The sequence below is a fragment of the Apodemus sylvaticus genome, chromosome 5 (assembly GCF_947179515.1).
Source record: "Apodemus sylvaticus chromosome 5, mApoSyl1.1, whole genome shotgun sequence".
Lineage (NCBI taxonomy): Eukaryota > Metazoa > Chordata > Mammalia > Rodentia > Muridae > Apodemus > Apodemus sylvaticus.
This window is the reverse complement of record NC_067476.1, coordinates 66,359,827-66,431,915: the sequence shown is the minus strand read 5'-3', so window position 1 is coordinate 66,431,915 and position 72,089 is coordinate 66,359,827. Positions and strand designations below refer to the sequence as shown.

Sequence of the window (72,089 nt, the reverse complement as noted above, 5' to 3'; positions counted from 1 at the left end):
TTAGGCTGTAGATGAGCGGGTTAAGCATGGGAATCACTGCTGTGTAGAACACAGACACCACCTTATTGAGGTCCAGTGAAGAAATGGCGCTTGGCCGCACGTAGATAAAGAAGAGAGTCCCATATAAAATGGAAACTGCTGTAACATGGGAAGAGCAGGTAGAGAAAGCTTTCCTCCTCCCTTCAGCAGAGCGGATCCTCAGAATGGCAATGAGGATGTGAAAGTAGGAGACAATGATGGTGGTGCTACTGACAATCAATACAGCTCCCGCCACGATGAAAACCAACAGTTTGTTGATCCGTATGTCAGCACATATGAGGGAAAGAATAGGAGACATGTCGCAGAAGAAATGATTGATAATATTGGAGCCACAAAAGGGAAGTCGGAAAGCAGCTGTGGTGTGAGTCATGGTGTTGAAGAAGCCAACTGCATAGGGTCCAACCACCAGCTGTATGCAGAGTCTCTGGGACATGGCTACTGAATACAACAGGGGGTTACAGATGGCTACATAGCGATCATAGGCCATGGATGCCAAGAGAAGACATTCAATGGCCACAAAAAACCCAAAGAACCATTGCTGTAGGACACAACCCAGAAAAGAGATAGCTTTTCTATCTTCAAAGAAGTCCATGAGCATCTTGGGGCCCACGACTGATGAGAAGCAAATGTCCACAAATGACAGGTGGCTGAGGAAAAAGTACATGGGTGTGTGAAGACGAGAATCTACCCGGATAAGAATGATCATACCTAAGTTTCCAGTCATAGTAACCAGGTAAAAAAGCAGAAAGAGCAAGAACAGGAAGACCTGCAGCTTAGGGTTGTATCTCAAGCCAATGAAAATGAATTCTGTGATCCTTGTATAGTTCTCACCCGCCATCAGTAAGGTTCGCCTCTAGGGCAAGAACAATGAAGAGCTATATGAGAGTTGTGTCTTAAAACTTCTTGGTAACGTACAAGAGAAGAAATTATAGTCTAAAGTCTGAAACTGGATTTTTTTAGATTTAAAAAACATGAGTAAATGTAATATATACTATCTGAAGAGTTTAAGTGTGATAAAAAGAAAACTCAGGTGTAAGTATGATTCGCTCCAATATCTTTACAGACTAAAGAGGGAAACATTATTGGTATTTTCATGAAATTTCTGTCAATTTTATAAGAGGTAGAACTCAAATGACCTTTCCGAAATAGAAATAAAAATAATCATTTGGTCTGTGGTGGAAGCTAAATAAAAAGTATACCTTGCTGAGTAATTGCCAGGCTCTAAGTTTGATCCTGTCTGTTAAAGTAATTAACTTAATAAAGAGAATCTCCCTGAAAATATGCAATGTACATTCTGACATAATCCTAAGTCTTATAAAGTTGCATAGAGCTTATGGATTGAACATGATAATAGAGAGCACAACATTCTGAAACCTATAAAGAAAACAAAATTTAAGAATAATAGAAAGTGCTGGGGCTGCAGAGATGGCTCTGTGACAGTTAAGAGCACTTACATACAGATACATAAACATATGTACAAACACAAAAATATTTTTAATTGAGATAAACTTTTTTAAAATAAATAATTACAGAAAGTAAGAACTAGGGAAGTGTCCCTGTTTGGCAAAATGACTCAGAAAACTTTGGAAAATCAACTAAGACACATGGACTTTTATATGGGTAAGTGCTAAGATAGTGTGGAGGAAAGTAATTAAAATATATTATACATCGTTTGATATTGATCAAATTGTCAAGCAACAAAATTAATAAAAATTAGAGTTGTTCAATGAATCATTGGAATATCAGTACAGTGTGAAAAATGAAAAAGGAGCAGCATACAAGTTTCAGCAGGAAAAAAATCACTTTAGATAGCAATTGTTAAAATAACCATCAATAAACCCAGAAAAGGATATTTGCATTTTTGGTGAAAATAGCTATGTGTGTGGTTCAGAGGTAAAGAATATATCAAGAATGTTCAAGGTCCTGGTTTCCATTCTCAACCTTGAAAAAAAGATTTTAAGATTTGTGTCTCTTAAAAACACAAATTATGGAACTTTCAATGAAGCAAAGAAATAACTAAATAAATGGAACAGAAATGTATGCATGAAATCTTAGTTGCAAAATACATTTTCTTCCAGAGGACAAAACCAAACAAATTGTCCATTGAAAAAGCAAACATTTGCTGGACTGCTCCTCAAGTTAGGTGGCAGACACAGATAAACTCGATGTGAAGTCAGAAGGAAGTAACATTTGTTTCATGGATAATTTTGCAATTGTTCAGTGTCCTAACATGATTTTCTTGTCAGTGACCATTGCTCTTTTTAATAGATCATTACCCTCTATTTTCTATTGTCAAAAATTACATCAGTAGATGGGAAGTCTTCATTCTTTGATGGAAGATCTATGTTGCTTTGATAAAATGGACAAACAAATAGGATGCTTATAGATGCATTGCTTTTAAATATGTGATTTAAAGACAGAACCAGTGTCTATCTGTTGTTACATATAAGTAGTGGTACCTTACCTATGATCCATGTTGCTTTCAAGCAATCAAACTTTTTCTTTATATCCACCTCATATAAACTCAATCTTTCTCACTGATGTGACTGTAACTTGATTTTCCTTCATGCCTCTGAACTTATTTTGTCAGAACTCCCAGAAAAATGCTGTCTGGGGCTGAAGTTTGGCTGCCCTATGTTGTTCACTGTTATCTTTGGCCTGATGTCATTCCCTAACATACATATAAATTCTACAGCCTAGAAACACTGTGCAGATGACACTGCACATGCAATGAGAGACCCAGAAACTTACCTTATCTATCCTGTGTAACCTAAAGGACTAAAGAGACCTAAAGAGACTAAAGGATTTTGTGTACTTGAAATGGATTTATTTTTATCTTAATTAATGTGGGAAAACTCTACTAATTAAGGTCACAGTCTACTGTTGACTGGACTGTCTTTTGAGCTCAGCACATAATGGAGACTTCCCTTAACTGGCAGGGCTTCCCTTTTCTGACCTTGTCTGAGGAGTTCAAAAACCCCCACGCAGAGCTACCTGCAGGATGTCACATATCCTTAGTTAAATTACAGGTCTTAGCACAGCTAAAAGAACACATCAAACACTTAAAAAATTTTAATCAAACCAGCACAAGTCTCTCTATCACCAAATACCCAATTAAATGTGACATTATGTGCACTACTGTAATAAATGTCTGTGCTACCCAAGATGAACTTCCCATTGTCTGTCACTGGAGTCAGCCAACACATATACTATTCATCCTGGTCAGGTGGAAGAACCCACCAGATAGGGGTTGGAGGGGGAATGACCCCCCCTTCTAACAATAGGAAGGGACTTTGCCTGTTTTTCTATTTTTTTCCCAGGAGACCAGCCTAGGCCACTTTTAGTCCCTGCCAGGAATGTCCGACCCCACTCTACCATCTTAAAAGATGACTCAACTCCCACTGACAGATCAAGAATGGAAAAAAATGGAAGATGCCACCCCTGACCAAACAACGAGATCTCCTGTAAGGATGTCCATGACCTAGCGGCAGCTTCCCAAGACATGTGCCCCCCACAAGATTCCCTTTTCTCTATTCCTATGGCTATCTTTGTTATCCTCCATCCTAACTCTGTTACAGCCCAGCTTCTTCCTAACCCTCCCAATACACACTACTGGAGAGTCCTTGATACAGCAAACATAATATAAATTATGAGAACCCAGGACTGCCTACTGGAAGGATGTTGGGGCAGGCTTAAGTAGTGGTGGCATCATGCTTGCCAACCTTAAATCTCATTTTCTGCTTTTCACCCACAATTCCTGGGTTGACTGATGGCAGATAGCAGTCACGGGTAAACTCTACCATAATGGATATGTTAAATACCCCATGGCTGACTTACATATCTCCAGCCACCTTGTCTCCATTGCCAAACCAGTCTTCACTCACATTAATATCCTTCAACAGGAAATCAAACTTGGACATGGATTCAAACACAGATTTCCTGGTTACCATACATCCAGTACACAGCCAACCACCTTCCTCTCACTACCTACCTTAACTCCCCCCAATGCTTCTTCTGTGCTCCCCTCTCCTGGCCATTGTTGGTAATTATTCCCATTAACATCTTGCTTCATGAACTCCGTGGGACCTGCCTTAGTCAGGGTTTCTGGGACAGGCCCTTACCTACAGAGAAGCTATAAAACATTCCTCTCTTCAACCTACCCCTCCCCTTTACCTTGAAGGGTCCTTATCAAGACCCTACCCCAACCCCTTACATGTTTCCATAATATCACTGTCACTAAGCTAATATATGCTAACAAACCTGCTCTTCTCCAGTGCCGGAACAGTACTGGTTCCTGCTTTAAACACCCATTTCAAGGTTACTCCACATCTGTGAGAATTGTTCCCCAGGTTTATCTCTATGATCCTGAGGAACTCACTTTACAAGTAGGAGGAGTTAAAAAAAAGGTTTTCATCCCATCCCTTTACTTCTCAGAGTAGTTGCTGCCATCTTGGAGGATGCAGCCAAAATTGCTGGAGCAGCCCTTATCTAAACTCATAATTTGGCCAGAGACTGCTAGGACAAACTTGACCTAGTGATGGCCTCCACTATAGACTGACTTGAGTCTCTTCAAAGAAAGATGACCTCACTAGCAGGGATTGGGCTCCAGAATCAGAGGGCCCAGGATTTAATTACTGCTGAATACAGAGGGACTTGTATTTTGTTGGGGAAGGAATATTGTTTTTAATTTAATGAACCTGGGCTGGTGAAATTAGTAGGCTGCTCAAAGATCTCCTACAGGATCTGAGGGCATGTTATTTGCCCAACCCCCTAACCCCTGGTACTCAAAGCCTTTTGTGGCTTGGCTTCTGCCCCTCCTTAACCATGTATTGGACATCAGAACCTTCTTCTACTTGGCACCCTGCCTGGTCTAATTTTTAAAATGGTAGATGTAAGTAGCATTGTAAAAGTCACTTCTAATCAGGTTCTGGTTCAATACCCTGCCATCCCCAGCATAGAGGCTGAGAGGTACAATGATTCCTTGATATTATAAAATAAATGAAGGGAAAATGTGGGGAAACTCTGCTAATTACGGTTAAAGTTAGCTATTGACTGGATAGACTTCTGAGCTCAGCACATAATGGAGGATTCCCTTTATTGACAGGAAGTCCTCCATTTGTTCCATTCTAGAGAAAATTGTTCTTCTCTGACCTTGTCTTGGGAGTTCAAAAGCCCATCCACACCTCTACCTGCAGAATATCATATAGCCTTAGTTAGATTACAGGTTCAACTTCCTTTCTTCAGCTAGCTCCTGAAATGCTTCCCTGTGCTAATGAGGCACTCAGTACCTCAAGCCTTCAGCCAATGACCTTTGCAAACCCTAGATATTCTGATGTCCATCCTCAAAATTTTATAAGCCCTGAATCAGCACAAGTTGAACAGCTGGTCCCAGTGCCATTATTCACTGTACATACTCATAAGACTTTTGAACCCCCTGTCTATCATCTCTGCTTCCTTTACCCTCATGGACCAATATTGACCAATTAGTTCCTAGGGCAGAGAGGGTCACATTACTCCAGATTAAGTTCTTGCTAAATTTTGATATTATTATGATCTGATAATTCATATCTCTCTATGTAACATTTTTAACTTGTTTCATTTTGGCATCCTATAAATCCATTTAATTCACCTCAAATTTCTATAAAGAGTAAAAAATAGAGTAATAGAGATACAAGAATGGATTTTGAAGGTGACCTTAACTTACATTTCAATAAATATCTTTCTTCTTTGGTGGTGATAAAAATAAATTTAAAATAGAGTATAAATTGGACACCCTCTCAAAATTCAGGCATCCCTGGTTCTGCCTGTGCCTCTGTACATGGAAGAGGCCAGGTTTTCCAGGAGTTAATTCTTACTCATTCTTATTCTTCCTTCTGAAGAACAAGCACAACTCCTCTCTGGAACAAATTATGCTTCACTCACATGAAATTCCCAGAAGCAATTATATCATTTTCCATATTGAGGGAGTTTATATCTCTAAAGTATACTGTATCTTGGGAATTTTATTGTTGAATGGGAAGTAAATTAAATGTACTTGCTATCATGAAATTCTGTAAGGAAAAGTACAGTGAGATCAACTTATTTGTGAATAAACTTGTTTTGTTGAGCTAATTCTTTAACAAAAATAAAAAGTTTCAAGATAAACCTATTTTAATAAATAAAATAAACAGTACATTTCTACATTAGTAGATAGCTTGATATCATGTCAGTTTTTGCAAACAACACTAGTAAGCTTCTACCTAGAACCTATGACTTCCATTAACTGTGAACTTGTAGACAGGTTTATATACCAGGTTTAAATTTGTTCTTGGGAAAAGGCCTCAAATAGTGTTATAGCTATGAAAATACACCATGACCAAGGAAACTCTTACAAAGGACAACATTTAATTGGGGCTGGCTTATAGGTTCAGAGAATCAGTCCCTTATCATCAAGACAGAAGCATGGTAGCATTCAGGCTGGTTCAACGTCTCTTCTGAGATTCATCCAATCACTTAACTATAATCCCCAAAGCAAGGCAGGAAACCAACTGAGCAAATTCCAAACTCTATATCTCCATGTCTGTTGTCAAAGCAGTCTTCAGATCTCCAATTATGTTTTAATCTTTGTGGACTGCAACAAGCTTCTTTCTCCTGGACTGGTTCTAGCACTTTTCCACAGCATATATCCCATGGCTCTTACATCTCAAACATCTTAGCATCCTCAAGGCAATGTTAATATTACAACTTCTTGTTCCAATGTCTGGGAGTCACACATCTTCTGGGTTCCCTCAAAGGGTTTGCCTCACTTCTCCAGTTCTGCTTTCTTTAAAACTCTAGGCTATAGTTGACTCTACTCCACTGTTGCTGCTGTTCTTGGGGATCATCCTATGGTACTAGTATCTCCAATATGCTGAAAATTTCAGCTACAACTAGACTTCATCGATAACCTCTCATAGGCTCTCTTCATTTTGCAAAGCCTCAACTCCTCTGCGTGCCCCTTCAGTCCTGAGTCATCACCTGAAATTGAGGCTCCACCTTCACCAATGGTCTTTCCTGGCCTCTCACCAGTGCCAAGTCTCAGTTACTCTCAATGACCCCTTCATACCTTCAAAAACAGCACCGCCTGGGTGAACCTTGGCTGGCTCTAGAACACAGTTTCTTTGTGATCTCAGTAAACACTTCCGAGGTTTTACTACAGAGATGCTAGTCTCTTCTTCATGGCTAATTTCTTAGCTGCAGCTGTCCAATATCAATAGTTCCAGTATGCCCTTCTGTTTTTCATTCTAAAGACAGAGCCACAATGCCAAAGCTGCCAAGTTCTGCTGCTTGCTAGAGCTAGAACATGCCCCCTTTGTTCTATTACATTATCACCAGCTTTCTTTTCCAACTCCTTCATTGCCTGAGTTAGCTGTCCTGAAACTTGCTCTGTAGATTGTCCTTGAACTCAGAGATCTGCATGTATCTTTCTCCCAAATGCTAGGATTAAAGGTCTGTACCACCAAACCTGGGTTTAAGCCTTTCTTTACCAGAAATTTGCTGTTCCAGGATGGCCTTAAACTCAAAAGATCTGCTTGCCTTTATCTCCTGGGGTTGGAGTTTTGTCTTATCCATCTGGTCCTGGACTGTTTGGTTGGGAGACTATTAATGACTTCTTTTTCTTTGAGGGTTATAGGATTGTTTAGATCATATCTGATTCTGATTTAACTTAGGTACCTGGTATCTCTCTAGAAAATTGTCCATTTCACCTAGATTTTCCTCTTTTGTTGAGTATAGGCTTTGTAGTAGGATCTGATGATTTTTTTAATTTCCTGTTGTTATATCTCCATTTTCATTTCTGCTTTTATTAATTTGGATACTGGAAAAAGATCTTTACCAATCCTACATCTGACAGACAGCTAATATACAATATATACAAAGAACTGACAAAGTTAGACTCCAAAGAACAAAATAACATTATTTAAAATGGGGAAAAAAGCTAAACAGAGAATTCTCAACTGAGGACACTCAAAAGGCTGAGAAGCACATAAAGAAATGTTCAACATCCTTAGTCATCAGGGAAATGCAAATCAAAACAACCCTGAGATTCCATGTCACACCAGTCAGACCAGCTTAGATCAAAACCTTAGGTGACAGCAGATGCTGCCAAGGATATGGAGAAAGAGAAACACTCCTCTATTGCTGGTGGGATTGTAACCTACTACACCCACTCTGGAAATCAGTTTGGTGGCTCCTCAGGATATCGGACATAGTAGTACATGAGAAGCCAGCTATACCACTCATGGGCATTTACCCAGAAAATGTTACAACATGTAATAAGGACACATTCTCCACTATGTTCATAGCCACTATATTTACAATAGCCAGAAGCTGGAAATAACCCAGATGTCCCTCAACAGAGGAAAGGGTAGGAAAAATGTGGTACAACTTCAGCAAAGAAGCTGCATATAAAATTAATTCAGGCAAATCAGTAGCCTTTCTATATTCAAAGGATAAACAGGCTGAGAAAGAAATTAGGAAAATGACACCCTTTACAATAGTCACAAACAGTAAGTTACCTTGGTGTGACTCTAACAAAACAAGAGAAAGATCTGTAAGACATGTCCCTGAAGACAGAAATTGAAGAAGACCTCACAAGGTGAAAAGATCTCCCAGGCTCATGGATCAGCAGTATTAACAAAGGAAAAATGGCCTTCCTTCCAAAAGCAATCTCCAGATTCAATGCAATCCCCATCAAAATTCCAACTCAGTTCTTTCCAGAGGTAGAAAGCAATTCTCAACTTTATCTGCAATAACAAAAAACCCAGGATAGCAAAAACTATTTTCAACAATAAGAGAACCAGGGAGGGGTGGTGATTGCCTTTTAATCCCAGCACTTGAGAGGCAGAGGCAGGGGGAATTCTGAGTTCAAGGCCAACCTGGTCTACAGAGTGAGTTCCATTGAAAGTTTAAAACCATAACTAAGTTATAAGTGAAGTTTTGTATAGATAAACCCAGTCAATATTTTATCTTCTGTCCTAGCAACTGTAATAAAGCCTAGTTCCCTTTTTATGAGCTTTGGTTAATTGTTTTACAACCTCTTGGAATGTGCTCTGAGTAGGAGAAAGTCTGGTTGCCATCTAAGAGCAATTAGACTTGAGAGACTGGCAGAGTTCTCATTGCAGTCTTGACTATCAGAAAAGTGCCTAGTAGCAGTCCCGTTATAAAAGAGCTTAATAATCACAGATATAATTTTAGGAATTCTTGTAGGATCATCTTTAAAACTTAAGTCATCTATTTGTCTACATAGCATCACTATAAGACAGAACATCTTCATGGATCTGCAGAGATCTGCTACAAAGGGGTGTGCTATTACTTATTGATATTATATATGTTTAATAATAGCAGTAAAGGCATATTAATAGCAGGGATCTTTCCTAAAATTACTCCCTCACAGCCTTGCTGAATGTGAGCTCACCTGTCACAGATTATGTAATAATCCAAAGCAGGACATTTCAGGATGATCACTTGCTAATATATCAGCTTGTCCCATTATGGCTCCCAACCAACCTGATAGAGGGCTAATATCTATAATATATAAAGTCTCATGAAAAACCAAGAAACCCTATTAAAAATGGGGAACAGAGTGAAACAGAGAATTCTCAACTGAGGAATCTAAAATGGCTGAGAAGCACCTAAAGAATGCTGAACATCTTTAGTCATCAGGGAAATGCAAATCAAAATGACCCTGAGATTCCTGAGCTCACACCAGTCAGAATGGCTAAGATCAAAATCTCAGGAGACAGCAGATGCTGGCAAGGATGTGGAGAAAAAGGAACACTTGTCCACTACTGGTGGGATTGTAAGCTGGTAAACCACTCTGGAAATCTGGAGGTTTCTCAGAAATATTGAAATATATATACATGAATACACAGCTATGCCATTCCTGAGCATATACTCAAAGTATGCTCCAACATTTAATGAGTATATATGCTCCACTATATTTGTAGCAACCTTATTTGTAATAGCCAGAAATGCTGGAATAAATCCATAAGTCCTTCAATCGAAGAATGAATACAGAAAAGTGGTACATTTACACAATGCAGTACTACTTATTAATTAAAAACAATGACTTCATGAATTTTGCAGGCAAATGAATGGAACTAGAAAATATCATCCTAAGTAATGTAACTCAGACCGAAAAGGAAACATATTATATGTACTCACTAATAAGTGGATATTAGCCCAAAAGCTCAGAGTATTCACAATACAACTCACAGACCATAGAAAGCTTAACAAGGAAGACCAAAGTGTGGATGTTTCAATCCTTCTTAGAAGGGGGAACAAAATAATCAAGGAAGGTAGAAGAAGGGAGGGATCTTGGAGAGAGGGAGAAAGGGGGAACAGGATCAGGTATGAGAAGGGATAAGCTAGATGTCCTATTGGCCAAGAGAATGAATAGAAATATGTAGCAGTGGGGAGTGAGGGACCGGGGGTGGGCGACCATAAGAATGTCACAAATGCCAGGAAAGCAAGAGGTTCCCAGGACCCAGTGGGGATTACATTAGCCAAAATGCCTAGCAAAGCAGAGATAGAACCTAAAGAGACTACCTCCAGTATATAGGCATGGCCACCAGTTAAGGGACGGGGCCACCCACCATTCTGAAAATTTTTAACCCAGAACTGTTCCTGTCTAAAGAAAAAAATAAATAAAAAATAAAATAGAATAAAAAGTGCAATGATAAAAAGTGGAGCAGACCTACCTGGGGATCTATCTCATCTGCAGACACCAAACCCACTATTGCTGATGCCAGAAACTACTCACAGACAGGAGCCTAGTATGACTGTCCTCTGAGAGGCTCTGCCAGCATCTCACTAAAACAGATGCACATACTCACAGCCAATGATTGGATTGAGCACAAGGGCCACAATGGAGGACTTAGAGAAAGGACTGAAGGAGCTGAAAGAGATTGCAACCCAATAGGAAAAACAGCAATATCGATTAACCAGAACCCCCAGAGCTCCGAGGGACTAAACCACCAACCAAAGAATACACATGGAGGGACCCCTGACTCCAGCTGCACATGTAGCAGAGAACTGCCTTATCTGGCATCAATATGAGGGGAGGTCCTTGGTCCTGTGAAGGCTTGTTGCCCCAGCACAGGGAGATACTAGAGGAGTGAAGCAGAAATGGGTTGGTGAGTGGGGGAGCACCCTCATAGAGGCAAAAGGGAGGAGGGTTGGGATGGGGGTTTGTGGAGGAGAGATTGGGAAGGAAGACAACATTTTAAATGTAAATAAGTAAAATAATGAATTAATAAATTTCTAAAAATTAAAAAATAATAATCAAATTACAAAAAAGGAAAGGAAAAGTGAAAAAGTATGCATTGCCAGGTGCAAAGTATTAAGTATAATGAGAATTCTAGACACCTAAGTTATAGCTTGAGTATTACAGACAATAGAATTGTATTAAATATTAAACTTTCAAAAAAGGAGATTTTATACACAATTATATAAGTAACTTTGCATGAAATGAATGGACTATATTAATGAGCATATGTGTATCTCTATATAATCTCTCTAACTCTATATCTATAGATAGATAAATCAATATCTATCTACACACACATATATATATACTTAGAGAGAAGAGAGAAAGAGAGAGAGATTTACATGCAATAATAATTATCTAAAAAGAGGAAGGACAGTGAGAATCAGTATATGGAGGATGTTGGATGAAAGAATCAGAATCTCAAGAAAAATTAAAAACTATCTAAATATAGATAGAAAAAGAAATACATGATAAAGTATGTTGGTGTGAAAGATAAAGAATGTGATATAAGAAAAGTCCAAGTTGCCTTAGTGACATTCAAAAACCAAAAGTTATAAAATAAAGTTTGTTTTGTTATAATGTATTATATGATATATAATACTGAATATTAAGTATTAATTTTAAATTGATTCTTTAGTACCCTGTAGAAGGCATATTTTACCTCTTTGTTTCTTAAACTGTATATCAAGGGGTTAATCATGGGGATCACTAAAGTATAAAATACAGAGACTATTTTTTCTTTCTGTAAGGAGTGAATGGATTTAGGTTGCAAATACATAAAGAGTAGAGTACCATAGAAAACCACAACCACTGTCAGATGAGACCCACATGTAGAGAAAGCTTTTCTCCTGCCTTCTGCAGAATGCATTCGACATATGGCTAACAGGATCAGAATATATGATCCAAGGACTACCAAAAGAGAGGAGATCAAATTCAGTGCTGAAAATAATATGATCAGCAATTGTATTTCTTCAGCATTTGAACACAAGGTAGGTAACAAGAAAACAGCATCACAGTAGAAATGGCTGATGATGTTAGAGCCACAGAAAGTTAGTGTGAAAATCTTACTGGTGAACAGCAGAGCCTGCAACGTGCTGTAGAGGTATGGAATGCCCACAAGCACATGGCAAAGTCTCTGAGACATGATCGCACTGTAGAGCAGAGGGTTGCAGATGGCCACATAGCGGTCATAGGCCATGGAGGACAAGATAAAGAGTTCACTGATAATGAACAAAGCAAAGAATGACATCTGTGTTGCACATGCATAGAAAGAAATGTTTTTTTCATCCATAACAAAATCCACCAGCATCTTGGGACAGATGACAGTAGAATTTCCAAGATCAATAAAAGCCAGGTGTCTGATGAAAAAGTACATAGGGGTTTGTAGGCGAGAGTCCAGCTTGGTCAAAATGATCATGCCCAGGTTGCCCATGACGGTAACTGCATAGATGATGAGGAAGACCCCAAACAAAGGAAGCTGAAGTTCAGGATTCTGTGTGATTCCCATCAAGATGAACGCAGGCAGTGAAGTTGTGTTCTTTTGCCCCATTTCATCCAATTATATCCTACAAAAGAAGCAAACATTGTTTTCAACTTTATTAAGTTATATTTGTAGAATAAACAGACATTTTTAAAAATAAATGGTTACAAACAAAATAATTTTCTAAATGAATGTACAGAGTATTCTACTTTGTAAATGATTCTTTCCAAAAGATATGTAATAAATGTGTATATCATTATATTACAATCATACATTTATGTTTAATATTAAAAAGTTACTTTACATAAAGAGCTTGGTTTTTTATAATGCATCTTCATTTCACCTAAACTATGGTGGCTCACAAACATCCATAGTGAGATCTGATGCTCTCTTCTGGGTACCTGAAGACAGCTACAGTGTACTTACATATAATAAATAAATAAATCTTAAAAGAAAAGAAAAGAATAGTCACCTATTTTAAGCTTCCAGAAACAATGATTGGATGCATTCCCACTAATGGATTAATATTTAGAAATTTTCTTTGTATACTTTTGCATAATTATTCTATAATACCATATGAGCCAGTGATAGAGCCAGTAAGACATTTACTTTGCATTTTTACATCAGATATTATGATTTATTAATCATTCAACTGAACAAAAACGTATTTATAAATCTCAACATTATGACTATATTTCAGTGGTATTTCCTCTTCCTGTAATAAATTTGTACATGCTGAGAAGCAAAGCAGTTTTTCATTGAAATAAGACAGTGAAGGTGCACTAGCTAATTCGACGTGATTACTTCCTTGTAGGCCCTCAGTAGGTCAGTGGAAATCTTCACCACTGTCACCATATTTTCCAGTTGTAGGACTAATCAGAGTTCAGTTCTTAATCAAGAAAAGTTCAGGATAAGCTTGTCAGCATATGCAGCACTAATGTTAACCTCCTAACTATTATACATACAGTATTGCTAAATACTCAACAAAAAATATTTAGTGTATGAGATATTTTATGGAAATTTTCATTCTAAAAGATTCTTTTGTGAATATATCATTTTCAGTAGAAAATTTTATCATGTAGATATTTTGGTACTATTTGTATTGTGAATTTATATTTTCTATTAAATAAAGTCAATGTACTTTAAATATAAATTATGATATTTTGTGGTCTAACATTGAATTCACAACAAAGCTTATTTTTTATTTTATGTAAAGCAAATAATGTGCCATCCTGTTTTGCTTCTGAAAAAAATTACCCTGTTATTTTTTAATGTGTGAGACCAGTAATGAATTGTTGGTGTAGCATCTACTTCTCACTAGAAACCCTCATAAATATGGTGGATTCAGGATATCTGTTCAAATACAAACTGTAATGTCTTGAGACAACTGTACAGCTCCAAGAAGCAGAAATAAATGCACTATTTTTGTCCCACATCTCAAGGAATCAAAGAGTGCCAGTAGGCAGAGGCCAGGCACAATATGAAAATACTTACATGCTGGTGTGTATCTGTATCAAATAAATGAAACCGCTTATCTTTAGGAAAAAAATCAAATTCTCATACTCTACATCACTTGTAGTTTCGCTTTAAAGTAGCAAGAATTTATGGCTTTCTTTGCTCTTTCTGATATTCCCCGGGGAAGCATCATACAATTTTTTTAAATGATCACATCTAGATCATCTTAGAGCTGAAGACTTTGTCGTGTCTTCTAATTATCTGGGACACTATCTATTCCCCAAGAGGAAATATAAAGTTAACTATCAAAAGAAAATTAACAACCTGTGATTTCCATTGAGACATAACTTATTCATTTATTTTATAATTATTCATTATAATAATTTATTATAATAAATTATAATTTATTCATTCATTTAAAGATCATTAGTGTTACCATAGAAACTAGCTTGACATGTGCTTTACCCTGTAAAAGTGCAAGACTTTCAAAATCCTGATAGAATTCTATATGTGTTATTGCCATTGCGTAAGGTATTTTTCTTCTATTACTCAGGAAAAAATATAGGAAACATTAAATTTACCCATCAAGCCATATTTGTGAGTTAGCTATTCCAATTCCTGAAAACACCCAGCCATGTCCTTCTCAAAACCATATTATAATAGCTAAAAACATTTGAAGTAGATATATCCACTTGAGTTTGAGAAGCATATGTCTGTTCTGTCATAGGAAAAACCTTTCAATCTATTGCCATCCAAATTGCTATTACACTGCGGACCCAACTATTGTATATTCTGAATAAAGACCCGTGTCCTTTTGGATAATAGGTCCTGACATAATATCAGTATTAAAATCTGACATACCTTCCATATGCATAAGAATTAAGTTATATTTACATATAATGGAACATAAATCATACAAATTGATAATTTTAAAACTGCATGCTATTTGAGATTTTAGTGCAAAACTTAAGTCAATATACAAAATATTTTCAACATTAAAGAAACATTTCTCCATATTCTAGGTCACATTGTTTATTACAAACTTATTTCATCTTTTAATTTCTAAATATTTTCCCAGGTTCAAGCACTGATTGGCTTTTAATACATAGCTATCATATTTCATATTAGAAAACTTAAAAGATCTACTTAGCACTTTAATAATTTGTTTACTTTGAAAATAATCCTTTTAAAATTTTGCTATATCACACTATTACATAACTTTGCTGTATTTTTATTTCCCCCATTCAATGATACTAGATTTCTCTCCCTTTACTCATCCTATAACTCCTCACTACACTTCTCATCCAAATCAACTCATTTCTATCTCACATTAAAAATAGGCTTCTAAGAGAAAACAACAAAAGATAACAATAAAAAATATAAGATAAAAATTGTCACGCCGAAATTGGACAAGGCAAATCAACAAAAGGAAAACAGCCAGACAGATGAGTGCCCAAGAATCATGGAACCACTTGTTCATACATTCAGGAGTACTATTAAAAAATACTAAACTGAAAGCCATAACATATCCCTAGAGGAATTGGTACAGTCCTGTGCTTGTTGCTACAGTCCCTGCATTCCTATGAGCTTGGCTCAGTTGATTTAGAGGTCCGTGTTCTTGTGTTCTCCATTCTCTCTGGCTATTGCATTCTTTGTTTCCTCTTCTTCGGGGTTCTATTTGTTTTGAAAAAGAAATTTAGAGTTGAGCATTCTAAGCACTGTCTCCTCCCCTTCCCTCCCCCTCCGTCTCTCTCTCTCTCTCTCTCTCTCTCTCTCTCTCTCTCTCTCTCTCTCTCTCTCTCTCTCATTCACAGTAGGAAGCTTTTCTGATGAGTGAGAGAAGTCCATCAGTGAGATCGAATAGATGATGAGAAACGATCTGAAGAAGATCCTGAAGCTCAGGCTGGTCAGTGATGCCCATCAGGATAAATTGAGTCACCACTGTGAGGTTTTATTTCACCATCTGGACTTATAGCAAACTCTGTCCTGGACTGATACATCAGCATACCAAATATTTTTTCTGCATTATCACCTGGGAGAATTTGTAATAAGCAAAACAATTGTATATTAGATACATCTGAGAAAGCTCCTTCCTGCCTTTAGATCTTGTGGTACTGCCTATGTTTCCTTCTGCAGTTACAGTACTTTAGGTTTCATATTGAGGTCTTTCACATATTTGGAGTTGTGCTGGGTATTTATATAAGAATCTAGTTTCATCTGTCTACATCCAGTTTTCCTGGTATCATTTTATTTAGAGAAACTGTCTTTATCCCATATATATCTTTGGCATCTTTGTTGAATAGCAATGGTTGTAGTTACAAAGCACTCCAATTTGAGTCTTTAATTTGGTTACATGGAATTACATGTATCATCTGCGCCAGTACCATACTCGGGCGTTATTGATGTAGCTCAGTAATACATGTTGAAATCTGGGATGATAATCTCTCTAACAATTTTCTTTTTGCTCAGGATTGCTTTGCCTCTCTAGGTACTTTGTGGTTCCACACAAATTTTAGTATTGTCCGTTCTATTTCTGCAATATATGGATTTCTAATGAGATTGCATTAAATCAATACAATCCTTTTGATAAATGCTTGCTTTTATAATATCGGTTCTACAAGTCCATGAGAAATACTGTCTATCCATCCTGGGTAATTTCATTCAAATACCTTTCTTAAAGTTGATGTTGAAATAGCGTATTAGCTAGTGTGTTTATATAGGGCCCTTTCAGAAATCCTTAGTTACTCTTCCCCTTTCCATTCTGATTTCTCTGATATTCATGCACCTTTGTGAGTATGCCTCTCTGCCACAAGTCTTCCATTACACTATTTCTCTTCTGTCTATAACCCTCTATCACTTCTCTTAACATACCCAATCAAAGCCCTTTCTAGTTTTCCAATTTCCATTTTTTGTTCTAGATTAAACATACAAAAGATTTAAGTCCAGATTCTACACATAGAAGAGATGGCTTTTGTTTTGGGGGAGACTTCAGTTACCTTATCCAACATAGCACTTGGCAGTGCAATTCATTCATCTTTAGATTTAATGAGTTTTTATTGTTTCTTTTATTCTTTTTCATATTATAATATAATTACACCACTTTACTATTTCTTTTCCTTTCTTTAAACTTTTCCATATACCACTCATTACTTTTTTCCAAATTCATGGCCACATTTTTCATTAATTCCTCATAGATAAATAAATGGGGAGATGATAGATAGATAGATAGATAGATAGATAGATAGATAGATAGAGTTGTGATTTTTTGTAATGATTTCTGTCTGCAGCAAAATACATATTTCCTTCTCACTCCTCAGATGATGGATAATAATTGCATTTATCTGTGATTTAAGGTTGAGAATTTAAAACATAATTATAGTATATCCTAGAATAATAAAATGGTGGTTAAAGCTTCTCCTTCAAGAATCAAGCCTTCACTAGCCCCAGATAGCTAGCAACTTTTCCAGTACCAGGCATGATTTCACTCTTGTTCAGATAGCTTTAAATTTCATTGGAGGGCCGTTGGTTACCACAAAAGGACGTGTGTCTCAGTAGCATACATCTGGTTATTGTGCCATGCTATTTGTTTTTTTGTTTGTTTGTTTGTTTGTTTTTCTTTTTTAACTTCTATAAGGTTTTATTTTAAAGGGCATTTGCCTCCTTGCTTAAGTTTACTCCAAAGTCATTTATTCTGTCTTCCCTCCCCCTCCCCTGCCGCCTCCCTCTCCCCTCCCTCTCCCTTTTCTCTCCCCTCCCTCTCCCTCTTTTTTTTATTCAATATACTTATTATTTACATTTCAAATGATTTCCCCTTTTCTAGCCCCCCACTCCCCGAAAGACCCGTAAGCCCCCTTCTCTCCCCCTGTCTGCCCATTCACCCCTTCCCACTTCCCCGTTCTGTTTTTGCCTAATACTGCTTCACTGAGTCTTTCCAGAACAAGGGGCCACTCCTCCTTTCTTCTTGTACCTCATTTGATGTGTGGATTATGTTTTGGGTATTCCAGTTTTCTAGGTTAATATCCACTTATTAGTGAGTGCATACCGTGATTAACCTTTTGAGTCTGGGTTACCTCACTTAGTATGATGTTCTCTAGCTCCATCCATTTGCCTAAGAATTTCATGAATTCATTGTTTCTAATGGCTGAATAGTATTCCATTGTGTAGATACACCACATTTTTTGCATCCACTCTTCTGTTGAGGGATACCTGGGTTCTTTCCAGCATCTGGCAATTATAAATAGGGCTGCTATGAACATAGTAGAGCATGTATCCTTATTACATGGTGGGGAATCCTCTGGGTATATGCCCAGGAGTGGTATAGCAGGATCTTCTGGAAGTGAGGTGCCCAGTTTTCTGAAGAACTGCCAGACTGATTTACAGAGTGGTTGTACCAGTTTGCAACCCCACCAGCAGTGGAGGAGTGTTCCTCTTTCTCCACACCCTCTCCAACACCTGCTGTCTCCTGAATTTTTAATCTTAGCCATTATGACTGGTGTAAGGTGAAATCTCAGGGTTGTTTTGATTTGCATTTCCCTAATGACTAATGAAGTTGAGCATTTTTTAAGATGCTTCTCTGCCATCCGAAGTTCTTCAGGTGAGAATTCTTTGTTTAACTCTGTACCCCATTTTTAATAGGGTTGTTTGGTTTTCTAGAGTCTAACTTCTTGAGTTCTTTATATATATTGGATATTAGCCCTCTATCTGATGTAGGATTGGTGAAGATCTTTTCCCAATTTGTTGGTTGCCGATTTGTCCTTTTGATGGTGTCCTTTGCCTACAGAAACTTTGTAATTTTATGAGGTACCATTTGTCAATTCTTGCTCTTAGAGCATATGCTATTGGTGTTCTGTTCAGAAACTTTCTCCCTGTAACAATGTCCTCAAGGGTCTTCCCCAGTTTCTTTTCTATTAGCTTCAGAGTGTCTGGCTTTATGTGGAGGTCCTTGATCAATTTGGATTTGAGCTTAGTACAAGGAGACAAGGATGGATCAATTCGCATTCTTCTGCATGCTGACCTCCAGTTGAACCAGCACCATTTGTTGAAAAGGCTATCTTTTTTCCATGGGATGTATTCAGCCTCTTTGTGGAGGATCAAGTGGCCATAGGTGTGTGGGTTCATTTCTGAATCTTCAATCCTGTTCCATTGATCCGCCTGCCTGTCACTATACCCATACCATGCAGTTTTTAACACTATTGCTCTGTAGTATTGCTTGAGGTCAGGGATACTGATTCCCCCAGATTTTCTTTTGTTGCTGAGAATAGTTTTAGCTATCCTGGGTTTTTTGTTGTTCCAGATGAATTTGATAATTGCTCTTTCTAACTCTGTGAAGAATTGAGTTGGGATTTTGATGGGTATTGCATTGAATCTGTATATTGCTTTTTGCAAAATGGTCATTTTAACTATATTGATTCTACCAATCCATGAGCATGGGAGGTTTTTCCATTTTTTGAGGTCTTCTTCCATTTCCTTCTTCAGAGTCTTGAAGTTCTTGTCATACAGATCTTTCACATGTTTGGTAAGCGTCACCCCAAGATACTTTATACTGTTTATGGCTACTGTGAAGGGGGACATTTCCCTAATTTCTTTCTCAGCCTGCTTATCCTTTGAGTATAGGAAGGCCACTGATTTGCTTGAGTTGATTTTATAACCTGCCACTTTGCTGAAGTTATTTAACAGCTGTAGGAGTTCTCTAGTGGAGTTTTTTGGGTCACTTAGGTAGACTATCATGTCATCTGCAAATAATGATAGTTTGACTTCTTACTTTCCAATTTGTATCCCTTTGACCTCCTTATGTTGTCGAATTGCCCGAGCTAGTACCTCAAGTACAATATTGAAAAGATAAGGAGAAAGGGGGCAGCCCTGTCTAGTCCCTGATTTTAGTGGGATTGCTTCAAGTTTCTCTCCATTTAGTCTGATGCTGGCTACCGGTTTGCTGTATATTGCTTTTACTATGTTTAGGTATGGGCCTTGAATTCCTCTTCTCTCCAAGACTTTAAGCATGAAAGGATGCTGAATTTTGTCAAATGCTTTTTCAGCATCCAATGAAATGACCATGTGGTTTTTTTCTTTGAGTTTATTTATGTAGTGGATTGCATTGATGGATTTCCGTATATTGAAACAACCCTGCATTCCTGGGATAAAGCCTACTTGATCATGGTGGATGATCGTTTTGATGTGTTCTTGGATTCGGTTGGCAAGAATTTTATTGAGTATTTTTGCATCGATGTTCATAAGGGAAATTGGTCTGAAGTTCTCTTTCTTTGTTGGATCTTTGTGTGCTTTTGATATCAGCGTAATTGTGGCTTCATAGAAGGAATTGGGTAGTGTTTCTTCTGTTTCTATTTTGTGGAATAGTTTGAAGAGTATTGGTGTTAACTCTTCTTTGAAGGTCTGATAGAATTCTGCACTGAAACCATCTGGTCCTGTGCTTTTTTTGGTTGGAAGACTTTCTATGACTCCTTCTATTTCTTTAGGCGTTATGGGACTGTTTAGATGATCTATGTGGTCCTGATTTAATTTTGGTATTTGGTATCTGTCAAGGAAATTGTCCATTTCCTCCAGATTCTCCAGTTGTGTTGAGTACAGGCTCTTGTAGTAGGATCTGATGATTTTTTGGATTTCCTCAGTTTCCGTTGTTATATCTCCCTTTTCATTTCTAAGTTTGTTAATTTGGATACTTTCTCTGTGCCCTTTGGTCAGTCTGGCTAAGGGTTTATCTATCTTGTTGATTTTCTCAAAGAACCAGCTCCTGGTTTTGTTGATTCTTTGTATGGTTCTCTTTGTTTCTACTTGATTGATTTCGGCCCTGAGTTTGATGATTTCCTGCCTTCTACTCCTCCTGGGTGAAATAACTTCTTTTCGGTCCAGGGCTTTCAGGTGTGTCATTAAGCTGGTAATGTATGCTCTCTCCATTTTCTTTTTGGAGGCACTCAGGGCTATGAGTTTTCCTCTTAGCACTGCTTTCATTGTGACCCATACATGTGGGTATGTTGTGTCTTCATTTTCATTGTATTCTAAAAAGTCTTTAATTTCTTTCTTTATTTCTTCCTTGACCAAGGTATCATTGAGTAGAATATTGATCAGTTTCCACGTGTATGTGGGTTTTCTCTTGTTTTTCTTGCTATTGAAGACCACTTTTACTCCATAGTGGTCTGATAGGAGGCATGGTATTAGTTCGATCTTCTTATATTTGTTGAGGTCTGCCTTGTGTCGATTTTGGAGAAGGTATCATGAGGTGCTGAGAAAAAGTTACATTCTTTTGCTTTATGATAGAATGTTCTATATATATCTGTTAAATCTAATTGGTCCAAAGCTTCAATTAGTTTCATTGTGTCCCTGTTTAGTTTCTGTTTTCCTGATCGGTCTATTGAGGAAAGTGCAGTGTTGATGTCACCCACAATTATTGTGTTAGGTGCAATGTGTGCTTTTAGCTTTAATAAAGTTTCTTTTACAAAAGAGGGTGCCCTTGCATTTGGAGCATAGATGTTCAGGATTGAGAGTTCTTCTTGTTGTATTTTTCCTTTGACCAACAAGAAGTGTCCCTCTGAGTCTCTTTTGATGACTTTGGGTTGAAAGTCAATTTTATCTGATATTAAAATGGCTATTCCAGCTTGTTTCCTGAGACCATTTGCTTGTAAAATTGTCTTCCAGCCTTTTACTCTAAGGTAGTGTTTGTCTTTGACCCTGAGGTGTGTTTCCTGTAAGCAGCAAAATGTAGGGTCCTGTTTACGCATCCAGTTAGTTAATCTATGTCTTTTTATTGGGGCATTGAGTCCATTGATGTTAAGAGATATTAAGGAATAGTGATTGTTACTTCCTATCATTTTTGACGTTATTTTTTAAATTTGATTGGTTAACTTCTTTAGGGTTTGATAAAAGGTTACTATCTTCCTTTTTCCAGGGTGAAGTTTCCCTCCTTGTATTGGTGTTTTCCTCCTATTATCCTTTGTAGGGCTGGGTTTGTGGATAGATATTCGGTAAACTTGGTTTTGTCATGGAATATCTTAGTTTCTCCATCTATGGTGATTGAGAGTTTTGCTGGATATAGTAGTTTTGGCTGGCATTTGTGTTCTCTTAGAGTCTGCATGAGATCTGCCCAGGATCTTCTAGCCTTCATAGTCTCAGGTGAAAAGTCTGCTGTGATTCTGATAGGTCTTCCTTTATATGTTATTTGGCCTTTTTCTCTTACTGCCTTTAATATTCTTTCTTTGTTTAGTACATTTGGTGTTTTGATTATTATGTGACGGGAAGTATTTCTGTTCTGGTCCAGTCTGTTTGGAGTTCTGTAGGCTTCTTGTATATTCATGGGCATCTCTCTCTTTAGGTTAGGGAAGTTTTCTTCCATAATTTTATTGAAGATATTTGCTGGCCCTTTAAGTTGTAAATCTTCACTCTCATCTATGCCTATAATCCTTAGGTTTGATCTTCTCATTGTGTCCTGGATTTCCTGGATATTTTGGGTTACAAGCTTTTTGCATTTTGCATTTTCTTTAACTGTTGAGTCCATGGTTTCTATGGTATCTTCAGCATCTGAGATTCTTTCTTCTATCTCCTGTATTCTGTTGTTGATATTTGCATCTATGTCACCTGATTTCTTCCCAAGGCTTTCTATCTCCAAAGTTGTCTCCCTTTGAGTTTTCTTAGTTGTTTCTACTTCTGATTTTAGATCCTGGATGATTTTGCTTAGCTCCTTCACTTGCTTGTTTGTGCTTTCCTGTAATTCTTTAAGAGCTTTTTGTGTTTCCTCTTTCATGACCTCAGCCTGTTGACCAAAGTTCTCCTGTATTTCGTTAAGTGTTTTTTACGTTTCCTCATTATTGGCTTTGGTATTCTCCTGGATTTCTTTCAATGATTTTTGTGTTTCCCTTGCAAGGGCTTCTAACTTTTGATCCATTTTCTCCTGAATTTCTTTAAGTATGTCCTTCATGTGTTCCTGTACCAGCATCATGACCAGTGATTTTAAATCCAAATCTTGTTTTACTGGTGTGATGGGGTATCCAGGACATGCTGGTAAAGGAGAATTGGGTTCAGATGTTGCCATATTGCCTTGATTTCTGTTAGTGATGTTCCTGCGTTTGCCTTTTGCCATCTAGTTCTCACTGGTGTTAGTTGGTCTTGTCAATGCTGGACTTACCAGTACAAGCTGCCCCTTCCCAGGTGGCCTCTGTTGCACGGCTTACCTCCTGCACTGCCTGGAGACAGGGTGCTGTTGCCCAGGCTGTTCAGATCTGGAAGCAGACACCTGAAGGCTCCAGCTGGGGTCTGCTGGATTCACAGGAGCACACCGACTTCTCCCTGCTGGCTGCCCGGAAGCCCATCTTGCCTCTTGCAGGACCTGGAGATGTGGTGTTGCCACCTAGGCTGATCTAGATCAGGAAGCGGAGAGATCTGAGGGCTCCCGCCAGAGGCATCAGGACTGGAACCTAAGCTCCATGCCACAAGAGCAAGCTGTGCTGTGAACTCCCAGACTGCCTCTGGGTGCACACCAGGTCTCCCGCACTTCCTGGAGACCAAGTGCTGTGGCCTAGGCTGTTCAGATCCCAAAGCAGGTACCTGAAGGCTCCTGCTGGGGCCAGCTGGATTCACCGGAGCACACCGACTTCTCCCCACTGGCTGCCCGGAAGCCCCTCTTCGCTATTTGTTTTCATGGTTCACATTTTTCTCAGTAGGATAGGACTATTGGTTGATTCCCACCTTTAGATGTTTATATGGCATCTTCTGGTAGTAGGAAAGCTAGCCCTCAGAGAAGAAATTTCCAGGTCAAATACAGCTTGGTCCCTCTGCATCCTGTCTCTGAAGTCCATGATGTCTTCAGCAATAGGGGTGTTTTTTTTTTTTTTTACCTCTGTGCAATAACACAAGCAATGGTAAGAGCCTATAATGTATTGGGAGTCTCTGTGACAACCCTTATTAACAACATGAAAAAAATTTTTTTCATGCTTGCCATTGGGGCTTTTGTTAGACACTATATGGCTCTTGGAGGAAGCACTGTCAGCTCAGATAGGACAATTTATTTTAAACTACGCATAAGTATCTATACACTGCCCTAAGTGTGTTATAGGTATTTGGGGAGAGATATTCAAGAGTAGGATTCCTTGTAACTTTTTCAAACATCCCTAACTGTTTTTCCCTTCTCCTTCCTTCTGTTTTATCTCTCTCTAGTTTCACCACCTTTTTTCAGTTTCTTTCTTCAGATTGATCATTTGTGCCCTGCTGTTCCCTGATCTATAGCTCCCCAACCCTGCAGCAATACCTCTTCACTTTCCAGTTTCTTCAGTTACTCCAGGGTATATAATGAATTCTGAGAACCACATTTTGTTTGTTTTTGCTGTTCTCTCTCTCTCTCTCTCTCTCTCTCTCTCTCTCTCTCTCTCTCTCTCTCTCTCTCTCTTTCTCTCTCAACATAAACTACTATAATATGCTTGTTTATTCTGTTTTTGTATAAAGTAATTAAAATCTAGAGAAAATTTACTGTGGGATATAACGTTTGAGAGAATTTTTGCATATAAAGCATGACATTTACCACCATAAAAATTTTTTGTATGTATAATTGTACATATTTATATGCTTGGAACACCATAAGGAAACATGAAACACTAGGCAAACTAAGCAATCATTTTTCTTTCAGAATTTTTCTCAGAATACAGTTCAAGTTGAAGATCTTGGAAGAACTGGTTTCTTCTGAGGTCTTTTGCCATCTAGTTCTCACTGGTGTTAGTTTATCTTGTCAGTGCTGGACTCACCAGTGCAAACTGCCCCTTCCCAGTTGGCCTCTGGTGCACAGCTTACCTCGTGCCCACCTTGAAGTTGGCTCCTCTATTCTATGTTCACAAGTGATCTCTGTATTTACTCATGTCTCTGGTGTCTTTTTGTATTTTAAATCTTAGGCTGAGGGTCCATTTACTACATTCTTTGATCTTAACCATCATCCTAAAGAAAAGGCCCTATCTCATAATACACTGCATTGTGGAGCACTGGAAGTCATAGATTCAACATATTAATTGTAGAAGACATTAGGCAGTTTCAAGGACTACAGAGGGATAGTAGTCTGTACATAGAGAATAGGATATGGTAACAAGAAATGAGAATAAGCATAATTTGGGAATTTTCTATTATCATTCTATTGTGGCTTCCTTACATACATTCAACTTTTAATATAGCACGACTCATTTGTTTATACCCTAAATGATACATCATCCCCCAAACTCCAAGTGAACTCTAATTGTGTCTTTGGAGAATGAAGTATATATTTCTGATTGCTACGTAGAAGTCTCAATGGACAAGTGAAGAAATAATATATATTGGGTCAAACAATGACACACCAAAATACCAAAAGAAAGTAAATTGTGTCACTTCCAAGAACTGGCTTTGTGGACAAAAAGTAAGTAGCTGGAATGAGGGAAACCTAAGCACTATAATCTATCAGGAACCTCAGTTACAATAAACAAGAAAATATTATATAGATTTAGGCTTGACCACCAGAATAGCACTGCTATGCTAGACATGAATATAAATGTACACACACACACACACACACACACAGAGAGAGAGAGAGAGAGAGAGAAGATATATAAGCATATACATTTCACTAAATATTCTATTATGTTTGTTCTTATTATACAATTTGACTACATTTCCGATATTTGTACTGAAGCATCATGTATTTGATTATACAGTTAAATATTAGATTGTATGAGTAGCTTTCAGGTCCATTGTGGTACTCTGTGCAGTTTGACAAGTGGTATATGTTTCTTCCTGTTCTTAGAACTGACTTTTGGAGGCCAGAGAAATATAATTAAGCAGTTTGTTTTCTAGCTTCATTGAAACAATGTGGAACAGAGCAGATACACAGGCAATGCATTTTATAAAGCCATTCTATCTGTGTGCCATATCATGTTTGGTTCTACCATTTTATGTGAATTGTATTTTAATGATCATATATAATCAGCAACATTTTTCCAGATTCAGAATGGATTTGAGATTCTGGGAAAGAATTTTCGTTTACTCAGTTGTCCTTATTGCTGTGATAGAGTATGCCACCCTTGAGGAAAATATTTGCCGTCAGACATTTAATGATAATACTGCTCTGAATTTTAAATCTAAATAGTTTAAGTTCTTTTGGAAGTATGCAATTATTCAGGAAATAAAAGTTTAAAAAATATGATCATGTATGTATTTATTTATCACACAAAAATTCTCAATGCCACTATATAGCAGAAACTAGCAGAGAAATATTTTACCCAATGAAATTGAATTTTAGTGAGGATAAATGTGCAATTAATATATTAAAAACAGATAAGGTTTGGTACATGAGATTATTTCAACATAGTGATCAACACAGGAGCTCAGTGGAGTTATAAGGATGTTATTGGTGTGAAGTAAGGAATGTTGTTTTTAAGGGAGTAGTGATTGGTCATAACCAGATAAAGGCATTTTTGAATGACCATAAAGAAACTAGTATACTAACCATGAAGTTGTCCATCAACTAGTGTTGCAGGAACAGGAAACACACTGCTAAAAATCCTTTGATACTGCACATAGGTGTTATATTTGAGAAATAAAACTTAAAAAAAAAAAAGAAAGGGGTGAAGTAGAATGGAGGTTTTAGAAAGTGTTCAAAGATAAAGCCATATAATTAGGGAATGTCCAGAACAACAAATCCATAGAATGGGAGCAAAACAAAGAAAACCGGGCCCTCTGGAACATCTATACCATGATAAACATTATGGACAAATCACATGTGAATATCTAGAATGCTGAGTTACAAAATAAGATAGGAGATATAAAATAAGAGAGTGATATTATCAAGGTAAGTTACAGCCCACTTACAGAACCTCAAGGGTAGGATTAAAGTGCTTGCATCCTATATGCTAATGAAATCAATGTATGGTATAGCAGAAGTGAGAGAAGTTGACTGCTTTATATTGTTAAACTGCACTGACCACAATACATCTGTTAAATTCTGTGCTTAGTGAAAAATAGCAAGTTCCTTGCCTCATGAATGTGAAGAGGAAAAAAAGTGTTGAGTGCACACTTCTAGTGGTAATATATAAGTGCGTGTTTTGAAAATTGAAATGCATCAACAACTTCTGTTTGTTTCTGGATTGTCCCTCTACATGGAGAGCTAGAGATAAAAATCTCCTCTTGTTGTTCTGATTATGGTTGTGTTTTAAAGAATTCTTAGCATTTTGGGGACAACAGCATTCTAATTTCATGCTTCATTGTTCCTCAGTGTCTTATAAGCTAAACAAAAGAAAAGTTCTTCGAGGTATTTAGTATCTACTACATAAGAAGATACTGACAGATGCTTATCTGTCTCATATCTTGTAATAAAGTGAACAGTACATGGTTTTGATTTTTAAAATAATTCTGACTTGATATTATCTGCAGAAATATGGCTGAATTATATAATCACTACAAGACACATGGGATCTTTGAGAACATGAGTTTCATCCCTCTCTCTTTGTTTCTCCCTGGATCACTTTTGCCCATCCTTCCTTCCTTCCTTCTTTCCTTGTTTCCTTCTTTCCTTCCTTCCCTCTTCCCTTCCTTCCTTCCTTCCTTTCTCCCTCCCTCCCATTGTTCCTTCAAGCTTGCCAGACCTTCTGTCACCCTCTGTTACTTCCATTTCTCACTATTTGAAATTTAAATTACTTTTTACAGACACTCCAAAACATTAAAATATGTGTAAATTCATGTAGTACTATTTGACATTTAAATACAATATAAAATTGGGTTGAATGCAACAATATCCTCAAACAATCATATTTTCTTTGATTTTCATCTCAGTTAGTTGTTACTACAGTTTGTGTGTGTGTGTGTGTGTGTGTGTGTGTGTGAAATTTCCAAGTCAGAGGACAATTTGAATATGTTTCCCCTCCTACCATGTGGTAAGAGGAGCCTACCTGTGGTCCTGAGAATCAAACTTGGATTGTTGATCTTGGCTGCCAGAGTATTCACCTGATGAGTTACCTCACTAGCCCCATTAATTACTCTTTGATGAAGAATTGTGAAATATTTTTCTGTGTTTGAAATAAATATTAGAGTTATCTGTAGTCTATGGTACAATAGCATACATATATATATATATATATATATATATATATATATATATATATATATAAACACATTCTTACTTGGCTATGTGACTGACTAAATACATTCTACACACTTGAGCTTCATCAATTATATCATGAAATAGGCAATGCCACTTGGGCAATGCAAAAATGATGTGAATTCTGAAAATTAAATTAATCATAGAGTTCCATATAGTACCTGCTATGTGATCTATAATGAGTGTGTTATTTTCAGTGTTACATGAGCAGAAGGAATAATGTATATGAAGTTTAGTTCTTAACACACAGGAAATTCTCCATTAATTATTAAAAGATATTAAATGTGTGTGTGTGTGTGTGTGTGTGTGTGTGTGTGAATTTTCTGTTAGGAATACTATATGAAAGCGTAAGATAAATGTGAATTGATGATCGTCTTGTCTCAATTTCCTGTGTATAGGCATGTGATACTATGTTCAACTCATAGTACTTCAGTTTTATGTGTGATGACAACTGACCAAATTTTATTCTGTGCAATTTTGTGGATATATTGTTTACATAATTGTGGGAAATGCCAGTTGTTTATTGAACAATTCTATAAACTATTTCTCTTGTCTATTTCATGCCCTGAATTGAAGCTACTATCTAAATTCTCCAATTTTAAAGTCATTTATACCACAATTGTCATGATCTTTCAAAATCACATACTAAAGTTTTATAATTCAGAGTAATAAATAAAATATTATAGACTTTCTGGTAATTTCTGCATTCAAAATCACATACTAAAGTTTTATAATTCAGAGTAATAAATAAAATATTATAGACTTTCTGGTAATTTCTGCATTACCTGAAATGTTTGCTATCATTACTCAATGTTTATTGATAACCAGGTTTTTTTTTTCCTCTGTGGACATGGAGTTGGAAAATCGCACCATTCTGACTGAATTCATCCTCATGGGCTTCTCAGCAGATCCCCGCTGGCAGCTGGTTCTATTTGGAATATTTCTAACCATCTATTTGTTGACACTGTCAGGGAACATGATGCTGGTTGTCTTAATCCGTATTGATTCTAGACTGCATACACCTATGTACTTTTTCATCAGCAATCTGTCGTTTTTGGATTTCTGGTATACTTCTGTATATACCCCCAAAATATTGGCCACTTGTATATCAGAAGACAAACGCATTTCCTTGGCTGGATGTGGGGCTCAGCTGTTCTTCTCCTGTGTTGTAGCCTACACTGAATGCTACCTGCTGGCAGCTATGGCTTATGACCGACATTCTGCAATTTGTAGCCCATTGATCTATTCAAGCATCATGTCATCTTCTCTCTGTACTGGGCTAGTAGCTGGGTGTTACATAGGGGGCTTTTTGAATGCTATAGCCCATACTGCAAATACCTTTCGACTAACTTTCTGTGGTAAAAATATTATTGATCACTTTTTCTGTGATGCACCACCCTTGGTAAAAATGTCCTGTACTGACACCCGTGTCTATGAAAAAGTCCTCCTGGGTGTGGTGGGCTTCACCGTCCTCTCCAGCATTCTTGCCATCCTTATTTCCTATTTCAACATCCTGCTGGCTATCCTGAGGATCCGCTCAGCCTCAGGAAGACGGAAGGCATTCTCTACCTGTGCCTCTCACCTGGTTTCTGTCATGCTCTTCTATGGTTCCTTGCTGTTCATGTATTCAAGGCCTAGTTCAACCTACTCTCTAGAAAAGGACAAAGTGGCTGCCCTCTTCTACACTGTAGTCAATCCATTGCTCAACCCTCTCATCTATAGCCTAAGAAACAAAGATGTCAAAGACGCCTTCAGGAAAGCAACACAGACAATACGACCTCACATGTGAAGATTATCATTTTTGGCTAAGTGCTGTTAACATATTCTCCCAATAACTCAGTCTTACATGTGCTCTCACATTTATGCATTTCACTTAAATTGAACAACTGATACTCTAAATGATGAAATGATGAGCAAATGTCTTTTATTTATTATTATTTTTTATTGTATGTGTAATATATTTCATTTAACTCCTATAGTTTACATGCTTGAAGATTTAATGCACTTACATATTATATTTTGTCTCTTAATTTTTCATGAAGTTAATCTTGTTGGTTATTTTTTAAAGAAATTGAAAGAAAATAAAATTACCGTTTCAAATAACATAGTTTTAATTTAAGTTGATCAAGCCATTGTTGCTCTCTTAAAAGTAGTTTTGGACTGCTAAGATTCTTGAGTGTGTAGGTAAGATCTTTGGGATTTTCCTTTAATATAGTCATCCCTCCAATAAATTTCTTAATAAAGCATAAATGTAGTATGTAAAAGCACTCTTTGTAAATCATATATCTTTTATACCAATGTAGAAATCAGACAATGAATTTGGGAATTGTTAATATTATGAGATGCAGCTAAAATATCAAGAAAACATTTTGTAATCTATGAAAAATATAGTCCTTTTGGTTGTTTATTACCCTAAGTATTGCGTAGTTTCCTAGGGAGAGTAAATACTTTGCAGGACCCTCAGTCAGGTTACATATTAAAATGGCTTAATTAAGTGGAAAAACAATTTTAAGATAAAATGAGCTATCAAGATTCTTTACCCTGTATCTGTCCAGATACAGCAGGTGACTGTTTGTCTCTTAGGACTGGCAAAATGCAGGGGAATTATCAACATATTTCCAGCCCTAACAAAACTGTTTATGATACTGCCAGAAACCCTGGAGGATCAAATAGTCAGTGCCCCTGGCTATGAGCCAACTTCCTTAAACCTTCACATGAACTCAATGCCTTAACCCTCTGGTGAATTCCATCAGGAATAAAAGCTCTACCTCCTGTCCTTTAAGGACATGTTGTAATTCCCTTCATATCTACATTCGATTAACAAATTCAGTAGATCAATTAACAGGTTATTTAGTTAATTTTTTTCTTTTGGAATTCTAACAGATGGTGATTTTGGACAGTGTATAGCAATACTTAGAAGCAAATCTTCTGTTACCTCTCCAGGCAATGTACACTTGTATATTCAGATCAGTAAAGTAACACTATACTCAAGACATGTGTTATTGTTACAGGCACTTTGATATTTAGGACATGTACATATACTTTGATATTTAGTACATGGTAGGTTTAGTTATTAAATTTTTAAGTCAGAGATTAAATTTTATTATTACAATTGATAAAATGAGGACCTTTATAAATTCTGTAAAATTTAAATGTGGTCAGTTGTGGCAGACATTACTCTAGGTGAGTTAGCTCCAAGTTTCTGATTTTTCGATTTGTATGTAGTTGTTCTCTCATATATAATTATCTTCTTCCTTCCCTAAAACCAGTTTTAACATTACACATCTTTTGTTCAATGAGGAATCCCTTCCAGTACATTTTAGAAATGACAGGTTGTCATGGATATATTAATAATTCATAATGAGTTTCTGACACATATTCCCAATACTTCTAGTGCAAGGACAAGAATTTGGTCAGAATTAGGAGAGAGAATAAGCTAAGCATCCTTCCGCTAAGAAAATGTGATAGGCTTTCCTCTTTTACATCCAATTAAAGATTTGTGTTTTAAAATGTTATTAATAATATAAATTAATAGTCAATAGTAGACTACAGATTACTTACTCAACTAACACAAACTGAATGAGAGAAAAGTACATTGTGCCCATACATGAAAGCATATCAAGAAAACCTATAACTTATATTAAAAACATAAAACTTTCACACTAATACATAAAACATGTAAACTAATGAAACAGTTTCTGTTGAGTTTCAAATAATAAAATTTTTACCTATAAATTCTCAGCACCTTTACCTTGACCCAAATAGTTTTTAATCACTTGGTGATTTTCTTGCTAAGTGTATTTCAACCTAGACTTCAGAATGAGCTAACCTGAAGAGTTTTCTCAGAGCTTCCCACACATCTTTATTCCTTAGACTATAGTCCATGGTATTCAACATGGGAAATAAAACAGTATAAAAGGTAGACACCAGTCTGTCTGTCTTCAGGGACTAGCTAGAACTTGGGCAACAGTATATATGGAAAATGGAGTCATAGTACAAGATCGCAGATATAAGGTGTGAGAAGCAGGTGGAAAAAGCCTGGAAGTAGCTCTTGATGAATTAGATCCTCAAAGTGGCAACAATAAGGAAGAGATAAGAAACCAAGATGAACAGGGTAAGAGAAATGACATTAGGCACTAGGAGGAAGAACAGCACAAACTGGTGATTCTCCTTGACATCACATGCCAAAATCACCAGACATGACAGAAAAAAGTCATCAAAGACACTGTCACCATAAAAGTTCAACATGAATGTGTTGCTTGTTAATATTATTTATTATTGCATTGACAAATCCTCCTTCTAGGGAGGATATGCAAGTAAAAAGATGCACAACCTCTTTGACGGAGCTTGAGCATAAAGCAGGGGATTAGAGAGGATGGCATAGCAATCATAAGCCATGACAGCCAGCAGGTAGCATTGACTATCAGCCAATCCAGTAGAAAGAACTGAAGCAGACATTTAGCAAGAAGATGCATTCATCTTCAGAGAGTCAGGTTACTAGAATATAGACAGAAGAATACTTAAGTCTCAGAAAGACAGATGTGATAGGATCCAGAGACTCCCCACCATGGCCTGGGGAATAGCGTGGGTGACTTGGATTTGCCCTGAGAATTGAGAAAGGTAAAGGTGGCCTAGGGACTTGGGAGCTCAGCAGACTGAACAGGTTCAAATTTCATTCTGATCATAAGATCTAAGGATTTTGAGTAAGAAAATTTCTCATCTTATTTCTGATTTAAAATAACTTTGAAGGTCATGAGGAGAGATCACGTCACAGGGCTACGCCAGGCAGTGCTATCAGTTAAATGAAGAGGTGATGGTTGATCTCCCTTCAAGGTTCCCTGAAGAGATCACTAGTGCTCTCACTCTCCAAACATGAAAAGAAGCTTCCTTGTAGGTGTAAATCACATAACTACACACAAAATATCATCTTCCTTGCTCTTCCAAGAGTCTCTCAATTGACTGCCCACATTCAAATGAGTACTAGTTATTCTAAGATACTCAATTATCCTACTTTACAGAGACTTGATTTCTCTCAGTAAAATAAATCCTTTACACAAAGAAAGACTACAGCAAGTTATATAAACAATAAATTCACCAATTTGTAAGTTATTACAAAGCTAAAGAAAATTAGAACATATTATTTCTCTCCATCTGTGTTCAGAGTGGTTTCATCCAGCAACTGATGGAAACAGAAGCAAAGACCCAAGCCAAATTTTAGATAGAGTTTAGAGACTCATGCTGAAGATGTGGAGGAAGAATTGTAGGAGGCAGAGGAGTCAAAGACACTACAAGAAAACCCAAAGAATCAAATAGTCTAGACTCATGGGTGATCACTGAGATTCAAATGTACAACCAGGGAGCATGAATGGGTCTTACCTAGGCCCTCTATAAATACATTATATTTGTATGGCTTGTTGTTTGGTTGGATGCCAAACATAGTGAGCAGGGCCTATTTCTGATGCTTTTTTTCTGCTTAAGGGACCCTTGAACTTTTACTGGGTTACCTCATTCAACATTAATATAAGGGGATGTCATTAATCTTATTGCAACATGATATGCCATGTTTTATTGATATCCCTGGGGTGTCTGCATTTCTGAAGGGAGGAGATGGGAGGAGTGGAGGAGGTATGATGAGATAGAGAGGAGAAACTGTGATCCAGATATAATATATGAGAAAATAAATTAATTTTAAGAATTAAAAAAGAAACAATGTCTTAAAAAACAAAAATAAATAAATAATAAATTACTATCTTTTTTACATGAAATTGTCTAAAGAGAATAGATCTCATGTGTTATTAGTACAAACGGTAAATGCTTTAACTAGCTTGATTGAATATTTTCATAATCTGCATTATGAAAATATATTGCATATAAATATTGCCATTTTGTATGAGGCTGGAACTACACACGTATTCTAGCCATGAGCTATCCCCATCTCTTTATCCCTCTATTTATCTTCTATAGCCTAATAAATCTAGTAATAAAAATTTGGTAACAATTTCCTTATAGACCTTATCTCTTGGGCTGTTGATTCCTTGAGGGAGTTGACACTAATTTATTTCTTGTCTTTAGAAAACACTCTGCTGCATCGCATGCAGGATTAAATGAGTGGGTGTCTTAATAAGGTTCAGTTTCAAGATCCTATTACATAGTCTTTAACCTTCTGGATAACCAGGACAGATGAAGAGTATTGGTATATATTTTCGAGGTAAATTTATTTTCATATAAAGAATTATAAATTTGATAATTATATATTTTATATTATTTGATATTTACATGGGCAGGTAGTTTGTGGTGAATTTCTTCTGAAATAGGGACTATTTAATATGTAAATACTTTCAGGGGCCAGGTAACTAAAATGAATTCAGTGACCTGAAAAAGTGCCATTTATGAGCTAACCATGAAAAATAAATTAGGCAATGGTTGGCTATTTTACCCATGGCTTTTGCTTTAAATGGCTTAATTAGAATGTATATTATAGCAGATTTCTATTGAGGTAGCTGATATGGATTTAGTATAGGGCTAGTGTACTATGAAGAAAGATTTATTGGCTAACCAAATGTTAGTACTAAGAAGTCTTGTTTTCAGAGGGATCTAATTTAGTCACTCATCCTTAGTTTCTTCAATTTTAATTAGGAAACAAGCCCACATCTGAATCAGCTCAGTTAAATTTTCAATCTACTAGTGCCAAAGATGAAAGTGGAAAACATAAAGTCTAATGGGCTTTTATATAGCCAGAATATCACTTCACACAGCATTTCCTGTTAAACACAGAGTTTAAAAGTGTAATAATTTTAGACTTTAAAAGTCATAAAAAATTTTGCATTTAACACTCTTAATGAAGGCAATTATATGAGACGTAGTTTGGGGTGTTCTCATTTGCCTTACATTTTTTTCTATAACTTTAATAGTGGTCCTTAAAATGACTTGTTTCTATCTTTTTATCTAATAGTGAAAAAACTAACTAGAAATGAGTTGCTATGCCTAAAAAGTATAAAAATTTTGAAACACTTTTAACATAAGATAGTTTTCTGATCAACCTCTATCATACCCCTCCAGATGTTTTCTCTTCTCCTCTCCCATTGCCTTTGAAACTGGAAGTATTAGAAATTTTTCTGTTTACTAGCTTTCAGTAAATCAATTCCATTTCTACTTTTCCTACCAGAGACAAAGTAGACACCTACTGGTAGTTTCTGGCAATACAATCCAAGGTTGTGGTACACCCTGAAGCATGTTGCACCTTCAGGTTATTTTTGTGCTAGTTTTGAAATAGCTATGATTCTACCAGAAGTTCTTTTATTGTTGAGAATAGTTTTAGCTATCCTGGGTTTTTTGTTATTCCAGATAAATTTGGAAATTGTTCTTTCTAACTCTAGGAAGAATTGAGTTGGAATTCTGATGAGGATGGCATTGAATCTGTAAATGGCTTTAGGCAAGATGGCCATTTTTACTATATTAACCCTGCCAATCCATGAGCATGGGAGATCTTTCCATCTTCTGAAATCTTCTTCAATTTCTTTTTTCAAAGTCTTGAAGTTCTTGTCATATAGATCTTTCACTTCCTCGTTTAGAGTCATACTAAGGTATTTTTCATTATTTGTGACTATTGCGAAGGATGTCATTTTCTTAATTTTTTTCTCAGCCTCTTTATCCTTTGAGAATAGGAAGATGACTGATTTGTTTGAGTTAATTTTATATCCAGCCACTTTGCTGAAGTTGTTTATCAGGTTTAGGAGTTCTCTCGTGGAATTTTTGGAGTCACTTCAGTAGTCATATCATCTACAAATAATAACACTTTGACTTCTTCCTTTCCAATTTGTATCCGTTTGACCTCCTTTTGCTGTCTAATTGCTCTGGCTAGGACGTCGAGTACTGTATTGAACAGGTAGGGAGAGAATGAGCATAGGGTTCCCTATGGAGCAGCTAGAGAAAGGACCCAAATAGCTGAAGAAGTTTGCAGCCCTGCAGGAGGAAAACTAATGTGTACCAACCAGTACCCCCAGAGCTCCCAGGGACTAAATCACAAACCAAAGAGTACACATGGAGGAACCCATAGCTCCAGCTACAAATGTAGCAGAAGATGGCCATTTCAGACATCAATGAGAGGAGAGGCCACTGGTCCTATGAAGGCTGGATTGCTCAGAATAGGGGAATGCAAATCAGGAAATTGGAGGGGGGAATCACGGGAAGGGGGATAGGATAGGAGGTTTTTGGAGCGTAACAAGGAAAGGGGATACCATTTGAAATGTAAATAAAGCAAATATCTTAAAAATCGCTTTGACTGTTTCAACTGCGTGCCCCTTCTGCCAAGTTTTACTGCACTGTTCCTTCTTCAGCACTCCTCTTCCATGTGATTTCATTCTTGCGAAAATTTAAAAAAAAAATAGACACTCAGAAAGCAAAAAGGATGTAGCTATGTCCTTGGAAGTGCTTCTGTAATTTTTATCAGTGGTAATATATTTTATCACTGGTCCAGCATCATGATCAGTAATGATGTTGGAAACAGCATGCTTGTATTATTTTTGATAATTCTATCACAAGGATGTGTGTGTTCAAAAACCCCACAGCCAGACATGTTCCATCCCCATGCAGATAATACATCCAACACTTGCCTGTGGTTAAGCCAGTTAAAATAAACTAAATTCACTGAGTCACACAATTACTTTTTTCATGGTTTCAATGTTTCTTAAAATATCCTTAGTTCATAAACAGGTGTTTTGAGACAGATATGCTAAACTTGAAGTTAGAAAATTTATGACATAATCTCCAAAGTTCATACTGTATAGGTCTAAAATTCTCACTTAAAAAAAAATAAGAGGAAACCAAAGAACTCAGTGAGTTCTTTTTTTAATTAGATATACTCTATATTTAAATTTCAAATGATTTCCCCTTTCCTGGTCCCGCCCCCTAGAGTCCCATAAGCCATCTCCCCTCCCCCGTTTCCCAATCAACCCTCTCCTGCTCCCCTATACTGGTATTCCCCTACACTGCAGCATCAAGCCTTTCCAGGACCAGGGGCCTCTCCTCCCTTTTATGTCCAACACGGTCATCCTCTGCTGCCTATGCATCTTGAGCCATGGGTAACACCATGTGCACTATCTGATGTTTTTATCCCTGGGAGCTCTGGGATTACTGGCTAGCTCATATCATTGTTCCTCCTATGGCGCTGCAAATGCCTTCAGGTCCCTGGGTCCTTTCTCTATCTTCCCCACTAGATAGCACGGATCCTGTGCTCAGTTCAATGGCTGGCTGAGAGTGCCCCCCTCTGTATTTGTCATGCACTAGCAGAGCCGCTCAGGTGGCAGCTATATCCAACTTCAGTCCGCAAATGACAGAGAAATGTCAGGAAGACATTGTGGGTGTCTGCGTTCTTTAACTGTATATGGGATGGATCACTAGGTGGGGTAGTCTCTACTCCACACTTTGTCTCTGTATCTCGGTACCCAAGATCTGAAGACAGCATCCCTAATGACTAACACAAAAGAATAAAACTTAAGTTAACAAAGCTTAAATGAACTAAGAAGATTTTACTTGTGAAAATAGTGCATTGAAAAATTCTATTTTTGTCATAACAGGTTGATCCACAGGAATGAAGCACAGAAATCAAACTGTTGTGACTGAGTTCTTCTTCACTGGATTAACCTCCTCCTTCCAGCTCCAAATTGTCCTCTTCCTGATATTTCTCTGTGTTTATCTGGCAACTCTCCTGGGGAACCTGGGAATGATCACTCTTATTCACCTGGACACGCGACTCCACATCCCCATGTACTTTTTTCTCAGCCACTTGTCCTTTGTGGATGCCTTCTCCTCTTCTGCCATCAGTCCTAAGATGCTGTCTGACATCTTTGTGGATAAAAAGGTGATCTCCTTCTTAGGTTGTGCTATCCAGCTTTGTTTATTCAGCCAGTTTGTAGTGACAGAATGTTTCCTCCTGGCCTCCATGGCTTATGATAGGTATGTCGCCATCTGTAAGCCTCTGCTGTATACTCTCATCATGTCCCAACGGGTCTGTGTACAGCTAGTGATAGGCCCTTACAGCATAGGCCTTATAAGCACTGTGGTCCATATTACTTTTGCATTTATCCTGCCATACTGTGGTCCAAATCTCATCAATCACTTTTTCTGTGACCTTCTTCCTGTTCTCTCACTGGCATGTGCAGATACTCAGATGAATAAACGTTTGCTATTCATCATGGCTGGGATTCTAGGTGTTTTCAGTGGTATGATCATCTTGGTGTCCTACGTTTACATTGCCATAACCATCCTAAAGATTGGCTCTGCTGATGGGAGGCGCAAAGCCTTCTCCACCTGCTCTTCACACCTGACAGCTGTCTCTGTTCTTTATGGGACTCTCTTCTTCATCTATGTACGTCCAAGCTCTAGCTTCTCTCTGGATATTAATAAAGTTGTGTCACTATTTTACACCACCGTGATCCCAATGTTGAACCCATTCATTTATAGCCTGAGAAATAAGGAAGTCAAAGATGCATTCATCAGAACATTTGAAAAGCAGTTTTGCTACAGTTTGCAAGATAAAATAGTATAGATATAAGCACTATTAGATACCAGTTAACCTACTTTAATCTTTTGCAGTTTAATAAAAAAAAAGACTTTAGAACCTTAATCTCAGATGTTTGGGTTATAGGGTGTATAACTTTAGCAAAATTATGACATCTTATAATTAGAAATAAAAGATTATGCTATTCTGAAAAAATAAAACTTAGTAAGCAATGAACTTAATAATATCTCAGCTATGGTTTACAGAAGGCCAAGACCCTAAATTATATTCTATAATAGGATAATTCATAATACCTAATGTTGAATCTGTTTAGTGACAAACTATATTCCCTTTTATAAGTATTTTCATATTTGAAGTAGATATTTTGCAAAGAAGTGGTACATGCACTGAATTATCTGGTTATATTATCCTAGTGGTTTTTGGGATTATGCCAAGATACCTTTGTTTTCTATACCTAAGGAAAAAATACATTGAATTTTACCACAGTTATAACTATTTTTTTGTCCTTCAACATAATGGCAAATATCATTTCACTTTTGGATACATTCTAATTTGTTTTTAATAATTATTTTTACTTCTATGAAGCAATAATGATTTACTGAACCATTTAGGAGAATTTTTTATATTTTGAGATTATAATACAATGCCATCATTTCTCCCTTCTCTTTCTTCCCTTTAAAACATCCATGTATCCCCCTTCTTGCTCTCTCCCTCAGATTTATGATCTATTTCTTTAATTATTGTTACATACATAAATACATGCTCAGTCTTTATAATGTTGCTTGTATATGCATATATATATACTGACCATTTGGTATTCAGTAACCAGTTTACTGCTTTGGAAAACTTACATCCTTATTGTATTTGATATATATGTTGCCTGATAGAACTCTCTAAAACATCTGTTCACCTTAATGGAAATTTAGACCGATCTATCATGAAATGAATGGACCTTGCATGTTTTTATAGGGAATTTATTTCAGTGAACCCAAAACTGTTCGTTCTTTCTTGATTCTTTTAACATGTCAATAACCACATCTATCATTTAATAGGTTTAACACTCTCAAATCCTTAGGAGTTAGATCAGAAAGAGAATGCGTTTTTTTCTGGCAGTCTCTGGAAGAATATAAGAGCAATATGCAATCTTCAACAATCATATTACAGAGATGGATAAGAACATTAAATAAACTACTGATTCGAACTTTATCCGGTTCTTTTTCTTAGATCTTTGCTTATTTTTGAGGTTGCTTTTAATAAGAAGACTTTCCCCTTTCCTTTCTTCCATCTAAACTTCCCATATACCCTTTCAAATTCTCCTTCAAATTCATGGGCTCTGATCACCAATTGTTTTTTAGTGCACATGTGTATTTGTTTGTGTGTGTGTGTGTGTGTGTGTGTGTGTGTGTGTGTGTGTGTGTTCCCAAATATATTCTGTTGAGTTCATGCAATGTAATTTGTGTGCATGTTCTCAGACTAACCATTTGTTACTAGACAACCAATCAGTGTGCTCTTTCCTTGGGAAAGCCACCTCTCCTGCTCCTGCTTTCCATAGTTTCCTGTAATACTTTATGGAGTGTTGAGTCTCTCTGGGCTTCCACCTGTCTACTTCAGCATATCCATTGGTATAATCCTTGTTCAGGTCACAATTGGGCAGTCATGTTGGTGACAATTTATGAGTGTAGCTTCTGATATTACTAGGAGATACAATCTCACAGAAACTGCCTGATCTTTGGGTTCTTACAATTTTCCTGCCCCTCTTCTGAAAAGGTTCCTGAGCCTTAGGTGTGGGAACATTTGTAGATGAGGTCATTGAGACTAAGAGCCACAACTCTGCATTTTGATTGGTTGGATGTTTGGGTAGTGGTCTCTGTGTGTTGAAAAGAGAAATGCCCTTGATGAAAGTGAAGATCTGTGGGTTTAACAACAAATGTTTATAGATTATTGTTAGGGGTAACATTGATTTAGTAAATTAGTGGTTGTAGATTCTCCTCCAATAACCATGATTTTACTAGCATTTTACTGATTTTAGTGCTATTACTGGAAGGTGGGCTTCCAGTACCAAGTATCATTTCTTCTTATTGAGCATGTCTTAAGTCTGATTAGAGAGCCATTGGTTACCACAAAGGTATGTGTGCCAGTACTATACTTTGTGTTATTTGCCATGCTGCCTGTTGATGGGTTTCATAGGTGTCATTGACGGGTGTAAGTGTTGGTTGCTTCACTTCTTCGAAAACTTGTATTGTACCTTCTGTTACCATGTGAGCTAGTCCACAGGGAAAAAATTCAAGCAAGTTCTAGCTAAGAGCTCTGGAACCTATTTCTGGCATGTAGCGATAGGGACTTACCTTGGACCTCTAGGAAGTGAGTCAAGGCTACAGCCATTTGGTTTGGGTAGCCCTAACCAAACTCAAGAGAGCGGTTCTCGTGTCCAGTGTTGGTGTTTTTACTAGGTCTTTGGCTTTTGGAGAGTGTACTGTCAAGCAAGATGTGAAAAGTTTATTAAACTATTTATGTAAGTCTATACACTGAATTACATGTATGATTAATTCCTGATTTTGGTAAAGAGTAGTATGATTTCTATTTGCTATTTTAACTCATTCCTTCCTTTTTTCTGTATTTACTTCCTTCCCCTTCTCAAAGGAGCCCTTTGTTGCTGTTTCTCCTACCAGAACATTTGAATCCTGAAACTCCTCCTCTAATCTCCTTCCATCTTCTTCTGTATTTACCTCATTCTACCTTCTTAAAGACCGGGCTAGAAAAGGGGAAATCATTTGAAATGTAAATAAAAAATATATCGAATAAAAAAAAAAAGACCAGCCTTTTCTTCCTATGGGGTGGCAAACCCCTTTAGCTCATTCAGTCCTTCACCTAACTCCTCCATTGGGGTCCCCATGCTCAGTCTCATGGTTGGCTGCAAGCATCTGCATTTGTATTAGTCAGGCTCTGGCAGAGCCTTTCAGGGGACAGCAATATCAGGATCCTGACAGCAAGTGCTTCTTGGCATCAGAAATAGTGTCTGGGTTTGGTGTCTAAGAATCCATGGAATGGATTCTTAGGTGAGACAGTCTCTGGATGGCCTTTCCTTCAGTCTCTGCTCTATATTTTTCCCCTGAATTTCCATATGACAGGAGTAATTCTGTATTAATGTTTTTGAGATGGGGAGGGATGTCCCCATCCCTCAACCAGGGACTGTGCCTATCTACTGGATATGGTCTCTACAGGTTCTACTTTCCCTTTGTTGGGTATTTTGGCTAATGTCATCCCTGTTAGGTCCTGGGAGCCTCTTCTGTTCCTGTCATCTGGGAATTTCTAGTGGCTTGGCTGCTCCAAATTCCCAGTCCCCCACTGCTACACACCTCCATTCAAATTCCTAACCCACTGTACTTTTCTGCATCTCCTGCTGGTTCTTATCCTGCCCCGTTTTTCCCTCTCCTTCCTCTCTCCCTCCCAGATCATTCCCTACCTCTACCTCCCAAGATTATTTTCTACCCCCTTCTGAACAGGATTGAAGCATCCACACTTTAGTCTCTCTTCTTCTTGGAATTTATATAGTCTATGAGTTGTATCATGGGTATTCCGAGCATTTGGGCTAATATCCACTTGTCAGTGAATACATGCTATGAGTGTTCTTTTGTAACTGGATTAACTCACTCAGGATGATATTTTTCTAATTCCATCCATCTGTCTAAGAATTAAATGAAGACATTTTTTAATAGCTGAGTAGTATTCCATTGTGTAAATGTAGTACGTTTTACATATCCATTCCTCTGTTGAGGGACATCTGGATTGTTTCCAACTTCAGGATATTATCAATATCCAGGCTATGGATATTTATAAATAATTATAATTTATAATAATTATAAAAATATAAATAATTTATAAATATGAATATTTATAAACATTATAAATAAGGCTGCTATGAACACAGTGGAGCATGTGTCCTTGTTATATATTGGAGCATCATTTAGGTATATGCCCAGGAGTGATATAGCTGGGTCCTCAGGTAGTACTATGTCCAATTTTCTGAGGGAACCACCAGACTGATTTCCAGAGTAGTTGTACCAGCTTGCAATCCCACCAGCAATGTAGGAGTGTTTCTCTTTCTTCACATCCTTGATAGCATCTACTTTTACCTGAGTTTTTGATCTTAGCCCTTCTAAGTGGTGTGAGGTGGAATCTCAAGGTTGTTTTGATTTGCATTTCCCTGATGACTAAGGATGTTGAACATTACTTTAAGTGCTTCTCGGCCATTAGGTATTCCTCAGTTGAGAATTCTTTCTTTAGTTCTGTACCCTATTTAAAAGGGATTCTCTGGAGTCTAACTTAGTATACATTGGATACTAATGGATTGGATACAATGTATCTTAGTATACATTGGATATTAGCACTCTATCAAATGTAGGGTTGGTATAAATCTTTTCCCAATCTGTGGATTGCTGTTTTGTCCTACTGACCATGTTTTTTTGCCTTACTTTTCAATTTTATGAGATCCTATTTGTCAATTGTTGATCATAAAGCATTGATGTTCTGTTCAGGAAAATTTCCCCTGTGCCCGTGTGTTCAAGATTCTTTTCCACTTTCTCTTCTATTAGTTTCAGTGTATCTGCTTTTATCTGTAGGTCCTTGATCCACTGGGATTTGAACTTTGTACAAGGATATAAGAATGGATCAATTTGCATTCTTCTACATGCTGACCAGCAGTTGAACCAGCCCCATTTGTTGAAAATGCTGGATCCCATCAGAGCTCCCAGGGACTAATCCATCAACCAAAGAGTATACATGGAGGGACCCATGGCTCCAACCGCATATGTAGCAGATGATTGCCTTATCTGGCATCAATGGGAAGTGAGCCCCTTAGTCCTGTGGAAGCTCAGTGACACAGAGAAAAGGAATGCTAGGGTGCTGAGGCAGGAGTGAGTGCATGGATGTCTGAGCACCCATAGAGGCAGGGGGAGGGAAACTGGGAAGGGAGATAACATTTGAAATGTAAATAAATAACCAATATAATTAATTAATTAATTAATTAATTAAAAACAAACAAGGATCACATGCTCCTTGCTGTTGTCCTTTCTTTTGCTCACCACCCCCATTCCAACTGAGGTCAGGACTGAGGTAAAGATATTCATCCACTTCTTGGCTCTTTCATGTACAAAAGCTTGGGAGGATGTAAAATGTCTCTGATTTTCATCTAGTTAGGTTGAGCTCAGTATTACTTCCATATTTCAAAATTTTGACTACGGTGTTTCTTGGTCTTTAAACTCAAGTGGACACTGTTAGAGTTTGACAGTCTAAGCAAGTCATAGGACTGGCAGGGGCATTCCCAAGAGACATGTATTCTTAACTTAGACAAGACATGCACAACAATGCTCATTAGAAAAAGAATCACTAACACTGAAAAATGGAAACAACCTATATTCTCAGTGAAACAGGAGTAAATCATGTGTGAGATATCCATGATCACATATCACTGCCCACTATAATCAGTTATAAGCTAAAGAATTAGCTTATAATTTCACATACAAAATGTAGACGATGATAGTCTATTTTCTGGTATTGGTTGTGGTTAAATGCATATGCTGGCTTTGTAATAACTTACCAATAAGTGCATTTAGGATTTGTGCATTTCCTTGTTGCTTCTTTTTGTGCAAAGAATTTATTTTACAGAGGGAAATCTTCCTCTGTAAGCAAATATATTAGGGCATGTTAGAATCACTCACACCTTTCAATGTGGGAAACAAATTTAGAGGCTCTGGTAAGAGCAGAGAGGATGATATTTTGTCTGTAATTCCATGATTTACACAAAGAAGGAAGCTCACTTTCATGTTTGGAGAGTAAGCATACTGTTGTCACCTGCGGCAAGATCTTTCTAGCCAAGGAGAGAAATAATCAATTGTGTCTCCTGCAGCATGATGTAACTCCCATCTGCCATTAACATAAACATTGCTTATGAGACTTAGGTTAGAATTAACAGAAACATGTTGTGTTAAGACTACTAGGTGAAGAATTCCAGCACTTGAGAGGTAGGTTGCTATTACATCATACATGATCACAGGTTACTTGTTTATATACTTTTGGCTTTATGTTTGTTAATTCTTAGCTAATAATTTTAGATCCCTATGTATCCCTGTCTGTGATACCTGTCTATGTTCACAGATACCTGTTCGTCTCTGCCTGCTGAATAATTTTCTCTCCCCACACCCATTCTGATCTTTTCAGACAGAATTCAATATATCTCAAGACTGACTTATAATGCACTACATAACCAAGGATGAACTTGTATGACTAATTCTCCTGGTAGAAGTGTCTCAGACTGCAGCCCTGTCTGTCTGGAACTCGTTGAGACTCACCATATGCCTCTGCTTCCCAAGTGCTGGAATTAATATTCTGTGCCACAAGGCCTAGCTTTTGTCTGATTTGTTTGTTGTTTTGTATGTATTTATAACAGGACTTTATCTTTTTTTTTTGAGTATCTTCTTCATTTACATTGCCAATGGTAAAATCTTTCCCAACTTCCCTCCTCCCAAAACACTCCCTACCCCCAAAGATTCCCAACCCCTCCTCCCATCCCTGCCTCCATGTATATGCCCCTCTACCCAACACACTCTCACCTCCATCCACCCCCACCCCTCCCCACCCACCCACCCCTCACCCACCCCACCCACCCCCACTAACTAGCATCCTCTTATTAGTGAGCACATACCATGTGCGTCTTTTGTGACTGGGTTACCTCACTCAGGATGACATTTTCTAGTTCCATCCATTTGCCTAAGAATTTCATGAATCCATTGTTTTTCATAGCTGAATAGTACTCCATTGTGTATATATACCACAGTTTCTGTATCCATTCCACTGTTGAGGGACATCTGGGTTCTTTCCAGCTTCTGGCTATTATAAATAAGGCAGTTATGAACATAGTGGAGTATGTGTCCTTATTACATGTAGGAGCACCTTCTGGGTATATGCCCAGGAGAGGTATAGCTGGCTCCACAGGTAGTAGTACTGTGCTTAATTTTCTGAGGAATCGCCAAACTGATTTTCAGAGTGGCACCAGCTTGCAATCCCACCAACAATGGAGAAGTGTTCCTCTTTCCCCACATCCTCTCCAGCATCTGCTGTTCCCTGAGTTTTTCATCTAAGCCATTCTGACTGGTGTAAGGTGGAATCTCAGTGTTGTTTTGATTTGCATTTCCCTGATAACTAAGGATGCTAAACATTTCTTTTCATTTTTTATTGAGTATCTTCATTTACATTGCCAATAGTAAGACCTTTCCTAATTTCCCCCTCCCAAAGCCCCCCTTTCCAATGATTCCTTACCTCTCCTCCCACCCCCTGCCTCCATGTATATGCCCTTCTACCCTACACAGTCCCACCTCCCCCCAACTTCCTCTCCCACCCCATCTGTTTCCCTTTGTTGTGGCCTCTATTGTGCCTTTACCTGACCAAAGACCACTCCTCCCACTGATGACCAACAAGGCATTCCTCTGCCACATTTTTGGCTGGAACCATGTATACCCCTTGGTTGATGGTTCAGTCCCTGGGAGTCTTGGGGTGTCTGGGTGCCTGAAGTCATTGTTCTTCCCATGGGGCTATATACCCCTTCAGCTCCTCCAGACCACCCTCCAAATCCTCCATTGGGGACCCCAAGCTCAGTCCAATAGTTGATTGCTAATTTCTGCCTCTGTATTTGTAAGGCTCTGGCAGGGCCCCTCTGGAGACAGCGATGGCATACTCCTTTTGGTACACTTTTCTCAGCGTAGTTTAGGGGTTTGGTGACTGTTTATAGGATGAATCCCCAGGTAGGGCACTCGCTGGGTGGCCTTTACTTCAGACTCTGCTCCACACATTGCCTCCCTTGTTGCTCCTGTGAGTATTTCATTCCCTTTCTCAGAGGAACCATAGCACCCTAAATTAAGCCCTCCTTCTTCTTGAACTTCCTGCGCTGGGTGAATTGTAGCTTGTTTATTTTGAGTTTTTGGACTAGCATCTGTTTATTAGTGAGTACATACATTGTGCGTTCTTTTGTGACTGGGTTACCTTGCTCAGGATGACACTTTCTAGTTCCATCCATTTGCATAAGAATTTCATGAATTCATTGTTTTTAATAGCTGAATAGTACTCCATTGTGTATATATACCACAGTTTCTGTATCCATTTCTTGGTTGATGGACATCTGGGTTCTTTCCAGCTTCTGGCTATTATAAATAAGGCAGCTATGAACATGTGTCCTTATCACATACAGGAGCACTTTCTCGGTATATGCCCAGGAGTGGTATAGCTGGGTCTTTAGGTGCTTCAGAGCCATTTGAGTTTCCTCAGTTGAGAATTCCCTGTTTAGCTCTGTACCCCATTTTTAATAGGGTTATTTGATTCTCTGGGGACTAACTTCTTGAGTTCTTTGTATACGTTGGATATTAGCCCTCTATCGATGTAGTGTTAGTAAAGATCTTTTCCCAATTTGTTGGTTGCCATTTTGTCCTATTGACTATGTCCTTTGCCTTTCAGAAGCTTTGCAGTTTGTTCTTAGAGCATAAGCCATTGGTGTTCTGTTCAGAAACTTTTCCCCTGTACCTATGTATTCAAAGTTTGTCCCCACTCTCTCCTCTATAAGCTTCACTGTGTCTGGTTTTATGTGTAGATCCTGGATCCACTTGGTCTTGAGATTTGTACAAGGAGATAAGAATGAATTGATTTGCATTTTTCTACATGCAGACCTCCAGTTGATCCAGCACCATTTGTTAAAAATGCTCTTTTTTTCCACTGGATGCTTTTAGTTCCTTTGTCAAATATCAAGTGACCGTACTTGTGTGGGTTCTTTTCTGGGTCTTCAATTCTATTCCATTGATCTTCCTGCCTCTCTGCATACCAATACCAAACAGTTTTTGTCACTATCACTCTGCAGTAGAGCTTGATGTCAGGGATGGTGATTCCCCCAGAATATCTTTTGCTGTGGAGAATAGTTTTTGCTATCCTGGGTTTTTTGTTATTCTGGATGAATTTGAGAATTGCTCTTTCTAGATCTATGAAGAATTGATTTGGAATTTTGATGGTGATTGCATTGAATCTGTAGATTGCTTTCAGCAAGAAGGCCATTTTTATTATATTGATCCATGATAAAAGTCTTGGAGAGATCGGGAATCCAAGGCCCATACCTAAACATAGTGAAAGCAATATACTGCAAACCGGTAGCCAACATCAAACTAAATGGAGAGAAACTTGAGGCAATCCCACTAAAATCAGGGACCAGACAAGGCTGCCCATTCTCCCCCTATCTATTCAATATAGTACTTGAAGTCCTAGCCAGAGCAATCAGGCAGCAAAAAGAGGTCAAAGGTATACAAATTGGAAAGGAAGAAGTCAAACTATCACTATTTGCAGATGATATGATAGTGTACTTAAGCAACCCCAAGACCTCCACCATAGAACTCTTAAAGCTGATAAAAAAAACTTCAGCAAAGTAGTTGGATATAAAATTAACTCAAGAAAATCAGTAGCTTTCCTCTACTCAAAGGATAAACAAGATGAGAAAGAAATTAGGGAAATTACACCCTTCACAAATAATATTTCATTCCTAAGTGTGACCCTGACGAAGCAAGTGAAGGGTCTATGTGAGAAGAACTTTAAGCCTCTGAAGAAAAAATTCAGAGAAAGTCTCAGAATATGGAAAGATCTCCCAGGATCTTATCTTGTAAGCCTGGCTGGCCTTGAAAGCATTGTTTAGATCAGGCTGGCCTGGAACTCACAGTCATGTCTGCTTCTAACCTAGATGTGCTGGTCTTAAAGTCATTTGCCATCAATCCTGGCACAATATTTTTAAAGTATAGTTTTAGATTTATGGAAATTGTTCAGATAATAGTTATCTTGCCCTCACACTCTGCAATTTGAAAGACTTGCCACTCCAAGTCATAGTGTATAATATTGAAGCCCTAGTAATGAAGGAAAAGATGTACATTTGGTTTCATATGTATTAGTATTTTGCTTGCATATATGTTTGTTCATCATATGCATTTCTGGTATCTGTTGAAAACAGAAAAGGTCATCTGGATCCTCTGCAACTGAAGTTATGGACACTTGTAAGCTGCTATGTGGGTACTGGAAATAAACCCAGGTCCTTTACAAAAGAAACAATACTCTGATTATGGAGCTATCTATCCAGCCCCACATAGTTACTCTTATTATTGTTCTTGTCTTCATGTGGGGCCTTTCTAGAAGTTAGAGTTGGATAAAGTCATTAGGTGGAGTCCCATGGATACATTTATAAGGGAGAAGAGACCTTACATACCTTATATATGGGCTACTTGTATCTGTATCTCAACACTTAATTTATTAGCAAGAATAAATTGATGGAATTCAAACTGCAATACCACTATGGTGAAGAAACCATTTATAGAAATAGGAGAGCTATCATGGGTTATGTGGAGGCAATTTATGTTTGAACCATTTCAGAAGGTCATTCAAAGTTGCTCTGAAAAAAATCAAAAATGGCAGCAGAGAAGACCCAACCTTGCATGAACATAATCCATGGGGTCATTATGTTCTGTGCTTATGTTGAACAGCATAAGAAAATAATCTCCTTTTTTAAATCAGGAAATCTTTAAGTCTCCCTGTTATACTAAAGCAGATGAATGAATATTAAAAGCAAGGAGCTTCAAATTTATTACAGGAGTCAAATTGCTCATAGAGCATGTAAAACAATTCTAGAGAGAGTAAAAGATAAAGAAATTTAATGTCAAATTGTGTATGTCCAAATTCATACACTAAAGTGATTCGTAAGTGTCAGTAATGGATGATTGCATACTGCTTTTGCTTCTTACACAAAGAATGTCATAATACCATTTAGCAGGCTGTGAACAATGACATGGCAAACTTGACACCTTACTCACTGTCCTATCCACTGTCTCATATGATAAAATTCAGGCATATCCACCATGAAGGTCTTAGAGCAACCAATAACATTACCCTCAAATTTACACCGATATTATTAGTGAAATCAGTTCTGGAAGTGGTACATTTGTGCGACTCACCTTTAAAATTGTCCCTGACTACTCTATTCTTCAAATCTAGTATCTCTGTCCCAACCAAATTTTCGTACCTCAATGTCACCACTCATCATTTTTTATTAGATATTTTCTTTATTTAAATTTCAAATGCTATCTCCTATCCTTGTTTCCCCATGGAAATCCTCTATCCCATTCCCCCCCCCCTCCCTGCTCACTAACCCACCCACTCCTGCTTTCGTGACCTGGCATTTCCCTTCCCTGGGGCAATGAGCCTTCATGGGTCCAAGGGCCTCTCATCCCATTGATGTTCAATGAGGCCATCCTCTGCTACCCATGTGGCTAGAGCCATGGATCCTCCATGTATACACTTTGGTTGGTGGTTAAATCCCTGGGAGCTCTGGGAGTAGTGGTTGGTTTATATTGTTGTTCCTCCTATGGGGGTAGAAACCCATCAGCTCCTTGAATCCTTTCTCTAGCTCCTCAATTGTTGACCCTGTGCTCAGTTCAATGGTTGGCTGAGAGCATCCTGCTCTGCATTTGTCAGGCACTGGCAGAGCCTCTCTGGAAACAGGTATATCATTCTACTGTCAGCAAGAACTTGTTTGCATCGACAATAGTGTCTGGGTTTGGTAACTGTATATGGGATGGATCTCCAGTTAGGGCTATTTCTGAATGGTTTTTCCTTCAGTCTCTGCTCCACACTTGTCTCTGTATTTCCTCCCATTTTGTACTCTATCTAAGAAGGACCAAAGTATCCACACTTGGGCCTTTCTTCTTAAGCTTCATGTGGATTGAATTATATCTCAGGTAGTCCAAGCTTCTGGGCTAATATCCACTTATCAGGGAGTATATACCATATGTGTTCTTTTGTGATTGGTTACCTCACTAAGGATGATATTTTCTAGTTCCATCCACTTGCATAAGAATTTCATGAATTCATTGTTTTTAATAGCTGGGTAGTACTCCATTGTGAAAATGAACCACATTTTCTGTAACTATTCCTCTGTTGAGAGACATCTGGGTTATTTCCAACTTCTGACTATTATAAATAAGGCTGCTATGAACTTAGTGAAACATGTGTCATTACTACATGTTGGAGCATCTTCTGGGTATATGTCCAGGAGTGGTAGAGTTGGGTCCTCCACTAGTACAATGTCCAATATTCTGAGGAACCCCAAAACTGATTTTCAGAGTAGTCTTACCAGCTTGTAATACCACCAGCAGTGGAGAAGTGTTCCTCTTTCTCCAAATCCTCATCAGCACCTGCTATCACCTGAGCTTTTGATCTTAGCCACTCTGACCTGTGTGAGGTGGAATCTTAGGGTTGTTTTGATTTGCATTTCCTTGATGACTAAGGTTGTTGAACATTTCTTTAGGTGCTTCTCAGCCATTTGGTATTCTTCAGTTGAGAATTCCTTGATAAGCTCTGTACCCCATTTTTAATAGGGTTATTTGGTTCTCTGGAATCTATTTTCTCGAGTTCTTTGTACATATTGGATATTAATCCTCTATCGGATGTAGGGTTGGTAAAGATCTTTTCCCAATCTGTTGGTTGCCATTTTGTCCTATTGACAGTGTCCTTTGCCTTACAGAAGATTTGAAATTTTATGAGCTCCCATTTGTCAATTTTTAATCTTAGTGCATAAGCTATTGGTGTTCTGTTCAGGAACTTTTGCCCTGTGCCCATGTGCTCCAGGGTCTTCCACACTTTTTTCTATTGTGTTCAGTGTATCTAGTTTTATGTGAAGGTCCTTGATCCACTTGGACTTGAGCTTTATAAATGGATAAGAATGGATCAATTTGCATTCTTCTACGTGCTAACCACCAGTTGAACCAGCACCATTTGTTGAAAAAGCTATCTTTTTGCCAGTGGATGGTTTTAGCTTCTTTGTCAAAGATCAAATGACCATAGGTATGTGGGTTCAATTCTGCATCTTCATTTATATTCAATCTACCTGCACTGTACCAATACCATGCAGTTTTTATCACAATTTCTCTGTAGTACAGCTTGAAGTCAGGTATGGCAATTCGACCAAAAGCTCTTTTATTGTTGAGAACAGTTTTCACTATCATGGGTTTTTTGTTGTTCCAGATGAATTTGCAAATTGCTCGTTCTAGCTCTATAAAGAATAGAGTTGGAATTTTGATGAGGATTGCATTGAATCTGTAAACTGTTTTCAGAAAGTGGCCATTTTTACTATATTAATCCTTCCAATCCATGAGCATGGCATCTTCTGAGATCTTTGATTTCTTACTTGAAGTCTCTGAAGAAAGACTTCAGAGTGGGCAGCCTTATCTAGTCTCTGATTTTATTGGCATTGCTTCAAGTTTCTCTCCATTTAGTTTGATGCTGACTACTGGTTTGCTATTCATTGCTTTTACTATGATTAGGTATGGGCCTTGAATTCATGATCTTTCAAAGACTTCTGTCATGAAGGGATGTTGAATTTTGTCAAATGCTTTCTCAACATCTAATGAGATGATCACGTGCTTTTTTCTCTGAGTTTTTTTACATAGTAGATTAAGTTGATAGATTTCTATATATTGAAACATCCTTGCATCTCTGGGATGAAGCCTACTTGATCATCTTGGATGATCGTTTTGATGTATTCTTAGATTCTGTTTGCAAGAATGTATTTATTTTTGCATCAATATTCATAAGGAAAAATCTGAATTGCTCTTTCTTGGTTGGGTCTTTGTGTGTTTTATGTATAAGAGTAATTGTGGCTTCATAGAACAAATTTATCAGTGTTCCTTCTTTTTTTATTCTGTGCAATAGTTTGAAGAGTGTTGGTATTAGGTCTTCTTTGAAGGTGTGAAAGAACTCTTCACTAAACCCATCTGGCTCTGGGCTTTTTTGGTTGGGAGACTTAATGACTACTTCTCTCTCTTTAGGGGTTATGGGACCATTTAGATGGTTTATCTGATCTTAATTTAGCTTTGGTATATGTCTAGAAAATGGTATCTCCATTTCAATCAGATTTTCCAGTTTTGTTGCATATAGGCTTTTGTAGTAGGATCTGATGATTTTTTTTGGATTTCCTCAACTTCTGTTGTTATGTCTCCCTTTTGATTTCTGATTTGTGAGTGCAATGTGTACTTGGAGCATTGGTAAAGTTTCTTTTATAAATGTGCATACTCTTACATTTGTAGCATAGATATTCAGAATTGAGAGTTCATCTTGGTAGATTTTTCCTTTAATGAGTATGAAATGTCCTTCCTTATTTTTTGATAAACTTTTGGTTGAAAGTTGATTTTATCTGTTATTAGAATGGCTACTCCAGCTAATTTTTTAGGACCATGTGCTTGGAAAATTGTTTTCTAGCCTTTTATTCTGAGGTAGTGTCTGTTTTTGTCACTGAGATAGGTTTTCTGTATGCAGCAAAATGCTGGGATATATTTATATATCCAGTCTGTTAGTCTATGTCTTTTTTTTTTTTACATGAAAGGGTTTTTGTATTATTTTCCTATATACCATCTTAATGAATACCATGCACATTTTCTCAGATGGCAAATAAGACACAAAGCAAAATTTCCTTGATGCTCAGAGAATTGACTAGTCATCTGTCTTTGGGAATATTCAGTTTCTTACAATGACTGTGATACTATCCATGCAGGTACAAGGATGCTTTGTAGTGAAGAACATCTTGCTCAGTTGTTCTATCATGGGCCCTTCCTACAGCTGCTTGTGATTTCCTTCTAACTTGGTTTTCAGTATCTGCTTATGTGTTTCCTCATTATTATGCAGAAGATCTGGTAGAGATGGGTTTGGTGGGTTCGTAAGGGATGTTGAGAGAACTGTGGTAGCACACTGGATGTCAAAGTCAGGTCTACGTTGCAATTATAGTCATCCAGAAGAGAAGAATATGTAGATATGTGACAAGCACTAAATAAAACTCCATTTGAATTGGAAATAAATGCTTCCAGAGAGTTCTGTTTGATATCACCCATTTTTCTACCACCACAATGATCCTTAGCAAGTTATTTGAAAAATGATATTGTGAAGAGACTCTGCTTTTAAAACCTGTTTGAGGCACACATATTTTCATTCTGTACTTTCCATCTTCCTTCCAGTCTATGTCTTTTTATTGGGGGACAGAGGTCAGTTAAGAGATCTTAAGGAACAGAGATTGTTATTTCCTGTTATTTTTGTTGTTATAGATGGAATTATGATTTGTGGCTATCTTCTTTTGAGCTTGTTGAAAGAAGATTACTTTTATGCTTTTTCTAGGATGTAGTTTCCCTCCTTGTATTGGAGCTTTCCCTCTGTTATTCTTTGAAGGGCTCTATTTGTGGAAAATGTGTAAATTTGTTTTTTTCATGGAATATCTTGGTTTCTCCATCTATGGTAATTGAGAGTTTTGCTGGGTACAGTAGCCTGAGCTGGCATTTTTGTTCTTTTAGGGTCTGTATGAGACCTATTCAGGATCTTCTGGCTTTTATAGTATCTGGTAAGAAGTCTGGTGTGATTCTGATAGCTCTGCCTTTATATGTTTACTTGACTTTTTTCCTTACTGCTTTTAATATTCTTTCTTTTTTTGTGCATTTGGTGTTTTGATTATTTTATGACAGGAGGAATTTTTTCTGGTCCAATCTATTTGTAGATATGTAGGCTTCGTGTATGTTCATAGGTATCTCTATTTTTAGGTTAGGGTAGTTTTCTTCTATAATTTATATTTATATATTTACTGGCCTTTTAAGTTGGGAATCTTTTTTTTTTTTGTCATTCTCTTTTTTTTTATTATTCGATATAATTTATTTACATTTCAAATGATTTCCCCTTTTCTAGCCCCCCCACTCCCCGAAAGTCCCGCAAGCCCCCTTCTCTTCCCCTGTCCTCCCACCCACCCCTTCCCACTTCCCCGTTCTGGTTTTGCTGAATACTGTTTCACTGAGTCTTTCCAGAACCAGGGGCCACTCCTCCTTTCTTCTTGTACCTCATTTGATGTGTGGATTATGTTTTGGGTATTCCAGTTTTCTAGGTTAATATCCACTTATTAGTGAGTGCATACCATGATTCACCTTTTGAGTCTGGGTTACCTCACTTAGTATGATATTCTCTAGCTCCATCCATTTGCCTAAAAATTTCATGAATTCATTGTTTCTAATGGCTGAATAGTACTCCATTGTGTAGATATACCACATTTTTTGCATCCACTCTTCTGTTGAGGGATACCTGGGTTCTTTCCAGCATCTGGCAATTACAAATAGGGCTGCTATGAACATAGTAGAACATGTATCCTTATTACATGGTGGGGAGTCTTCTGGGTATATGCCCAGGAGTGGTATAGCAGGATCTTCTGGAAGTAAGGTGCCCAGTTTTCGGAGGAACCGCCAGACTGATTTCCAGAGTGGTTGTACCAATTTGCAACCCCACCAGCAGTGGAGGAGTGTTCCTCTTTCTCCACACCCTCTCCAACACCTGCTGTCTCCTGAATTTTTAATCTTAGCCATTCTGACTGGTGTAAGATGAAATCTTAGGGTTGTTTTGATTTGCATTTCCCTAATGACTAATGAAGTTGAGCATTTTTTAAGATGCTTCTCCGCCATCCGAAGTTCTTCAGGTGAGAATTCTTTGTTTAACTCTGTACCCCATTTTTTAATAGGGTTGTTTGGTTTTCTGGAGTCTAACTTCTTGAGTTCTTTATATATATTGGATATTAGCCCTCTGTCTGATGTAGGATTGGTGAAGATATTTTCCCAATTTGTTGGTTGCCGATTTGTCCTCTTGATGGTGTCCTTTGCCTTACAGAAACTTTGTAATTTTATGAGTTCCCATTTGTCAATTCTTGCTCTTAGAGCATACGCTATTGGTGTTCTGTTCAGAAACTTTCTCCCTGTACCGATGTCCTCAAGGGTCTTCCCCAGTTTTTTTTTCTATTAGCTTCAGAGTGTCTGGCTTTATGTGGAGGTCCTTGATCCATTTGGATTTGAGCTTAGTACAAGGAGACAAGGATGGATCAATTCGCATTCTTCTGCATGCTGACCTCCAGTTGAACCAGCACCATTTGTTGAAAAGGCTATCTTTTTTCCATTGGATGTTTTCAGCCTCTTTGTCGAGGATCAAGTGGCCATAGGTGTGTGGGTTCATTTCTGGATCTTCAATCCTGTTCCATTGATCCTCCTGCCTGTCACTGTACCAATACCATGCAGTTTTTAACACTATTGCTCTGTAGTATTGCTTGAGGTCAGGGATACTGATTCCCCCAGATTTCCTTTTGTTGCTGAGAATAGTTTTAGCTATCCTGGGTTTTTTGTTGTTCCAGATGAATTTGATAATTGCTCTTTCTAACTCTGTGAAGAATTGAGTTGGGATTTTGATGGGTATTGCATTGAATCTGTATAGTGCTTTAGGCAAAATGGCCATTTTAACTATATTGATTCTACCGATCCATGAGCATGGGAGGTTTTCCCATTTTTTGAGGTCTTCTTCCATTTCCTTCTTCAGAGTCTTGAAGTTCTTGTCATACAGATCTTTCACATGTTTGGTAAGAGTCACCCCAAGATACTTTATACTGTTTGTGGCTATTGTGAAGGGGGTCATTTCCCTAATTTCTTTCTCAGCCTGCTTATCCTTTGAGTATAGGAAGGCCACTGATTTGCTTGAGTTGACTTTATAACCTGCCACTTTGCTGAAGTTGTTTATCAGCTGTAGGAGCTCTCTAGTGGAGTTCTTTGGGTCACTTAGGTAGACGATCATGTCGTCTGCAAATAATGATAGTTTGACTTCTTCCTTTCCAATTTGTATCCATTTGACCTCCTTATGTTGTCGAATTGCCCGAGCTAGTACCTCAAGCACAATATTGAAAAGATAAGGAGAAAGGGGGCAGCCTTGTCTGGTCCCTGATTTCAGTGGGATTGCTTCAAGTTTCTCTCCATTTAGTTTGATGCTGGCTACCGGTTTGCTGTATATTGCTTTTACTATGTTTAGGTATGGGCCTTGAATTCCTGTTCTCTCCAAGACTTTAAGCATGAAGGGATGCTGAATTTTGTCAAATGCTTTTTCAGCATCCAATGAAATGACCATGTGGTTTTGTTCTTTGAGTTTGTTTATGTAGTGGATTGTATTGATGGATTTCCGTATATTGAACCAACCCTGCATTCCCGGGATAAAGCCTACTTGATCATGGTGGATGATCGTTTTGATGTGTTCTTGGATTCGGTTGGCAAGAATTTTATTGAGTATTTTTGCATCGATGTTCATAAGGGAAATTGGTCTGAAGTTCTCTTTCTTTGTTGGATCTTTGTGTGGCTTTGGTATCAGCGTAATTGTGGCTTCGTAGAAGGAATTGGGTAGTGTTCCTTCTGTTTCTATTTTGTGGAATAGTTTGAAGAGTATTGGTGTTAACTCTTCTTTGAAGGTCTGGTAGAATTCTGCACTGAAGCCATCTGGTCCTGTGCTTTTTTTGGTTGGAAGACTTTCTATGACTCCTTCTATTTCTTTAGGCATTATGGGACTGTTTAGATGGTCTAGTTGGTCCTGATTTAATTTTGGTATTTGGTATCTGTCAAGGAAATTGTCCATTTCCTCCAGATTCTCCAGTTGTGTTGAGTATAGGCTCTTGTAGTAGGATCTGATGATTTTTTGGATTTCCTCAGTTTCCGTTGTTATATCTCCCTTTTCATTTCTAAGTTTGTTAATTTGGATACTTTCTCTGTGCCCTTTGGTCATTCTGGCTAAGGGTTTATCTATCTTGTTGATTTTCTCAAAGAACCAGCTCCTGGTATTGTTGATTTTTTGTATGGTTCTCTTTGTTTCTACTTGATTGATTTCGGCCCTGAGTTGGATGATTTCCTGCCTTCTACTCCTCCTGGGCGAAATAGCTTCTTTTTGTTCCAGGGCTTTCAGGTGTGTCATTAAGCTGGTAATGTATGCTCTCTCCATTTTCTTTTTGGAGGCACTCAGGGCTATGAGTTTTCCTCTTAGCACTGCTTTCATTGTGTCCCATAGATTTGGGTATGTTGTGTTTTCATTTTCATTGTGTTCTAAAAAGTCTTTAATTTCTTTCTTTATTTCTTCCTTGACCAAGGTATCATTGAGTAGAGTATTGTTCAGTTTCCACGTGTATGTGGGCTTTCTGTTGTTTCTGTTGCTATTGAAGACCACTTTTACTCCATAGTGATCAGATAGGAGGCATGGGATTAGTTCGATCTTCTTATATTTGTTGAGGTCTGTCTTGTGACCAATTATATGGTCGATTTTGGAGAAGGTACCATGAGGTGCTGAGAAAAAGGTATATTCTTTTGTTTTAGGATAGAATGTTCTATATATATCTGTTAAATCTAATTGGTCCAAAGCTTCAATTAGTTTCATTGTGTCCCTGTTTAGTTTCTGTTTTCCTGATTGGTCCATTGAGGAAAGTGCAGTGTTGAAGTCACCCACAATTATTGTGTTAGGTGCAATGTGTGCTTTTAGTTTTAATAAAGTTTCTTTTACGAAAGAGGGTGCCCTTGCATTTGGGGCATAGATGTTCAGGATTGACAGTTCTTCTTTTTGTATTTTTCCTTTGACCAGCAAGAAGTGTCCCTCAGGGTCTCTTTTGATGACTTTGGGTTGAAAGTCAATTTTATCTGATATTAAAATGGCTACTCCAGCTTGTTTCCTGAGACCATTTGCTTGTAAAATTGTCTTCCAGCCTTTTACTCTAAGGTAGTGTTTGTCTTTGACCCTGAGGTGTGTTTCCTGTAAGCAGCAAAATGTAGGTCCTGTTTACGTATCCATTCAGTTAATCTGTGTCTTTTTATTGGGGCATTAAGTCCATTGATGTTAAGAGATATTAAGGAATAGTGATTGTTACTTCCTATCATTTTTGACGTTATTTTTTAAATTTGAATGCTTAACTTCTTTTGGGTTTGATGAAAGGTTACTATCTTGCTTTTTCCAGGGTGAAGTTTCCCTCCTTGTATTGGTGTTGTCCTCCTATTATCCTTTTAAGGGCCGGGTTTGTGGATAGATATTGGGTAAACTTGGTTTTGTCATGAAATATCTTAGTTTCTCCATCTATGGTGATTGAGAGTTTTGCTGGATATAGTAGTTTTGGTTGGCATTTGTGTTCTCTTAGAGTCTGCATGAGATCTGCCCAGGACCTTCTAGCCTTCATAGTCTCAGGTGAAAAGTCTGCTGTGATTCTGATAGGTCTTCCTTTATATGTTACTTGGCCTTTTTCTCTTACTGCCTTTAGTATTCTTTTTTATTTAGAACATTTGGTGTTTTGATTATTATGTGACGGGAAGTATTTCTGTTCTGGTCCAGTCTGTTTGGAGTTCTGTAGGCTTCTTGTATATTCATGGGCATCTCTCTCTTTAGGTTAGGGAAGTTTTCTTCCATAATTTTATTGAAGATATTTGCTGGCCCTTTAAGTTGTAAATCTTCACTCTCATCTATGCCTATAATCCTTAGGTTTGGTCTTCTCATTGTGTCCTGGATTTCCTGGATATTTTGGGTTACAAGCTTTTTGCATTTTGCATTTTCTTTAACTGTTGAGTCCATGGTTTCTATGGAATCTTCAGCATCTGAGATTCTTTCTTCTATCTCTTGTATTCTGTTGTTGATATTTGTATCTCTGTCCCCTGATTTCTTCCCAAGGCTTTCTATCTCCAAAGTTGTCTCCCTTTGAGTTTTCTTAGTTGTTTCTACTTCTGATTTTAGATCCTGGATGGTTTTGCTTAGCTCCTTCACTTGCATGTTTGTGTTTTCCTGTAATTCTTTAAGAGATTTTTGTGTTTCGTCTTTCATGACCTCAGCCTGTTGAGCAAAGTTCTCCTGTATTTCTTTAAGTGTTTTTTGCATTTCCTCCTTGTTGGGTTTTGTATTCTCCTGGATTTCTTTCAATGATTTTTGTGTTTCCCTTGCAAGGGCTTCTAACTTTTGATCCATTTTCTCCTGAATTTCTTTATGTATGACCTTCATGTGTTCCTGTACCAGCATCATGACCAGTGATTTTAAATCCAAATCTTGTTTTACTGGTGTGATGGGGTATCCAGGACATGTTGGTAGAGGAGAATTGGGTTCAGATGTTGCCATATTGCCTTGATTTCTGTTAGTGACGTTCCTGCATTTGCCTTTTGCCATCTAGATCTCACTGGTGTTAGTTTATCTTGTCAGTGCTGGACTCACCAGTGCAAACTGCCCCTTCCCAGTTGGCCTCTGGTGCACAGCTTACCTCGTGCACTGCTTGTAGACAGTGTGCTGCTGCCCAGGCTGTTCAGATCCCAAAGCAGGCACCCGAAGGCTCCCGCTGGGGCCCGCTGGATTCACTGGAGCACACTGACTTCTCCCAGCTGGCCGCCAGGAAGCCCAGCTAGCCACTTGCAGGACTTGGAGATGTAATGCTGCCGCCCAGACTGATCTGGATCCGGAAGCGGAGAGAGTAGAGCTAAGGGCTTCTGCCTGAGGCCTTGCCCCAGATTGTGTCTGTGGAGCAGATGGAGCCCGTGTGCACTCCCAGGGAGTGCCGACGGTGTATGCTACTGTGACCTCCCCTGTGTTCCGCTCACTCCGCTGGGCAGCCGATCTGCCAACCGGGCTGTCGCACACAAGGTTAGCCTGGCCGCCCAGTCCCTGAGTCCAGGCAAAAGCCTGGGAGGCCAAGGTCCGAGCAAAGTTCCCCTAGGGCTATGACTGTTAATTGGGTTTGCCAGGTGACTAGGATGGCGGGCGTGCGCGCCCGAGCTCCCTGAAAGGGCCGGGAGAGTCTGCTTTGCTAACAATCACCTGGGCGGGTTGACTCTCAGATGGCCCACCAAGCCGCCCAGTTCTTGGGGTCAGTCCTGTGCCTTTTGGGGCCTGGACCCCCGCTTTGTTAGCCTTAGGCTATGCCTGTTACAGGTCTGCCCGCCTGAGCTCTCTGTCGTCCTGCAGGCAAAATGGCAGCGGCGTGCTCGCAGGCCTGGGCAAAAAACCTCCTGGTTGGGTTGGCACCCCGATGGCCCCCCGACCCACCCAGGGCCTGGGTGCAGGCCAACGCCCATCGGGCTCAGACCACCGCGGTGTTGGCCTCGGATTATGTTTGTGTACCTCAGTCTGTCCGATTCCTGGAGTACGGAACCAAGATGGATGCTCCTCTCCTGACTGGTGGGAGGCCGAGTTCTTAAGTTGGGAATCTTGACACTCTTCTAAACCTATTATCCTTAGGTTTGGTCTTCTCATTGTGTCCTGGATTTCCTGCATGTTTTGGGTCACAAGCTTTTTGTGCATTTTGCATTGTCTTTGAATGCTGTCATTGTTTTCTATGGCATCTTCTGTACCTGAGATTCTCTCTTATCTCTTGAATTCTGTTGGTGATGTATGACTCCTAACCTGTTTCCTAGGTTTTCTGTCTCCAGTGTTGTCTCCCTTTGTGATTTCTCTATTGTTTCCATTTCCATTTTTAGATCCTGAATGGTTTTGTTCAATTCTTTTATGGTTGTGTTCTCCTGTAATTCTTTAAGGGATTTTTGTTTTTCCTCTTTAAGGAAAGTCTACCTGTTTACCTGTGCTCTCCTGTATTTCTTTAAGGTAGTTATTTATGTCCTTCTTAAAGTCCTCTATCATCACATGAGATGTGATTTTAAATCTGAATCTTGCTTTTCCAGTGTGTTGGGATATACAGAATTGTCTTTTTGGGAAAACTGAGTTATGATTATGCCAAATAGCCTTAGTTTCTGTTGCTTAGGTTCTTGTGCTTGCCTCTCACCAACTAGCTATCTCTGGTATTAGTTGGTCTTACTGTCTCTGATTGGAGTTTGTCCCTCCTGTGGGCCTGTGAGCTGGTGATCTTAGGTGTGTCAACACTCCTCTAGAGACAAGATCTCTCCTTGGTGGGATTTGGGTGCAGGGGGAGTGGGGAGCTGTGAGACAACTTTAGTTCCTGTCCCCAGCTGCCCAGCTGCTCCACTGTTTCTGTTCCCTGTGAGTTCCTGGGGTGTCTCTCTTTAGACAGTTATTGGACCAGAAATGAAGATATAACCTCTGGCCTTAGGAGTGAAAGCACTCCTGGGAGACCAGCTCTCTTCAGGTGGTATTTTAAGCTTTCTTGCTTAGAAGTTATCATGAAATTTCTGAAAATGACCCCACCTTTCTTGATTGATGGATTATCTAGATCTCCACAAGAGAACATCCTTGGATTCACAGTGAAAACACACACACACACACACACACACACACACACAGAAAAACCACCCAAACATTTATGGTGTATGTCATCTAATAATAGAGACCAGTGAGGCATAGCAGTAACTTCATGTTGAAGGTTAATCACTTCAACATTGTTTTTTGTGTTCAGCATCGTTTAGACTACATGTAATTTTTAGTGGTCCTATGTGTGTTTAGGATAAGATTTTTGTTGTTGTTTTATTTCTGTAAATAATGAAGATATTTTGGGGTTGCAATGAATCTGTAAATAGCTTTCAGGAAAATGGTCATTTTTCACAATATTACTTCTTTAAATCCATGAGCATAGGATGTCTTTCAATTTTCTATCATCTTTCTCTGTCTCTTTCTTCAGAGATTTAAAGTTTTCATTATAAAGATTCTTCACAAAACTTGACTTGGATAATTTGTATATATACAGTATTTTTTTTACCTTTCATAATTTATTTTTTATTCACTTTATGTCCCAATCACAGAGATAACTTCTTCCTCTCCTCCCAGTCCTCCCTTACAAATCCCTCCCCTCATTACCCCTCTCCTTCTCTTAAGAGAAGGAGAAGCTACCCCTTGAGTATCACACCATCCTAGGATATCTATTCCTAGCACAACTTATCATATCCTCTGTTACTGTGGCCAAACTATATAGTCCAGGTAGGGGAAGACTATCCAATGGCAGGCAGCAGATTAGACAGCCTTAAACCCACATGCTATACGAAGACCAAGCTATATGTCTGCTAAAAGTGTAGGAGATCTAGATTGAGTCCCTGTATACTCTTTTACTGGTGGTTTAGTCTCTTTGGGCTGCCATGGGCCTAAGTTAGTCTTCTTGCATTCTTGTACTCTCCAGCTCAATCTATTCTGTTCCCTACCTCTTCTAAAAAACTCCCTAAGCTCTGCCTGATGTTTGGCTGTGGGTCTCTGCTCATATTTCCATCTGCTGCTGAATGAAGCCTCTCAGGAGACAGTTATGCTAGGCTCCTGTTTGCAAGCATAGCAGAGTATCATGAATCATGTCAGGGTTTATCTCTCTTCTTTTACATAGACAGTATGATTCTAACAATAATAACACCAAAACCTAGCAGAGAAACGACCGCCACAACCAAAAGCACAAGAGTGAAAACTATAGAATAACATTCTTGATGACATAGACTCAAAAACTGTTCAGTAAAATGCTTGTGAACAGAATGCAGATACACATCAAAAAGATTATCCATAATGACCAAGTGATTTTATCCCTGAAATGCAGGAATGTTTCAATATACACAAGTCAATAAATGTATTAATCTATATCAGTGGCCTTAAAGACCCAAATCACATAAACATCTAAATATACAGAACAAGCCTTTGAAAAAATCCATCTTCTGAGGTCTTCTTTGAGTACTTTCTTCAAAGACTTGAAGTTCCTATCATACAGATATTTTACTTGTTTCGTTAGTCACACCAAGATACTTTATTTTGTTTGTGGCTATTGTGAAGGGTGTCATTTCCCTAATTATTTTTTCTTTGCCTGTTTATTCTTTGAGAATTGAAGGCTACTGATTTGCTTGAGTTAAATTTATATCTGGCTACTTTGCTGAAGTTGTTTATCAGCTGTAGGAATTCTCTGGTGGAGTTTTGTGAGTCACTTTAGTATGCTATCATATCATCTGCAAATAGTGATAATTTGACTTCTCTCTTTGCAATTTTTATGGCTTTGACCTCCTTTTGTTGTGTAATTGCTCGAGATAGAACCTCAAGCACTGTATTAAAAAAATATAAAGATAGAGAGAAAGAGCAGCCTTGTCTAGTCCCTGATTTTAGTGGGATTGCTTCAAGTTTCTCTCCATTTAGTTTGATGTTGGCTAGTGGTTTCCTGTATATCGCTTTTACTATGTTTAGGTATGGGCCTTGAATGTCTGTTCTTTCTAAGACCTTTAACATGAAAGGATGCTGAATTTTGTCAAATGTGTTTTCAGCATCTAATGAAATGATCATATGGCTTTTTTCCTTGAGTTTTTTATGTAGTGTATTGCATTGATGGATTTCCTTATATTGAACCATCCCTGCATCCCTGGGATGAAGCCCACTTGATTGTGGTGGATGATCGTTTTTATGTGTTCTTGGATTCAGTTGACAAGAATTTTATTGAGTATTTTTGCATCGATATTCATAAGGGAAATTGGCCTGCAGTTCTCTTACTTTGTTGGATCTTTATGTGGTTTTGGTATCAATGTAATTGTGGCTTCATAAAATGAGTTGGGTAGTGTTCCTTCTGTTTCTATTTTGTGGAATAGTTTGAAGAGTATTGGTGTTAGGTCTTCTTTGAAGGTCTGATAGAATTCTGCACTAAAGCAAAAAATAAAAGTCCCATGCTTTTTTTGGTTGGGAGACTTTCTACGACCCCTTTTATTTCTTTAGGGGTTATGGGACTGTTTAGATGATCTATTTGATCCTGATTTAATTTTGGTGTTTGGTATCTGTCTAGGAAATTGTTCATTTCCTCCAGATTCTCCAGTTGTGTTGAGTATAGACTTTGGTAGTAAGATCTGATGATTTTTTGAATTTCCTCATTTTCTGTTGTTATATCTCCCTTTTCAGTTCTAATTTTGTTTATCTGGATACTGTCTCTGTGCCCTTTAGTTAGTCTGGCTAAGGGTTTATCTATCTTCTTGATTTTCGCAAAGAACCAGCTTCTGGTTTTGTTGATTCTTTGTATGGTTCTCTTAGTTTCTGCTTAATTGATTTCAGCCCTGAGTTTGATGATTTCCTGCCTTCTACTCCTCCTGGGTGATCAAGGGCTTTCAGGTGTGTCATTAAGCTGCTAGTGTATGCTCTCTCCATTTTCTTTTTGGAGGCACTCAGGCCTATGAGCTTTCCTCTTAGCACTGCTTTCATTGTGTCCCATAGATTTGGGTATGTTGTGTCTTCATTTTCATTAAATTCTAAAAAGTCTTTGATTTCTTTCTTTATTTCTTTCTTGACCAAGGTATCATTGAGTAGAGTATTGTTCAGTTTCCATGTGTATGTGGGCTTTCTGTTGTTTTTGTTGCTGTTGAAGACCACTTTTACTCCATAGTGATCTGATAGGAGGCATGGGATTATTTCAATCTTCTTATATTTGTTGACCTTATATATTGTTGTCTTGTGACCAATTACATGGTCGATTTTGGAGAAGGTACCATGAGGTGCTGAGGAAAAGGTATATTCTTTTGCTTTAGGGTGAAATGTTTTATATTTATATACAAACATATATATATATATATATATATATATGTATGTATGTATAAAACATATATATAACAGATATATATATAATAGATAACTATTATATATATAATATATAAAGTTAATATATATATATATATATATATATATATATATATATATATATATATATATATATATATGTTAACTCTAATTGGTACAAAGCTTGCATTAGTTTCACTGTGTCCCTGTTTAGTTTCTGTTTTCCTGATCAGTCCATTGAGGAAAGTGCAGTGTTGAAGTCACCCACAATTATTGTGTTAGGTCCAATGTATACTTTGAGCTTTAGTAAAGTTTCTTTTATGAATGATGGTGCCTTTGCATTTGGAGCATAGATGTTCAGGATTGAGAGTGCTTCTTGGTGCGTTTTTCCTTTGACCAGCAAGAAGTGTCCCTCAGTGTCTCTTTTGATGACTTTAGGTTGAAAGTCAATTTTATCTGATATTACAATGGCTACTCCAGCTTGTTGCCTGAGACCATTTGCTTGTAAAATTGTCTTCCAGCTTTTTACTCTAAGGTAGTATTTGTCTTTGACACTGAGGTGTGTTTCCTGTATGCAGCAATATGTAGGATCCTGTTTACGTATCCAGTTTGTTAGTCTATGTCTTTTTTATTGGGGAATTGAGTCCATTGATGTTAAGACATATTAAGGAATAGTGATTATTACTTCCTATCATTTTTGATGTTATCTTTTATATTTGATTGGTTATCTTTTTGGGGGGGTTGATGAAAGAAGGTTACTATCTTGCATTTTCCAGGGTGAAGTTTCCCTCCTTGTATTGGTGTTTTCCTCCTATTAGCCTTTGTAGGGCTGGGTTTGTGGTAAGATATTGGGTGAACTTGGTTTTGTCATGGAATATCTTGGTTTCTCCATCTATGGTGATTGAGAGTTTTGCTGGGTATAGTAGTTTTGTCTGGCATTTGTATTCTCTTAGAGTCTGCATGAGATCTACCCAGGATCTTCTAGCTTTCATAGTCTCTGGTGAGAAGTCTGGTGTGATTCTGATAGGTCTTCCATTATATGTTACTTGGCCTCTTACTCTTACTGTCTTTAATGTTCTTTCTTTTTTTTAATACATTTGGGGTTTTGATTATTATGTGACAGGAGGTATTTCTGTTCTGGTCCAGTCTGTGTGGAGTTCTGTAGACTTCTTGTATATTCATGGGCATCTCTCTCTTTAGATTAGGGAAGTTTTCTTCCATAATTTTATTGAAGATATTTGCTGGCCCTTTAAGTTGTAAATCTTTGCTCTCATCTATGCCTATAATCCTTAGGTTTGGCCTTCTCATTGTGTCCTGGATTTCCTGGATATTTTGGGTTACAAGCTTTTTGCATTTTGCATTTTCTTTGACCGTTGAGTCCGTGGTTTCTATGGTATCTTCAGCGTCTGAGATTCTTTCTTCTATCTCTTGTATTCTGTTGTTGATATTTTGCATCTATGGTCCCTGATTTCTTCCCAAGGCTTTCTACCTCCAAAGTTGTCTCCCTTTGCGATTTATTAGTTGTTTCTGCTTCTGTTTTTAGATCCTGGATGTTTTTGCTCAGTTCCTTCACTAGCTTGTTTGTGTTTTCCTGTAATTCTTTGAGATATTTTTGTGTTTCTTCTTTCATAACTTCTGCCTGTTGATCAAAGTTCTTCTGTATTTTTTAAGTGATTTTTGCATTTCCTCCTTATTGGCTACTATCGTTTGACCCATATTCTCCTGAATTTCTTTAAGTGATTTTTGTGTTTCCCTTGTAAGGCCTTCTAGCTTTTGATCATTTTTCTCCTGAATTTCTCTAAGACATTTATTTATGTCCTTCATGTGTTCTTGTAACTGGTCGTCCTTCATCACGACCAGTGATTTTACAAAACAAAGACCAAACAAACATATAGAACTTCAGACCAATTTCCTTTATGAACATTGGTACAAAAATATTCAACAAAATTCTGGCCACCGGAATCAAAGAATGCATCAAAGCAAAAATTCAACATGATCAAGTAGCCTTCATCCCAGTGATGCCAGGTAGGTTCAATATATGGAAATCTATCAATGTAATCCACTACATAAACAAACTCAAAGAAAAAAAAAACACATCTATTAGATGCTGAAAAGCTTTTGACAAAATTCAGCATCCCTTCATAATAAAAGTCGTGGAGAGATCAGGAATTCAAGACCCATACCTAAACATAGTGAAAGCAATATATAGCAAACAAGAAGCCAACATCAACCTAAATGGAGAGAAAATTGAAGCAATCCCACTAAAATTGGGGATAAGGTCCCCACTCTCTCCCTATCTATTCAATAGAGTACTTGAAATCCTAACCAGAGCAATTAGACAGCAAAAGGTCAAAGATATGCAAATTGTAAAGGAAGAAGTCAAAATATCACTATTTGCAGATGATATGGTCTTATACTTAAGTGACCCCAAAAATTCCACCAGAGAACTCCTATAGCTGATAAACAACTTCAGCAAAGTGGCTGGATATAAAATTAACTCAAAAAAAAAAAATCAGTAGCCTTCCTCTCCTCAAAGAATAAACAAGCTGAGAAAGAAATTAGGGAAATGACACCCTTCACTATAGTCACAAATAATATTACATACCTTTGTGTGACTCTAAACAAGCAAGTGAAAGATATGTTTGACAAGAACTTCAAGCCTCTGCAGAAAAAAATTGAATATCTCAGAAGGTAGAATGATCTCCAAGACTCATGGACTGGAGGGATTAATATAATAAAAATGGTCATCTTACTGAAAGAAATCTACAGATTCAAAGCAATCCTCATTTAAATTCTAAATCAATTCTTCATAGAACTAGAAAGAGAAATCTGCAAATTCATTTTGGTATAACCCAGGATAGGGAAAACTATTCTCCACAATAAAAAATCTTCTGGGGGAATCACCATCCCTGACCTCAATCTCTACTACAGAGCAATAGTGATAAAAACTGTATGGTATTGCTACAGAGACAGGCAGGAAGATAAATAGTATAGAATTGAAGACCCAGAAATGAACCCACACATCTACAATCACTTGAACTTCTACAAAGGAGCTAAAAAAAAATCTAGTGGAAAAAAAGCAGCATTTTTAGCAAATGGTGATTGATCAACTGGAGGTCAGCATGTAGAAAAATGCAAATTGACCCATGCTTGTACAAAGCTCAAGTCCAAATGGATAAAGGACCTCCACATAAAACCAGATACACTGAAGCTTATAAAGGAGAAAGTGGGGAAGAACCTTGAACACATGGGCACAGGGGAAAATTTCCTGAATAGAACACCAATGGCTTATGCTCTAAGAACAAGAATCAACAAATGAGACCCCATAAAACTGCAAAGCTTCTGTAAAGCAAAGGACATGGTCAATAGGACAAAACGGCAACCAACAGATTGGGAAAAGATCTTTACCAAGCCTACATCCAATAGAGGGCTAATATCTAATGTATACAAAAAACTCAAGAAGTTAGACTCCAGAGAGTCAAATAACCCTATTAAAAATGGGGTACAGAGCTAAACAGAGTATTCTCAACTGAGGAAACTTGAATGGCTCTGAAGCACCTAAAGAAATGTTCAGCATCCTTAGTTATCAGGGAAATATAAATCAAAAACAACCTTGAGATTCCACCTCATACCAGACAGAATGGCTAAGATGAAACACTTAGGGGAAAGCAGATGCTGGAGAGGATGTTGAGAATGAGGGACACTTCTCCATTGCTAGTGGGATTGCAAGCTGGTAAATCACTCTGGAAATCAGTTTGGAGATTCCTCAGAAAATTAGACATAGTACTGCCATAGTACTACCAGCTATACCACTCCTGCATATACCCAGAAGATGCTCCAACATGTAATAAGGATACATGCTCCACTATGTTCATAGCAGCCTTATGTAGCCAGAAGCTGGAAAGAACCTAGATGTCCTTCAACAGAGGAATGGATACAGAAAATGTGGTATATCTACACAATGGTGTACTATTCTGCTATTAAAAACAATGAATTCACAAAGTTCTTAGGAAAATGGACAGAACTAGAAAGTGTCATCCTGAGTGAAGTATCCCAGTCACAAAAAAACAATCACACATGATATACACTCATTGATAGTAGCCCAAAAGCTGAAAATAAACAAGTTACAATTCACAGTCAACAGGAAGCTCAAGAAGAAGGAACTCTAAAGTGGGGGTGCTTTGGTTTTTCTGAGAAAGGGAACAAAATACTCACAGGAGCAATTATGGAGACAAAGTGTGGAGCAGAGACTGAAGGAAAGACCACCCAGAGACTGTCCTACATGGGGATTCATCCCATAAACACTCACCAAACCCCAACATTATTATGGATGACAAGAAATGCATGCTGAAAGGAGCCTGTTACAGTTGTCAGTAGAGAGGCCCTGTCAGAGCCTTACAAATACAGAGGCAAATATGAGTAGCCAACCATTGGATTAAGTATGGGGTCCCCAATGGAGGAGTTGGAGGGAGGACTGGGGGAGCTGAAGGAATTTGCAGCCCCATGGAAGGAATGACAATGTAGGCCAACCTTTCACCCCAGGGCTCACAGGGACTAAGCCATCAACCAAGGGGTACATATGGTTCCAGCCAAAACTGTGTCAGAGGAATGCCTTGCATGGCATCAGTGAGAGGAGAAGTCCTTGGTCCTATGAAGGCTCAATAAATGGCCCAGTGTGGAGAAATTGAGGGGGGAATTAGGTAGGAGTGGGTTGGTTCTTTGAGGCAGCAGGTGGGAGGATGGGTTGGGGGTTTTCTGGGAGAGGACTTGGAAAAGGTATAACATTTGAAATGTAAATGAAGAATATATTCAATAAAAATGTGTGAAAAAAAAGAAAGAAAAAATTAAAGGGTAATGTCTTAGGGTTTACATTGCTTGAAGACATACCATGACCAAGACAACTCTTATAAAGGCAAACATTTACTTGGTGCCAGCTTACAGTTACAGAGGTTGAGTCCATTATCATCAAGGCAGGAAGTATGCCAACATTCAGTCAGACATGGTGCTAGGGGAGCCAAGAGTTCATTGTCTTGATCTGAAGGCAGCTGGAAGAATATCTTCTTCAGCCAGCCAAAAGGAGGGACTCTCTCCCATGCTGGGAAGAACTTGAGCATAGGAGCACTCCAAAGCCTGATGATACAGTGACATACCTCTTCCAACAAAACCACACCTAATCCTAAAAAGTCACACCTCCTAATAGTGCCATTTCCCCTAGGCCAAGCATATTCAAACCTTCAAAGGTAAAATGGTGTATTTGGGTGGTGGTGGTAGGGGCTTTTACAGGTACAGAACCAAGGACCATATTCAAACACCACACTAAAGTGTGGTGAAACAGAAATAGTATGATGCTAAGGTTACAAGATGAGAAGGGAACACAGCCCATCCCAAATACGAAATTATACAGAAGACAATCGGTATCCTCAGCAGATGCAGTTCTCTCATTCTCCACATAAAGATACAGGAGATTTTGTGAAATTCAAAATATGGTGAGAAAAGAAGCACAGTAGAACTCATTTAAGCCAAAGCTGAGCAAGTCCATGTCATTTGCCACCAAGAATTGCACATATTTTGAGAAGCTGTATCTGGTTGGTTTCTACTTCCTATTAAAAACTACTTTTTTGTGTAAGGTATCTAGTTGCTGTATATCCAAGCCAGACCCCAGGGAGCAAAAACTGGTGATACCCTCCAATAAATAAAGCTAGAAAAGCATAAAAGCAATCCTTCATAAGGTGAAATGATATATCTGAGTTGACCCTAGTAGAAGCAGATGGTGAAAGAACCGGCACTCATGTAGTAAATCAACATTCTGATTTACTGTCAATCTCCTCTTGACAAAGTATATACACAGAGTAGCATATTTCCTCTTTACATTTTCATAGAGTTCTCTAAAAAAGTATATGTTTTCAGGTTGTAGTCAAATATAATTTTATTCTTTTTAATATGTAATAAGTACAGAAAATTTACAATTTGTTTTGTTTTTTTACAAAACAAAATATAAATCTGAATATAAATATAAATATCTGTAAAATATATCTGTAAAATATCTGTAAAATATAAATATTTTACAGAATATAAAATCTGTAAATGTTATTTCTTTTGTAAACTTTACCATATTCATTTTTTAAAATGAATTTTCTTAATCAACAATCTGAAGTACCTACTCAGATGCTAAGAATTTGAGTTATTTCTGCCTTTTTTATTCTTCTTCAAATACTACTGCACTTCTGTAACTTTAGGCTCTGATACTTATATATATGGGACACAGATATCTGAAAGAACAGTTTCTGAAGAAAGACTCATGTAAATTTAAGATTCTAAGTAGAAACTACCAAAAATCTTTATGGATTTGGATGGGACCATTGTCAAGAAACCCTTAATTATATGGTTACTGGATAGTAAGTTTACAAACCATCATTAAAGTAAATTAACAAATAATAAATAAATAAATAAATAAATAAATAAATAAATAAATAAATAACATTTAATATTTTGTGTAAAATGGAACCTATTATATGGCCAACTAATCATTTCCATTATTTGATTTAAAATAAATTAAAATAAAATTGCTTCCAGTCTGCACATTTAGTGCAGATTAGTGCACCTCACCCCACCACTCAGCCCTGCCTATCTTCAAAGATGCTTGCTCCAACCTGACCCACACAGCTAAATTCCCTCCCAATACCCCTACTTGCTAGGACCCAAGCAACCCTAACAGCCTTCTTCTCTTCTTGCCCCTGTCAGAGCTCAGTCTTCCTTCTGGTCTGCACCTATACTTGTAATAGTCCTGGATCAACATATGATGCACTACAACCCCCCCAATAACATCCCTGACTGCTTCCCAGGG

The 72,089-nt window shown here is 37.9% G+C and overlaps 4 protein-coding genes and 1 pseudogene across 4 annotated transcripts in view; 2 read left to right on the top strand and 3 right to left on the bottom strand.

The window, feature by feature from the left end:
- Nucleotides 1–877, bottom strand: part of LOC127684237 (olfactory receptor 1009) — a 945-nt gene extending 68 nt beyond the window's left edge. The window contains exon 1 of the mRNA XM_052181193.1: nucleotides 1–877. This exon is cut by the window's left edge and continues 68 nt beyond it. Coding sequence (XP_052037153.1) covers nucleotides 1–877 — 877 coding nt within the window.
- An 11,056-nt stretch (nucleotides 878–11,933) lies between these two features.
- On the bottom strand, nucleotides 11,934–12,875 carry LOC127684236 (olfactory receptor 8K5-like). The gene has a single exon (XM_052181192.1). The coding sequence runs from the start codon at nucleotides 12,873–12,875 to the stop codon at nucleotides 11,934–11,936; it is 942 nt and encodes a 313-aa protein (XP_052037152.1).
- Nucleotides 12,876–29,224: 16,349 nt separating this feature from the next.
- On the top strand, nucleotides 29,225–30,163 carry LOC127684791 (olfactory receptor 9G4). Its single transcript, XM_052181622.1, has one exon. The coding sequence runs from the start codon at nucleotides 29,225–29,227 to the stop codon at nucleotides 30,161–30,163; it is 939 nt and encodes a 312-aa protein (XP_052037582.1).
- A 7,800-nt stretch (nucleotides 30,164–37,963) lies between these two features.
- LOC127684235 (olfactory receptor 1002) lies at nucleotides 37,964–38,920 on the top strand. Its single transcript, XM_052181191.1, has one exon. It carries the CDS (start codon nucleotides 37,964–37,966, stop codon nucleotides 38,918–38,920), a length of 957 nt encoding a protein of 318 aa, XP_052037151.1.
- Nucleotides 38,921–53,450: 14,530 nt separating this feature from the next.
- LOC127684790 (28S ribosomal protein L42, mitochondrial-like) lies at nucleotides 53,451–53,939 on the bottom strand (annotated as a pseudogene).
- Between the last annotated feature and the right edge of the window lie 18,150 nt (nucleotides 53,940–72,089).

What these genes read in the sequence shown, in the direction of transcription:
- LOC127684236 (XM_052181192.1), bottom strand. Translation starts at nt 12,875, where the DNA reads ATGGGGCAAAAGAACACAACTTCACTGCCTGCGTTCATCTTGATGGGA.
- LOC127684791 (XM_052181622.1), top strand. Translation starts at nt 29,225, where the DNA reads ATGGAGTTGGAAAATCGCACCATTCTGACTGAATTCATCCTCATGGGC.
- LOC127684235 (XM_052181191.1), top strand. Translation starts at nt 37,964, where the DNA reads ATGAAGCACAGAAATCAAACTGTTGTGACTGAGTTCTTCTTCACTGGA.